At 35.4% G+C, this 72,089-nt stretch overlaps 1 protein-coding gene, 1 long non-coding RNA gene and 1 other non-coding gene across 8 annotated transcripts in view; all 3 read left to right on the top strand.

Moving 5' to 3' along the window:
• LOC122223694 overlaps positions 1-8,254 on the top strand; it is a 10,192-nt gene extending 1,938 nt beyond the window's left edge. The window contains exon 3 of the long non-coding RNA XR_006204399.1: positions 8,218-8,254. This is a non-coding gene — a long non-coding RNA (uncharacterized LOC122223694). The remainder of the gene's footprint in view (positions 1-8,217) is intronic.
• Positions 8,255-17,066: 8,812 nt separating this feature from the next.
• SLC6A15 (solute carrier family 6 member 15) lies at positions 17,067-66,084 on the top strand. Of its 6 annotated transcripts, none has more exons than XM_042947271.1 (12): positions 17,067-17,088; positions 44,196-44,663; positions 48,655-48,812; positions 49,159-49,285; positions 49,793-49,974; positions 51,344-51,454; positions 54,486-54,727; positions 54,831-55,023; positions 56,061-56,253; positions 59,764-59,923; positions 63,278-63,440; positions 64,749-66,084. In XM_042947271.1, the coding sequence occupies exons 2-12, from the start codon at positions 44,375-44,377 to the stop codon at positions 65,118-65,120; spliced, it is 2,190 nt and encodes a 729-aa protein (XP_042803205.1). In that variant the 5' UTR covers positions 17,067-17,088; positions 44,196-44,374; the 3' UTR covers positions 65,121-66,084. The 6 variants fall into 6 exon arrangements, with proteins under 6 accessions (XP_042803205.1, XP_042803200.1, XP_042803201.1 ...); XM_042947266.1 differs by lacking the exon at positions 17,067-17,088 and adding an exon at positions 27,291-27,395; XM_042947267.1 differs by lacking the exon at positions 17,067-17,088 and adding an exon at positions 28,023-28,114.
• Positions 62,023-62,183, top strand: LOC122225759. The gene has a single exon (XR_006205361.1). It is a non-coding gene; the product is annotated as a U1 spliceosomal RNA (small nuclear RNA).
• Positions 66,085-72,089: the final 6,005 nt, after the last annotated feature.

Below are 72,089 nucleotides of genomic sequence, written 5' to 3'. Positions count from 1 at the left end.
CTTATGCAGTTTATCTGTAGTCACTAAGCCTCACCCACAGACAGTGCATTACAGCTTTCATCTGTAATGGCCATCTGGTCTCTGACTTGCCCAGAGAGACAAAGGGCCACGGTCTAACAAGAACCTACAAATCATATCCAGATCTGAACCAATCCTGATTCCCAAAACACTCACTGGGTAGATTAATAGTATTGTGATTAACTTAGACCAGTGATTCTCATTTACGGCTACACAATAGAGACCTGAGAAGCAAAAGCTACTAATCGGAGGCCATAGAAGTGAGACTGTAGCATCAGCAGTTTTAAGAACCCTTCCTGTTCATTCTAATGTGCTGGCAGCATTGAGGACAAGTGCTTAGACTAATAAGATCACAGAACTAGAGCTGAGATCAGTCTTACAAACCACTGGGCTAACATTTTGGAAAGAAAGTTATGGATAATTAGAGGTTACCACAATGTCCAATACTGTAATATTGTTGTAAAAACATATCCTTGCTTTAATAGTATGTATTTACCCAGAGAAATGTTTGAAAAACCAAATAAAATGCTCCTTTCAATTTCTTTCTCATCAGTAATTCCTATTGCATTTTGTTCAACTACATTGTTCTTAAATTTTCATTTATAAAATGTTTATTTATTTTGAGAGACAGAGAGAGTGTGTGTGCAAGCACGGGAGGGGTAGAGAGAGAGAGAGGGAGAGAGAATCCCCAGCAGGTTCCATGCTGTCAGCACAGAGCCCAACGCGGGGCTCAGTCTCAGGAACTGTGAGATCATGACCTGAACCAAAATCAAGAGTCAGAGGCTTAACCAGTGGAGCCACCCAGGTGCCCCATTACAGTTTCAATTTTTAATCTTATGTTCTCTGAGTAGCCTTACACACAGAGAGTAATACAGTATTCATGTGTTCTAGGACATCTGATTTGTGGATGAAATTTTTGTGGAGTTGTTTAGGAAAGTCACCATTGTTTTTCTTTGCATAAGTAAAGTTTTGGAAAAATTATGTTTATAATTTATGAACTACCTATATATGTATAATTATGGGCACTTCATTAAATAATAGAATAATGCGTATTTCTACTATAGTCAAACATCATTTTTATCTTAAATTTTTATTAAAAACACTTCAGTTCAAACCTGACAAAATTGGTTATTGTGTGCTTAAACAGTGTAAATGGTGAAGCAAACATCTGTTAAAATAATATTGTGTAAATTTCATATTAAATGAAATAGTTAATTGCAAAGTTTTCACTTTACTGTCCTTATTTTTAGGTAATATAAGTAAGTAGAGTAATTTACGTGGAAATTTATTTTCTATTTTAAGAGGCAAATTTGTGAAATGCATATTTTAAGAATACAGTTTATAATAGAAAAAATACTTTTAGCTATAGACCAAGGTCAAATTGGGAAAACAATAAACCAAAGCATATTGAATAGAAATAACTTTGAATATCTAAATCTTAATTCCATTCTCCATTTTATCATAAAGAGTTATGAAATTAACATTTTTGATTATCTGTCAGTATTTTCTGGCCATAAAATGCAAGCAATTTCATAGATGGGAATATAAAAAAAAAGAAGATTCCACTATTTTGAAGATCTATCTATCATCGATCTATTTATCTGTTTTTATTGTTTATTTTTTTATTTATTTAAATTTTAGTGCAAGTATTAGCTTCAGGAGAAGTCAGTGACTCCTCACTTACATGCAACACCCAGTGCTCATCACAAGTACACTTCTTAGTACCCATCTAGCCCATCTCCCACCCACCTCCTTCCATCAACCCTCATTTTTTTCTCTATTGTTAAGAGTCTCTTGTGGCTTGCTTCCCTCTCTCCTCTCCCCCCCCCCCTTTTCATATGTTTACCATTTTGTTTCTTAAATTTCATGTGTGAGTGAAATCATATGGTATTTTCCTTTCTCTGACTGACTTATTTTGCTTAGCATAATACATTCTAGTTCCATCCACATCGTTCCGAATGGCAATGTTTCATTCTTTTTGATGGTTAAGTAATAATCCATCATATATATATATATATATATATATATATATATATATGCCACATCTTCTTTATTCATTAATCAGCTAATGGACATTTGGGCTCTCTCTCTAGTTTGGCTATTAATTTAATTTCTCAGAATTGTTAAAATTAATTGAAGTTAAATTTTTGTCACATTAAGGTGAGATTGATCTTTTAACAGTGTGGAAACATTTCCACTGTGTGTGTATGTCTGTGTGTGTGTGTCTGTGTGTGTAATTTAAAATTTTTTTATTTATTATTCCTCTCTTTTTTTCATCAAATTATCCACTTTTTGGAAACAAATACCTTTCTACTTGACTTTCTACTCACAAGTTTCATCTGGTAATTAGTTAAGTCATATTAAAAATCATCAGTATCACAGTTTTTAAATAAGTTTCTGAAAATGTTATTTTCAAGATGCATGTCATGTGGCATAGCAGTAGAGTCAGAAGAACTTAGCATTTATTAATTATATTATACTTTCAAAGAAATCTAGACATTTTATGTAAAAAACAATTCATTTATCTTCTGCTTATCTAAATTATCTTATTCTAAATAGATAATTTATAAATTGTGGTTTCTTGACATAGCTCAAGGACTTAAAACCACTTTCCACAAAATGTGTTCTTTTAAAAACATATATATTTCTATTTCTAGAATTGTTCTATTACCTGAATGTTAGATGGGACAGAAAAAAAAGGGGGGGATTTGTGTAAATCATTTTCACTTCCATCAAAGAAATACAGAAGTATTGCATTTGGACCCTACAATCCTAGAGGTTAGGGACTCCAAGTTTATTCTCAATTTTATTCTCCAATTTTGTTCTCAATATCCATTATGGTTTATGGTTATCCCCAAAATACTTAAGGGAGGAAGAAAGGGGGGGGAATGTATAGGGCAGTGGAGAAAGGGAAGGAAGAAAAAAGAGAAGGAAAGAAGGAAGGCAGGAAGGCAGACAGCAAAGAGAGAAGGAAACAAGGAAGGAACTTAATTACTTCTCCACATGTGTCTGTGCTTTCCTTCAAGCCTGAAATATTCCCACTCATCTATACGTATTAGTATCCTATTTATTGCTCAAGATCATGTTCCAATTTGACTAATTCTTTGATTCTTCTGATCATTCTCAAGTGGCTGCAGTTGCTTTTTGCACATCTTGTCTAAGCTTACCTCTGTGTAGACTTCATTCCCAGGCAACCTCTCTCAGCTACTAGCACCTTTGGGCTTACATCTATGAAGCTTACTTTCCTAGAGAGAGAGCGAGAGAGAGAGCATCTCTCTCTCTCGCTCTCTCAGCACTTATATCAAACCCTAAAAAGAACACCAATTAGCTAGAGAAATGAAATCATTTTTTTTTTTTTTTTTGTTATTGGCCTGTATCACATGCTCACCACTGTAATGGGAGAGGTAGGGCTCCTCAATGGGCCACTTTATCAGAATTTCGTGGTATAAGAAATGAGCATTTTTCTCAAAGGAATTGATGCTAACTACAAACAAATCATAAGACACACACTATGTACTTCATTCCTTAAAAAAAATTCAATGTAGGGCATATAGAAGGGAATGAATAAATATGAGCTTAATAGGTAAATAAAGAAAGGTATTTCTATTACATAAGTGATTGCTGTGCAATATTAAGTATACACTAAACTGAAAAAAGGAGGCATGTCTTAGAAGAAAGTACACCACACCATAAGAATATTTGACTATTCCATTCATTTAAAAATCTTAATTTTGTTTCACATAAGTGCCATGTAATAGAAATATAGTTAAGTTCATTTTACCCAACTATGGTTTTCTTTATCTTTTCTAACATTTAACTGAAATTTTTGAGCTTGTACAAATTTTCCTGGAAGCATGATTTGTATTTTAAAAGAAATGTGTACCATATTTGATGGCTTGGGTTATAACTTAACTAAAATAAAAAGAAAATGCATTTATAAAATTTTAAAAAAGTACCAGCACAATATTACAAACACATTAATTGCTCCATTTTAAACCTATATTAACTTTACTGCAATAGTATTTTTTATTTCTTCATGTGGTCAATCACTTTTAATGTAATATATAATATAAATGGTATAAACATGAAAATCACTATAGAGATCAAATGATTTCATGTGGTTTTATACATGATCATTTGATCATTTGTGTTTTTTGATTATACAAAGTATTCTATTAGCACTAATCTCCTTAGCAATGCACTTAACTTAAGTTATTTTAACTTAAGTTATTAAAGAATGGCCTAATTTCTAAAGTGAAAATTATAACCATATTTGACGATCTTATGAGGTTATATCAGGAAGGATATTATGCATTCACTGTTTCCAATGCCTCTGGTTACTGCCAGCATCTGTGTATAGACCCAACACATTTGGCTGCTGAGAAAATACAACACTGGATTAAAGTGCCAACAGTGGGCTATTTAACTATGCTTGGAAAGCTTGGCTACAAATAATTGTGGCAAAAAGCACTAGGTAGTAGTGTTAACAAATCCATCCTTTTCAGAGGTATTGAACTTGGCAACAAATTTGTAGCAATTTTTATCCCTCCCTCTGCTCCTGGTTAATTATCAATTACCTAATTTGCTTCCATCAAACATCATTTACAGGCTTTAATTTCTAATAGACAACACATACCCCTACCAGAGTGACATCTATGTATGTGCAGAAATGTTTATGGAGAATTATGTTGGGTATATGGGAAGACCTGCACATTTTTCAATACTGACTTAAGGGCTGGTAACAAAGCTGGATTTATAATGTCCATCTTTTACTATTGTATTGCCCAGATAAATAACATCTCTATGTCGCTAGCCTCTTTTTTTTTTAATTCTATCTATAAATATCTGTATATAAAATCATATTCAGTGTCCAGTTTTAGGCAATAATATTATTGGGAAATGGGATTGTAAAATTAGTATAGCATCTGGGTTTAGAATACAAAGTGAGGAACACAGAATATGCAGAGATTGCTTTTGAAATTGGGTGGTGGATGATGACAATTACAGACACAAATACAGATTTTGGAGATCGTGATATTAACACAGGAAAGGACACAAAATCACGGAGTCCAGACGTTGTTTAGTACTAATACGTTGATCAGTGAAACTGGCTTTTTAACACAGTCTTCTGTTTTCTTTTCCCAGCCACACGTCCAAAATCACAAAACATTGCTTTCAATTCCAAACACCAATGTGACCATGTTTAAGGGTAAAAAGATGTGCTGATGTTTGCTATACCTTGATTGTAGATTCATACATGTCTTCAAAAGTAGGTTGAAGTCATAATTGCTACCGACTTTGTAGTTTCCAAACTGAACCAGTGTAAGATAAATTGTCTCTTAAAGTTAATACTAGACCTACACCCCTGTCAGACTCGTCTAGTGGATGTTGTCATCCAGCTATAGATTTTGTGTGTCACTTTCTTTGTATTATAAACTAACTTTATTATTTGTATTAAAATTAATCTGTAATTTAGGAATATTAAGATTTTGCCCCCGATTTTTTAAAATATGAGGGCAGTAAGGAATTCTTCCTTTCAACTTATCTCTCTACCCCCAGACAAATCACTACAATAACTAAAGAAACCTCTGACCTAGAAATCAACATTCTAATTTAACCATACTATTTCGCTGGTATGATCTGATGACTATAAAACTAATTCTCAGTAGCAGATGAATTACTTTAATAGTAATGGTTCACATATTGTCAGGCAACAAATATGGGATCATTTCTCAAGAGGTAAAGATCTGTAAACCCGGACCAATTGGCCAATGTGTTAAGTCAGTGAGATTAGAGAAATATGATGCACTGAAATAAGTCAATACACAAAGAGCAGTAGAATCAACTTTTGTTGTAATATCACTGGGTTTTTTTATATTTCCTTTCCCACCTGAAATAATAACAATCTAGGCAATTCAGGTGTCAATCTTTCTTACAAATAGAAAGTTAATATGTACCTTTTATTTTATTTTTTAAATTTTTTAATGTTCATTTATTTTTGAGAGACAGAGAGAGAGACAGGGTGTGAGTTGGGAAGGAGCAGAGAGAGAGAGACACACACACAGAATCTGAAACAGGTTCCAGGCTCTGAGCTCTTAGCACAGAGCCCAAGGCAGGGCTCAAACTCCGGAATCCTGAGATCCTGACTTGAGCCAAAGTTGGGCGCTTAACTGACTGAGCCACCCAGGCGCCCCTAATATACACCTTTTAGAGTAACAAATTTTCTTTGCCAGCTTGGGTACTCCATCACTTGGAAACTATTTCATGGGGTACCTAGCAATTACTTCACTTGGAAACAAAGATACATACTTTGCTGACTTGGGAGTTGTGAATGAAAGTTAGATAAATGTTGATAGTTTTGAAAAGTGATTCCAGATGAAGATATAATAGAAGAGAGTTAACTGTGTATAACATATTTCAAAGTTGTAAGCTTGAAAAGTAGTTAGTTACACGGAGATCACATTCTCTAAGGTATAATTCCTGTTTTAAAGAGTAACCTTAGGGGTGCCTGGGTGGCTCAGTCAGTTAAGCAGGCAACTCTTGATTCCAGCTCAAGTCATGATCTCACAGTTCTTTGAGCCAAAGCCTGCTTGGGGCTCTCTGCCTCCTCTCTCTCTCTGTCCCTACCCCACTTGTTCCCTGTCTGTCTGTCTCTCTCTCTCTTTTTCTCAGAAATAAAACACAAACTTGGGGCTCCCAGGTGGCTCAGTTGATTGGACATACAACTTCAGCTTAGGCCATGATCTCACAATTCCTGGGTTCAAGCCCTACTTTGGGCTCTGTGCACAGCTCAGAGCCTGGAGCCAGCTTTGGATTCTGTGTCTCCCTCTCTCTCTGCCCCTCCCCCACTTGTGCTCTGACTCTCTCTCAAAAATAAATAAACATTAAAAAAATATATAAAAATAAAAATAAATTTAAAAAAAATTAAAGAGTAACCTTAATGTACTAATGTGGTTTTTTTTCCTATGAATCTCACATAAAATCATGAATTTGTTTAGGTCAGGAGATTCTGGTAAACTAGCTCTTATTGAGAGGTAAATGATAAACGTAGATGCTTTAAAAACATTTCTATTGGCACCAACAACAACTTATGAAATGGCCAAGTTATACTTATTTTAATTACTTAGTATTTATTGATCAGGTAGTGTATGCCAGTATTGTGAGAGATAATGGAAATATAAATGAATGTTATGCCTTTTGTTCTCAAGGTGCTCCAGACACAGGGAAATCATCAAACATTTAAAATGTGTTGTGATGAGGGGTGCCTGGGTGGTTCAGTCGTTTAAGGGCCCAAATCTTGATTTTGGCTCAGGTCATGATTTCACTGTTGAGTGCCGGCTCAGAATCCAGCAAAGAGCCCCCTTCCCATCCTCTGTCTCCCTCTCACCTCCCCACTAGTGTGTTCATGCCTGAACTCTCTCTCTCTCTCTCAAAAAAAAAAAAAAAAAAAAAAAAAAAAAAAAGCATTTAAAGTACATTATGATGAATGTAAAAGAAAAACTTAAATGCAATTCCAGGGGTGCAAGTAGAAATGCGTGACTGTGGCCTCAGAGAAGGCTTCGTAAAATACGGACATAAGTAAATTTTAAAAGATAAACAGAGTTTACTAGGGAAAAAAGTTGTGATTTTATTCTAGGCAAGAAAAACAGCATAAGCAAAGATTCGAAAAAGCATGGTTTGTTTTGGAGGAAGCTATAAGGTTTTCCATATTGTTGAACCGAAAAGGAGCACAGTCCTTGGAAAAGTGAGCTGGTTGATCTTAGAAAAGCAAAGTGTGATAGAGGAATAAGAGACATAAAGGCTGAGGTTTGAGTTAGGACAGGCCTGTAGTCACTGGTAGGAGGAGGAGGAATTGGAGGGTTCTAAGCACACAGACATACTTAGGTGTGCATTCCAGAAATGCCATATTGATATCGGCATGGAAGGTTTGGTTTACAAGTGCATATTCTTATGTAAATTTAAGGCAAAGAAGTTATCACAAAATCAAAATAATAAAATGCTCAGAATATGGTACCCATGGAGCTAAACTTTAGTGAACATTGGCTCCTTGTTTCCAGCGGGGAGAAATTTTCATTCTATTTCTTCTATGGAATTTTTGCTTACATGTTGAAAATTAGTATGTTATACTCTAATTTTGCTTTTTATGTCCCCCCCTTCTCTTAATAGTTAATGATTTTTTTTTTTCTCTTTTAAAACAAGGACCATGTTGAGGCACCTGGGTGGCTCAGTCGTTTGAGTGTCCTACTTTGGCTCGGGTCATGATCTGAAGGTTTGTGGGTTCGAGCCCCGCATCAGACTCCCTGCTGTCAGCTCAGAGCCTTCTTTGGATCTTCTGTTCCCCTCTCTCTCTGTCCCTCCTGCTCCCCTACCCCTCGGCTCGTGTTCTCTAAAAAAAAAAAAAAAAAAAAAAAAAAAACAATTAAATAAAACAAGGACCATGTCTTGTCTTATATTTGCACTCTGTTAAACAATATATTGAGTCATGAAAATCAGTAACTACTGAATAAATGCATCAATCAAACAATTAATCAAAGTTCTAGTCAGCTGCCAGTATGCAGCAGTTGAACACAACACCTACTTTTGTTCTTCTGAAAGACATGCTCAGAATTTGACCAAGTAGTGATTTTTTACTGCTGCTTTGGCATCTATTCTATATCCCTCCCTTGTATTCACAGGTAGGCAAAGAATGAATGTTTGTGAATTTATAAATATTTTTATGAAAATAAATGAGATTAGCTACAAAGTTATTTACTATATTAGTATTCCAATATGGGTTTGGGGGGGGGTGTTGGTAGAAGAGAAAGGAGTAGAGTTTTAGTTAACATAAGGATGTGTTTCATATAATTCGGTTTATATCCTTAAGCATATACCCATGATGTACGTCCTGATGGGAAAAAAATGGAAGTGCCAGCACCAGTGAAAGGGGAATAGGAACAGAACAGGTATCAGAAGTCTGTTTTCATCAAAAAGAAGAAGCAATTCAGTTTCTTCATTCCATAAACTTACATAAGGTGTCTCCTCTCTGAAAGTGGCCCAAAGCCCAAGCTTTGATCTACCTGTTAGAAAATCAAACTAATAATTTATCTAATATAGCATCACAAGAGATATTTCTTTTTGAATAGTAAATAGCAAAATAATTAGACTTTAACTTTGAACTTCTGAATTTGATCAATAATAGTGAAGAGAAGTTCATTGATACTTTTTCTATGATTTCTTACCCTTTCTACATGCATTGGTGCAAGTGTTTTAGCCTTTCTAGCAAAAGTTTATAATTGGAAATGAAAGAATATTTTTAAAAAATAAACAAAATCCAAACACAATATAGGTAACTTCCATTTTAGTAAAAATTGACCTTTTCAGGGGGAAAAAAAAAAAACTCTTGTATTTCCTATTTGTTTACATAGTCATTTGATTATTTACCCTACACATTTTTATGAAGTTCCCACTATGAATCCTGCATTGCTCTATGGGCTTGAGATACATCAGCTGGAAATACAAAGAATCTTAACCTTATGAGCGTAAAGAAAAAAAAACAATAAATATAACAAATAATTATAGTTCACTAGAACACAATAAATGCTATGGAAAAAGAATAATTAGGGAGAATTGAGAGTGCTGAAGGGCAGGATGCAATTTAAAACAGAATGATCAAGGATACTTGAACAGAGTTGGAGATGAGGACATTGACTTGCAGATATTTGGTGTGAAGTGTTCCAAGCAGAGGGAACAACCATTGCTAAGTCCCTCCTAAGGGTGGAACATGTTTAGTGTATTCGAGAGCACGAAGGAAGCCAACATGGTAGGAGCTGAGTGAGCAAAGGGGATGAACAAGAATTGCACATAAGCTCGTGCAGTGTGTTCAGGGATGGAGAGCAGATCATGGAGAACCTTGTAGGACATTTTGTGGAATTTGACTGTACTCTGAATGAAATTGCAGATTTTTAAGAATGAGAGGGACAGGTTATGACTTATATTTCAAAGTACTATTTCAGCTACTATTAGAAATGAAGTGTAGAGGGATAGAGCAAGATTAAGTCAACCAGGTAGGAGGCTATTTGAGTAGCATAGACGAGAGACAGAAGGTGGTTCACACCAGGGAGATGGAAGGATAGAAGACAGAAGAAGCCAGTTTCTGGAAATATTTTGAAGGTTTATCCATATTTTAATTTGATTTCATTTGTTTAATTTGTTTAATTTGTTCTTATATAAACTCAGCTAGACGTGAAAGTCTTAAAAGGCTCATGTAATGCTAAAATACTCCCTCAAAATTTTGCACTTACTGTTCCTTTCAAGTATATTTGTATTATCTCACATGTGGATGGTGAGTTGCTTGAGGATATGACACAAATTTTAAGTATAACTCTGCCTTAATTGTACTAAGTACTCAGTAAATATTCTTGGATTAGTTTTCTTAAATGAAGATTTGAGAAAGCTTAATAAAAATGTCAACTTTTGTGTAGTTCCCTGGCTTATCAAGTCTTCTGTCATTAAAAACAAAAACAAAAACAAAACTATTGGGGCGCCTGGGTGGCTAGGTTAAGCGTCCGACTTCAGCTCAGGTCATGATCTCACAGTCTGTGAGTTCAAGCCCGGCGTCGGGCTCTGTGCTGACAGCTCAGAGCCTGGAGCCTGCTTCAGATTCTGTGTCTCCCTCTCTCTCTGCCCCTCCCTGCTCATGCTCTGTCTCTCTCTGTCTCAAAAATAAATAAAAACATTAAAATTTTTTTTTTAAAAAAACATGTGAGATCTAAGGATATGTTTTATGGCAATAGATATTCATTATTTTATAAAGTATTGTGATTACAAAGGTTAATTCACTTAATCTTTTCATCAATTGTAACATTCTTATGGTGACAGAATTTAATATTCTTTGTATTCTTCATGTAAATATGCAATCAATAAGGAGACCTACCAGTGAAAAAGAAACATGGAAAAAAAAAGAGTAAAATATTAGTTTAAGTCCAAATTTGCCCCATGAAAGAGATGTATATTTATGTTCATGAGAAGTTCCTGGTAGCAGTTAACACAGCATGCTTGGATATAGTTCTTTTCATAAAGATATGAAAATTAGTGCAATAAATATAATTTATTGGTCTCTACTGATTTTAAAGTTTTTTTTATTCTTGGGGCACCTGGGTGGCTCAGTCGGTTAAGTGTCTGAGTCTTGATTTCCACTCAGGTTGAGATCTCATAGTTCATGAGATCAAGCCCCGCATCAGGCTCTACACTGACAGTGTGGAGCCTGCTTGGTATTCTCTCTCTCTCCCTCTCTCTCTGCCCTGTCCCGTTGGTACTCTCTCAAATTCAAAATAAATAAACATTTTTTAAAAATTAAATAAATAAGTTTACATTATTCTTTAGTACAAAACAGACAGAAATGTCCAAAAACTTATAATTTAAGCCACATAACAAGATGAATGATATAATATTGCTTTCAATTCTGACAACAAATTGAAAATGCATACCCTGTTTTTACCCTCTATGTAGGGCAATATGCATTTTAACCTGGATCTGGGAAAATACACATTGTTCTAAAGTAAAAAAAATATTCAACACAAAGTATAATTTGAATTTATAAGATGAAAATTAAGTTAATCTATTTTTTCTTTTTCGTCATTTTGATCTAAAGCCCATCATATTAGTGAAGGTGACTAATCCAAGAATTTTAAGGATGTAGACAATTATGCAGAAAGTACATTTGACATAATGTCTAACCAATAGAGAAGCAAAACTCTTGCTTGGATTATTGGGATAACAACACTTTACCTATAGAAGCTCAGCTTACATATTCCTTTACATTCCTATTTAAATTTCAATGTGATTAAAACCAGAATTTTTCGTGTTAAAAAAATGACAACATTTGTAACTATACATTATAGATTGGAGATATTTAGGGCACGGGACAAAATGATTAATAACAAGTTTTTGTAGAACTTCATGTAACAAAATAATTCTGTTTAAAAATACTTGTGAAGCATCTGCTCTTTCAAAATCTGAGTTCATTGGATAATTCCATCACTTTTTTCTTCTGAAAAGTCACCTTAGTAGCCTTCACAGAATGGATAATAACATTATGCAAATCATAAAGCTATTTTAGCAACATTCTGGTGTGGTCGGTATGTGTATGTGTGTGAATGTATGTATGTGTGTTACCATTTGAAAGCAAAATAATCTGAGAAGTTTTATAGATAAAGATATGTTAATCTTTGACTATTTTACTATCTAGTGGAAAATAATTCAAGTGGAGCCACATGGCGATGTTTCCAAACCCTTAACTCTTTCAGGAATAAAGGATATACAGACTTTGAAATAAAATCCGAAACGCCCATTGATTCCAGCTTATTATGAAAAGTGTTTAATGCACATTTACATCTGGTGGCAAGCCAATTCATTAAGCTCATATGATTTTTATATTAAGTTTCTGTGATCCCTTATCTACAATAATACTTTCATCTGAGAATAGGTCAATTTAGTTGCCAGACGTACACATTTGTCAGGTAAGCTTTCCTTATAACTTTCCATCTTCACTGGGAATGGAAATCACCCACAAGAGAAATGCTCCAAAATTTGGATCTGTACCTTCCACTCTAATTGCATAGAACATCTTTCATGCCTGCAGATATTTTTACATCTAAGACAGCCTGCAGCTCTGCTTGGCAACATGAAACTTGTTTCACAAATTTTTCAGCAGCTGGTATGATAATGAGCCAGTCTTTATGTAAATCAGTGATCTTTCTAATCAAATTTTAACTACAAAATGAATTTTTTTTTAATTTTTGAGTAAATTTTTTAATGGCAAAATGCTTCATAAAATCTATTTATTTAGCTCGCTTTTCATTCAGTCTCTAATTTGAATAAATGTTGCCATGAAACAGAAAAAAAATTTCTGCCAGAACTATTGTTTTTTTTTAAATTTTTTAAATGTTTATTTATTTCTGAGAGAGAGAGAGAGACAGAGCACAAGCGGGAGGGGCAGAGAGAGAGGGAGACACAGAATCCGAAGCAGGCTCCAGGCCCTGAGCTGTCAGCATAGAGCCCTACGTGGGGCTCAAACTCACAAACCGTGAGATCATGACCTGAGCCGAAGTCAGTAGCTCAACCGACTGAGCCACCCAGGTGCCCCTAGAACTATTGTTTTTAAAGGTGTGATAGGCTAAAGGTACACTTTCCTTTTCCTTTTAACTAATAGTATTATAAAATAATACATTTTTACTAATTAAATGTAGTGAGTTTGGCATATTCTTGCAGTACCCACTTTAAAGGCAGTATATTCACATCAATCATTTTTTAGAAAGGCAAAGTACAAAATAAAAATGCTACTTTTGATGCTGCAGCAAATTATTCTTTTTAATTTTATGAGCCAATATTTTTCAAATCACAAACTAAGCAACTATTAAATGTACCCAGTTATTTACCAAGTGCAAGTTACTTCATTATTATGCCATGAAATGACCATTCTTTTGAGAATGAAGTGTAATACTACATATAGGCTCTTTGTTCTCTGACTGTATTTTTGTGTACATGGACCTACTTTCCTGATTTAATACCCTGGAGTACAGTAGTGTCCTCAGAGAGGATGGGAAAATGTACTCAACCTTTACCACAGAACAGGGAATAAAGTTTATTGTTACATTTATATTTTACCTAAACAGTATATAGATCTTTCTGCAAAACACGATGGGTTGTACCTTTTATCCACTTATTTCTAAGGTGACTAGGGATAACTTTTGACTTTCAAAATTCAAAGGTAAAGATTTATCTTTGATTCAATATCATAGACATCTCAAATATGCACTGAGTGTGTTATGAAACACCAATATTCTAAATTAAAGTATAGAGGAACATTTTATTCTCACCAATTTGAATAATTAAATACATTCCTAATATTCAAAGATGAGGTTTTAAAAAAGAGCATGGGTTTGACTGATATTTTTGGTAGGCATTATTTTTTTTAATCTGCATTTTGACTTTGTAGATTTGGATGTGGAATAATATAAAGCTTGCTGCAGAGCAAAGTGTGTTTGAGTTGAAAACCAAAACAAATAATTATTTTTGGAATGACATTACCATTTGCTTTTCTTTTTTTTTCCCAGATTCAAGATCCATTTCTTTTTCTTTATCATTTAGTTAATTAATTAATTTTATTTTTGAGAGAGAGAGCATCAACAGGGGAGGGGCAGAGAGAGAGGGAGACAAAGAATGTTAAGCAGACTCCATGTTCAGTGGGAAACCCAACATGGGGCTCAGTATCACAACCATGAGATTATGATCTGAGTTGAAACCAAGAAGTAGATGCTTAACCAACTGAGCCACCCAGGTGCCCCCAAATGCACTCTTGTCCAAATGCTTTTTTCTCCAGCTCTGAAACCTAGAATTTAGAAGAGTGCCTATAAGAAGCTAGATTCTTAATATATATTTAGCAATTAAATTAGTAAAAATGGTTTCTTTCCTTGTCATTGTAATAACAATGCAGTCTTTAGTTTTCAATGACTTTCAGTTTTGTATGTGCTATTTTGGTGTATAGAAATGCATATTTTTGTTTTTGTAAGCTTCATGCAGACTGATTTGCCTGATGAACATAGATGCAAAAACCCTCAACAAAATACTAGCAAATTGAATCCAGCAGTACATTAAGAGGATCATGTACCATAATCCACGGTGATTTGTAGCTCCTGGGTGGCTCAGTGGGTTAAGTGTATGACTTCAGCTCAGGTCATGATCTCACGGTTCATGGGTTCAATCCCCAGGATGGGCTCTGTGCTGACAGCTCAGAGCCTGGAGCCTGCTTCGGATTCTGTGTCTCCCTCTCTCTCTGCCCCTCCCCAACTTGCACTCTGTCTCTGTCTCTCTCTGTCTCTGTCTCTGTCTCTCTCTCTCAAAAATAAACATTAAAAAAAATTTAAACAAACAGTGATTTATCCTTGGGATGCAAGAATGTTTCAACAAATGCAAATCAATGAAGGTGATACACTATAGAACAAAGGATAAAAATCATATCACATCATCTTCTCAATAGATGCAGAAAAAGCCCTTGACAAAATTCAACATTCATTCATGACAAAAAACTCTCAACAAATTAGGTATAGAAAGAACGTACCTCAACATAATAAAGAGTATGTATGACAAATCAACAGTTAACATCATATTCAATGGTAAAAATATGAGTTTTCCTCTAAGATGAGGAACAAGACAAGAATGCTCTCTCATACTACTTCCACTCGACATAGTACTGGAAGTTCAGGTCAAAGCAATTAGACAAGAAAAAGAAATAAAAGGCATCCAAATAGGAAAGAAAGAAGTTAAGGTGTCTCTCTCTTTTTTTTTTTTAATTATTTTTTATCTATCTATTTATTTATTTATTTTTATTTGAGAGAGAATACATGAGTGAGCTGGGGAGAGGGGCACAGGGAGAGAGAGACAGAGAGAGGGAGAGGGAGAGAGAGAGAGGGAGATACAGAGAAAGAGAAAGAGAGAGAGAGAGAGAGAGAGAGAGAGAGAGAATCTTAAGTAGGCTCCAGGCTGAACACAGAGCCTGACACTGGTCTCTGTCCCATGACCTGAGCTGAAATCAAGAGTTGGATGCTCAACTGACTGAGCTACCCAGGTGCCCCAAGTTGTCACTATTTTTAAATGATCTTATATAAAGAAAACCCTAAAGGTTCCACCAAAGAACTATTAGAATTAATAAATATATTCAGTAAAGTTATGGGATACAAAATCAATATACAAAAATCAGTTGCATTTATATAAACTAGTAACAAACTATACAAAAAAGTAATTAAGAAAACAATCCCATTTACAATAGCATTAAAATATTTAGGAATCAATTTAACCAAGGAAGAGAACAATCTGTTCAATGAAAACTGTGAAACATTGATGAAAGAAATTAAAGAAGCATACATAAATGAAAAGATATTCCATGATCATGGACTGGAATTGGAATTAATAGTGTTAAAATGTTGACACCATACAATGCATTCTTTAAGATGAATTACTGTTACCTCCTTCTTGGAAGTTAAGAAAACTGATGCAGAGTCAGAGTTTAAAAGCCACTCACTTCCCTGTGTTGACAAAAAGAAAGTCAACCTCAAAGTAAGCTAGTAAATGCTTCATTTGTTATCTTACTAGGGAGTATAGCCCAGATACAGTCTTTCAGATTGCTCTGCAGAACTTCTCTGAAGCTCAGTAGCTGTAAGGAAAAGAAGAAGTAAGTGTACGTGCTCACAAGCAGTTCTCCAAATATTTGGATGTCACAAGGTATAATTTGTTCAGTTTTAACAATTAAGGTTTACTGATTTCTACATAGACACGTGAAAGACCCTTAGGTCATCTTAATACGTTATGTTTCTATCGTATCTGATTGTCCAAAACATTGCTTGCATGCCTCCACTTAACTGATTTTCCAGTTCTTCCTGTTTTCAATATCTCCCTGAGGTCAGTTGAGATGGTCACAGAAGACTGACATCAGTCACCTACGCAGTTTTAGTGCACACCTGCAAGCATTTTTTTAGAGAAAGAGAGGTCAATGCTCAGAAAGCCTATAGGTCCCAACTCAGGCAAAATGATATATACTTTCTATAGCAAGACTTAATAGAAATGGAATGACTAATAAACTGCCTTCTTCATTATAATGACTCAAGGACTGGGCTGGGCAAGGCTCCACCTACAGATGGAAGGTCTTTAAGGCATACCATTGGGCAAGATTGGAATTGCCAAGGACAGAGAAGTGGAACTACCTGGGGGACAGCTAGATAGGGCAATATATGGGTGCAAAACCAGAGAGAAGTTTAACTACAGAAAATACTTTAGATTACTTAAGTGCTTGGGTTTTATTAGATTAATTTCTCATAATCTTCACTCCTTTCCTTAACCTTATGGGAGAAATACACCTCTCTGTCCCATTATATGGGTTTGGCCAAGTGATTTGCTTTGGCTGATAGAATGTGGGAAGTTTTGAGGTGTTCCATTTCTAATTCTGGATTTAAGAGGAATCCAGTTTCTATTGGAACTTTTTTGCACTTCTGCATTTCTACCATGAGAAGACCATGCCTTGGAAGTTAATGGTCTAAGGTAGGTGCGAGACATGTGGAGCAGCCTTGAATAAAGCTTAGAACCAATGCTGCCAAATCAGTCTAGATAACGTAACCTCCCCAAAGATATGTGATGAGGATAGTGATTGTAGTTTTAAGCCACCGAGTTTGGGAACGATTTGCTTTTTGCAATATTAATGTGGCAATAACTGTCTTCCTCAGTGCTTCTCACTTATTCTTGAATTAGCACTATCTTTCAAGTGAATTGGTCCAGCCTCTCTCATTTACTCCTGTCATGCTATTATTTTGAATTATGACCATTAGTCTTCTTTTCATAATCAGAAGTTGACAGAGCTGTACAAATAGGTAGAGAGAGATCATCAAATGGTGGTCCCCAGCATTATCAAATACAGAGAGAATCCGAAGTTGAGAAAAAAGCAGAATTTAATTTAATGTAAGAATCTACTTTGCTGGGTGTGAAATGTAATTTTCAAGTATTCCTCATAAGAGAAGTATGTGAAAATAACTAAGAGATTAAAATATGACAATTAGACTTAGAGTAAGGGTGTGTGAAAATAATAGAAGAGAAAAATTGCTGTTAAGAATTTTTATTAGACTATAGAGTCTCATCTGACTCACTCATGTTTTATACATTTTCCCTGATCCTTATAGGCATAACATTAAACTAACATATTATTAAATATGATTGCACACTGCTGTTCCTTGAAAGATATGCTATTATACCTCCCTCTACTTTTAAGTTCTGCAAATTAGTTTGGCTTAAGTCCAAAGCAGCACCAATACTTATGCATTATTTAATTTAAAAGCCCTGAAATCAATTTTTAATCCCCAAATATTGTTATTTTCAAAGGAAATATGATCTTCTTGGCTTTATTTCCTACAACAAACAATACTATTCTAAGAAATTATTTGACAGAACTTGTAAATGTAATTGGACTGTGGTATACTAGCTTAGAATTAAAATTGCCCTCTATTTATTGCAGAGTAGTTTACACAAGTTTTGTTTTGTTTTTTTTTTTTTCATGTAAAAACCTGGGCTAGGTAAACTCTGTTACATTTAGAACTTTTTATGATAAAGTACTCGGTATTGTAACAGAATTACTGTGTTCTCTGGAAGGCATGTCTTCAAAAACATATTCCACTTTCAGCTTCTTAGACCTAACTTGATTGTCTTTTAAATTCTTTATTGTGGTGAAGCACAATATCAACTTTCCAATTATTCAAGTTGTGGCTCATAGTAAGACTTTACTCTCCTTTGGGAAACTAAGTCTATTAACCACAAAATGCCTTGGAATTGTTCTTTTCAGTGTTTCTCAGCGATGTTTTTCCCTTTCCTGGCATTGTTCTAGAAGACCTTTAGCACTTCTTAAAACACTGCAAAGACCATTGTGATGCTTGCACAGACTTAGCACTTAGCAAATGTTTACTGGAGAGAGTGAATGAACGAATGAATGATTATTCTTTCTCCAAAAATCTCATGATTCCCTCTCCCCTTTTTTATGCCCTTAGGCCATACATCTTTAGTACTGCGATCAAATAGATCACCAGGACATGACTTAATTACCTTTGCAATCTCATCTCTTAACCATATCAGACACATATTTCATTTTCCTCTCAGGAATAAACTTCATTCTCACAACTATGTGCTTTTGTTAATATCATTCTCTTAATCTGAAATAGGTTTCCCTAAATTTCTTATCTGGAAAAATCCCATTTTTCTTGCACGTCTCATTTTCACTCTATTTCATAATAATTAAGAGACTAAACATATATCTGCTGTAGGGCATAGGAATTTCACTCCTAGGAATTTACCTAAGAGAAATGAAAATATATATCAATGAAAACAAGTGTGAAAGAATATTTATAGCAAATGTATTCCTAATAGCCAAGACTGGAAGTAGGCCAGGTATCCATCAATAGATGTATGGATAAACACTGTATATTTATATTCATACAAAAGAATGCTACTGAGTAATAAAAAGGAATGAACTACTCCCACAACATGGGTGAATTTTAAAAGTATATTTCTGAATGAAGACATAATAAAATATTACTACTGTATGATTTCATTTATATGAAGCTTTAGGGAAGTAAAATCTGAGCTAACTGCAGTTGTCCAAAAGTAATATGAGTAAAAAAGAAATAACTTATTGTAAGCAACTGCAATTCTTGGGTGGTTAGTTATACAACAAGGTTACTAATACCAGCATAGCTAGGAAACATATTTTTAAAGTATAAAATAATGTTATGCCCAACTCTTGATTTGAAATTTGGTTGAAATAAAGAATAGGCTCTGAAAAAATTTTTTTCCAAAATGACGAAAAAGGAAGAAGACAACCTAAGTAGGCAGATTTTTTAGAAGCCCTTGGAAAAAACCATGAATTACCTCCGAAAGATTACGAGGCCCAGATGGTTTCACAAGCTAATTCATTTCAGTCTTTCAAAGAAGAGATACTTCCAAGAAGGTATATACACATGAGTAAAATGTAAAACCTACCCAATTCATTTTGTAAAGTCGGCACAGAAAAAAACACCAAAAATATCACACACATACACGCACACACACACCTCATTTATGGTTAGAAATGTTATATGGTAGATTGGCTGTTTTCAATTTGACCCCATCATCACTTCCCTAAGGTGGGCACTACATTTCTAAGAATTTCCTTCTTTCAAGACTCTGAGGGTTTGCAAGTAGGAGGAACACATGTGTAATTTGGAAAACAGAAGTGAAGTGGCAATCCCCACTCTCAGGTCGCCCAGCCGGATGCTGCGGCTTCTTGGAATTCCTTGTGAGTTTGGAAACCCCCAGCAGCTACATTGCTTCAGGCTGAATTGTTAGTGAGTGTTTCTCTAATTCTCTGGCTCTAGTGATCTAGACCTTTACTCCCCTGCCCCAATGCCTTCCACGTTTATAACGGCTCTGCTCTGCTGACCAAAATAAGACTAATAAAAATGTTCATACCAGAGTCGTTCTAAGGGAACGGAATCGTATGGAGGGTAGTCTGGAATTGATTCTAGAATTTGCTTCTGTTTAAGGGCTTTGCAAAACCCCCTGCAATGGGTAGAAGGGATTCTGATACTCTCTAATATTAGGAAAGAGACTAAAAAACAGCGACAAAACTGAGTCTGAGAAGTCTGAGTAGTATGGACTCAAGCTATAGGGGTTACAAATTTACAATATTTGAACCTCAAATATTCGGTATTTGATTTAGATTTCAACTGTTTTTGCTCCGTACTTAGTTGCCCATGAATGATGTGGCTCCTTTCTAAATACAAGCTTCTCCCTTTATCTCTCATTACCATATAGTGAGTAACTTTTCCTGTGTTTGTCTTGGGGTTCTTCACACAACAGAGACTGTCATAATCATGTCTTTATTTTACAAAGTTACCATTGGAAGGCCTGGAAAATTCTCTATAGAAGATTGTTATAATGCAACTTTACTTACCCTTCCTGCAGCTTGGGAAACAGGTATTGTGGGGAAAATGCTGGGTTAGCCATTGGCCTCTCTGTGAGGAGGGGTGGCCCATATGTCAGACCCCGGCTAGGTCACCAATTGTTGGTTTGAAACTTCAGGAGCTCCCCAGGTGAAATCTGAAACTAGGCTGCCATACACAGAGTACAAGGAGAGACCCAAGAAACAGGCAGACTATTCCAGATTGGTAGGAGGGCAAGTTTAATAAACAAGGAAGCTTACATATGAGGCTTGCCTAAGACTGCTACAAGATAAGTAAATCTCTAAGTTGCCCACCAGAATTTTTTTTAAATAATTTTCATATTTTTTTAAGTTTATTTACTTATTTTGAGAGAGAGAGAGAGCGAGAGAGCGAGCACAAGTGGGGAAGGGGTAGAGAAAGAAGGAGAGAGAGAGAATCCCAAGCAGGCTCCGCACCACCACTGCAGAGCCCAATGCGTGGCTCAAATTCAGGAACCGCAAGATCACAACCTGAGCCAAATCAGAGGCTTAACTGACTGAGCCACTTAGGTGCCCCTGCCCACCAGAATTTTAAAAGTTTCTATAGAGGCTTTACTGAGGTTCAGTCATATATGCTCCAGATGGTCTCAACAACACACTACTCTCTCAAGGTTGAATTCTTGAGATGTCTCCAGCTACGGGAACACATTCCAAGGACAGAGTTGTAGGTAAGGAGACTCTGATTGCCTGGGTCCAGTTCATGGGTCAACCAGCAGTCACATACTCTCAATGACCTCTTTTAACACCTACTTTCTAGAATCCAATAACCATATTGCCTAGAGAAGTTATTTTCATTCTATGCTTTATAGGGCTTCTTCTATTAGCCCATATTTTTGGCTACTTAGAATGTTTTTATTCATTCATACCCCTTTTCTGTTAATAGTGTCTTCTTTCACTGGAAGAAGTCTTGTCTGCTCAATATGATCATTATGGAACTATGAATCTCATTCCCAGAGCTATGTTAGTTGGCTCAGATATAAGAACATGATCCAGAATAACTAAACAAAAATAAACAAAACACACAGTTTCTTAAAAATCTATTTGGAGTAGAATTATACAATCATATGGACATTAACATTTATGCTACATATTTGAACACTTAAAATCCATAATTAATAAGCTTAATCTAATAAATAAAATATATACTCTTTTGAGTTCAATATAAAGTATTTTTTAAAAAATGAACAAATACTAGACTACAAAAGACATCTCAAAAATTCCAAAAGAATTGACAATACAAAGATCGAGGTATCTCACTACAGTCTCCACGTAAATGATTAGTAGTAAAATTAATTTTAAAGATGTGCTTATAAATTATGCAGGTAAGAATTGAAATTACTTAAAAAGATCACTTAATTAATTTGTAGTTTGTAACTAATGTTGTACATATGGAGTAAATTATAATGTTGAAGCAATGTAATAGTAGTTGTTCAAATCCAAAAACTAGAGAAGACAACTAGAAGAAATATATAAATACAATGAGAAAAAAATTCACAAGAAAGCAAAAAGTACATTCCTAACAATATCAAAAATTGGTTATTTGAAAAGACTAAGAGATAAAAGTTTAGCAAGATTGATAGAAAAGAAAGAGATAAGGTAAAAATAGTGCTATGGAGAAGTGCATGTATTTACAATGCATGTATAATGTAGGATTTAAAATAAAATAGTACTAACAAATTTATTGAAACACACTAAAAAACTAGGTGAAATGAACAATTTAAAAGAAAGGAATTACCAAAATTTACTCAATTATGGAAGAGTTAACTGAAATAAACCAACAGAAAAATTCAGTTAACAATAAAGTGTCTCTATTTACCATCTTCTTCCTACTCTCCTCAATTTCCCAGATGAATAATAAACAATTTCTGTCTTATGTAAGAGTATTTGAGAGACCAAGAGTGTAAACTCTGTGTCTTGCTTTACAATGCTAGAATAACCTTGATTTTTAAAAAAATGTAAGGTGAACATAAATCACAAATAACTTCATTTTTTATATAGATGAAAAACTCTAAATATGAAAAAGTTGGATTTATCGATTTAAATAAAAAAATAGTAGTAAGGCAAGAATTTGCTATCTCTGGGTCTCCTCTCTGTTCCTCAAACATGCTAGGTAAACTCCTCTTAGGGCCTTTTCACTGACTGACTCTTCTGCCTGAACATAAGCAAGGCTAACTTATGCAAGTCCTTCAAACCACTGCTCTAATAAGATCTCAGTGAGACTTAACCCTGATCACTCAGTTTAAAATTGATGCTCACCCTCCTCCCCCTGAATCTCCTAACCCACTTAGCCTATGTTACCTTTTTTTAAATTTTATAGCACTTAGCTCTTTTAAACATATAATTTATTTATTATGTTTACTGTAAATTGTTTGCCTTTTCTTGCCCCACCCCACTAGATTATAAATTTTATGAAGGTAGAGATATTTGTCTCTTTTGTTTATTGATATATTTCAAGCACCTAGGACTATGCCTGCTATATAATAAGTACCCAATAAATATTCGTTGGATGAAATAGTTCATGATTTGAAAACTCAGTATGTTATTATCAGAAATAGTATATGCCAAAACACACTTCAATACGAAGAATATTTCTCAGTTATCACACATTACTCAGCTGTACCAGTGGAAGAAATATTGAAATATTTTCATACTGCTGGAAATATAGCTGTGCGTAAGTCCCCCAAGTGCTTCCTTTCTGCTACTTCAGTCACCCTGGCTCCCTTCCTGGGATACTGGTCCTCTCTAGGCTTAATTTCCTTTGGTTAGCGACAATTACAGTTATTAGTTACAGAAAATTAAATACTTTTAATATCACCATTTTTTAAATAAAACATGAAAAAAAAAAAGGTAATTGAATGAAATCACCTAAGGAGAGTACGGAGAGAAAAGAAAAAAAAAAAAAAAAAGACATAAGGACCAAGGACAGAGCCCCAAAGCCATTAACATTTAGAAAGAGAATATAAAGAAGATGGATAGAGTTATGAAAGATGTAGGAAAAAAAATTGCAAGCATTTATTTTCATAAAAGTCAAAAGAAAAAAAACTTTTTATTTGTCCTGTTTTCCTCAAATGATTGTTGAAATTGTTGAAACAATATTGTTGTGAGTTTGTAAACCATACCAACTGATTTGATTGCTTTGACATTTGTCAACTTAGTTACCCCATCCTCTACCTATAGAGAGATCAGTTAATCTAGTAACCTTGCTTGTGCCTCTTAGCTCTTCATCAGCCAAGAAAATGTAGGATGACTAGAATACTCACCAGATATTTTGGGATTGTGCAGACTTTGGTGTCATAAATATTTGATACTATGTATCAAATAACTTTTAGTATGGGAAATAATATAATAAATTTTTATCAGAATAAAAAATAATTTCCACAATATACTACATATGTAACAAATAAGAAAATGAATTAACATAAACTTGTAGTGTAAATTGATTTAAATATTTTCTTTTAGTACTGTAATATTTAAATCTTTTTTTTTGGTAAATATTTGCATTGTATTTCTGAGCACTGGTGCTATATCTTCAAGAGGTTTTTTTTTTTTTTATGTTTATTTTTGGAGAGGGGAGGGGCTGAGAGAGAGAGAGGGTATGTGCCCTTGAACAGGGGAGAGGGAGAGAAAGAGGGACAGAATTCCAAGCAGGCTCCATGCCGTCAGCTCAGAGCCAGATGTGGGGCTCTATCTTGTGAACTGTGAGATCATGACCTGAGCTGAAATCAAGAGTTGGATACTTACTCAACTGAGCCACCCAGGTGCCCATATCTTTGGGGGGTTTTATATAATATTGTCATTTTGAGGGATTTGGTGCTTATATAGTAGATATCAAATTCAGAAAGTGATCTAGATAGGGGTGGGTATTTATTTACAGTATCTAACAGATGCCTTCTAACTATAAACATGGACAACCAAAGTCTTGTCTTTTTTTCTTTTGCAATGTGTGGCTAATAACTATATCTACTGCTTAGGGTTGGTATAAGAATTAAGAAAAATATGGCATTTAAATTATTCTGTACATTGCAAATGTACATACTTAACCTCAGATCAATACTTGCTAATATTAAATACAGTATGGCCAAAAAGACTAATCTCCCTTTACTTGTAGGTTCAAATCTTCTAATCTTTCCCTTCTGCCTCTTCTCTCACAAAACACCATGTGGTCATTTGTCTTCCTGTGTGACAAAGAAAGCATTCAATAATTGTTAGCTAAAAGATATTAGCAAGTGGGTATTAGATCACTGAAGTGTCTTTATTGTTAAAATTTAGAAATAGATACTTTTTACCTCTTTGACTAGAGTTTCTAGGTTCTCCTTTGGAATCTTTCCACTTCTCACTCCACTTCTTATTTTATTTTTTTAATCAATTAATTTCTTTTTGAGAGAGAGAGGGAGAGCATGAGCAGAGGAGGGACAGAGAGAGAAGGAGAGAGAATCCCAAGCAGGCTTCGCACTGTCAGCTCAGAGCCCGACTAGGGGTGAGAACTCACAAACTGTGAAATCACGACCTGAGCTGAAATACAAGAGTCAGATGCTTAACCGACTGAGCCACCCAGGCACCCCTCCACTTCTTATTTTCAAAGGTGCCTAGCTCTTGTGTTAATTCAAGATTTTCCTCCTGTTAAAATTCATTCATTCACTAAAGGTTTACAAGGTAGCATTAAAAAACACTAACTCTGAAGCCAACCAGATGTTGGTTAAAATCTCCATTCTGTCATTGAAATAGCTGTGTGGCTTTTTGCAATTTTTTTTCTCTTGAGTATCACCTCTGTCTAATCTCTAAAATCACCTCATTAATTAATTGAGAAGATTAAATGAGCTAGTTTAAACTCCAGGTACTTAGTGGGAAACTTAATACCTGCTCTTATTCTCATTGGCTTCAAGACATGAATTAGTATTAGTCATTTTTGAGGGTATCACTCCACAAATATTTTGTGACTTGTAGCTTTGCACATGTATCTGAGGTAGATGTCAATTGTCAGTGAAAAAAAAAAATGTGAGGAGGGAATATTTGTAGGCAAGTGGGCCTTCTTTGTACTTATATAAACCATTCTTGCAAGCATACAAAAACTTTCCCACAGATAAGCCTAATCCTGATTATGGGGGACATAGCCCTACTTATTTTCTTAAATTCTTCTCAGTTGTTATTGGTATTATTTCTACTGTGCATCAGTTTCAGAATATAAAAAAATTATATATATCAACAGAAATATTTGCCTGTCACCAGTATGTGAAGTAAAAAGCAAATTATACAAGATGTTCCATAAGAGGTTTATTGGAATTGGTTTTATTTTTTTCCAATGGGACATCTGTCAGAGTATTTATTTACCCATGGCAGAGGGGCATCCAGGGAATCAGATCTAATTTAATATTTAAAAATATTTTAAAGGTGGGATTGGAAGAGACTGAGAAAAAGCTCTCTTGGCTGCAATAAAAGCTAAGGATTAGTAGCAGTGTTCTGACCTGAAATTTAGGTCTTGTGATTTCTTTCCAGGAGATTTCTCACTGCATGAAAAACCTGTCTGAAATGGCCTTGTTATTTAATTCAATCTTAATTGGATACAAACCGTCAAAATCTGAGGGATTGTTGAAAGCCCCAAAAGTGCACAAAGGTATTTTTTAATGGTAACATTAATCGTTTGGAAGTGAAAAAATGTCCTTCATCAAGTCACTGAACCTTTCCACTATAATTGGTTGTAGGCTTATTTTGCATTTCTTTCAATTTTGAAAGTTTCAAGGACATAAAATTTAATCTCTAGAGCATATGCCCCGTTTAGGGGAAGGTTCAGCCATTTTCAAAAGAAAGCTAAGCTTTGTGCTCATTGATGTATATTTTAGAGATTCTCCACGTGGCTTAATTATGAGTACGTCTTGTTTGCTACAAGAAGTGAGTCAGCCTTCGTGTCGTAATGAGACCCCCTAGAGGAAGAGTCGGATGCTAAGGGACCAACACAGGGTGAGGACCAGCTCCCTAAAACAGCTTTCCTAACCTGGCCAGAATCCCTGAGCGCTATCAGGCCAACATTTGGTGGAGAAGCAAATGCCCAGGTTGCTTTTCTTTTGCAAGAGATGTAAATGACCGGCTTGGGGACACAGCCAGGGAAAAGGGTTCTTTGGGTCACCCACTTCTTCTAGTCCCGTCAGTGACTCTAAGAGAACATTGGAGGGTGTGAGGCAGGACCATTTCTATTGTTATCCTCTTTGAGACAAAGGCGCGGGGCGGGCAACTGGTGCCTGTCCTTTGCGTTGGATGGGTTAAGGGAGGCTGGGATGGCAGGGGGGCGGAGGAGGGGGGGATCCGTTCGGTTTTGCTTCGGAGCGGACTTGCTCTGTCCGTGCCGCCCCGGCCGGCCCATCCCGGGGCGCAGGGTGGACGCGGCTGGGCAGCCGCAGCGGCCTCTGCGTCAAGGAGCGGCGGGGCGGGGAGGTGCGGCGCCCAGCCGGACGACCTGGCTCCCTTCCCCCGCGGCGCCCGCAGCCTCCCCCTCTCCCCCGCAGCGGGTCGGCGGCCGCAGCGCCGGCGGGCCGGGCACGTGGGCGCCTCCGTCACACCCTCACTCACACCCTCACACACACCCGCGCGCACGCACCCGCGCGCCTGCATCTCGTGCTCCTTCCCTGGCCGAAACACCGGCGCTCGCGAGTCCCTCGCAGCCAGCCCGCCGGGCAGCGACACCCCCACCCCCCGGCTCCAGCCCAGCCCCAGGGCCCGCCCGAGGCCAGCGGCTGCTTCTCTCTGGACAGCTCCTTCGCGGCCTCTGTCGCAGCCACTTGGACCCGACCCTTTGGCCACTGCCCCTGCTGTCGGGACGTGGGAGAAGCGAGAGGCGCCGGGTGGAGACACGGGAACGGTAATGACACGCTCCTACAGCTAAGGGCACGGTTTTAGGCAGGGCGGGGCTCCCCGTTAGCCACCCCGGAGCCCGGGGACAGGGGCGCGAGCGGACTTGATGGATGGATCCCGGGAAGGACTCGAGCTGGGTCCGGGGGTGGGGGTGGGGGGGCCGGCTCTAAAGCTTTTGAGGGTGAAGTTGGGCTCGGCGCGCGACCCTCCAGGCTGTGTCTTGCACCTGTGCACAATGGGGGGAGGAGGCGAGAGCCGCGAGTAGGGGAAGCACATGGGTTGAAACGTTCCGCCATCCTTCCTTCTCTTGGTGGAAATCGCCTACAGCATCCCCGAGAAACTAGTGGCTTCCAAGTCCAGTGAGGGCTGGACGTGGGGGCGGGGGGTCCGACTGGGGCAAGCCCGAGAGGAAAGTTGGTAGGGTCTGGACGGAGCGAGGCGCTTCCGAGGTTCTAGGGGAGTTAGCAGCCGATCCCCGTGCGGGTGGGCGGCGGGGCGGGGAGAGGAGCCAGGCTCATTTCTCATTCGCTTCTCGTTGCTTTTGGCCACTGCCGAACGCGATCCCCCGAGGCTGTGTGTTTTCACGTGACCCCCCGTTCCCCCTAGCCTGAGGCATCCTGGATTAAGGGTCCTAAAGCGGGCCTTTCGCCGCACGGGGCACGTGGCTCCAGAAGAAAGCGCAGCCTGCGTGTTTTTCTGCGCATCCAGGAATTTGAGCGTGTGGCGGTGAGATGGTGGTGCGGGGATGTGAAGGAGAGGATGGGCGGAACGGGAAACCCAGACCATTTCTACACTATTCGCTCGGCTCGTGTGTGCGTGGCCTGGGCAGAGGACGGTTTGGAGTACAGGGAGGGGCTTCCGGATCAAAACATGCAGGCATACCAGCCTCGTAAAAACGAACGAATCGCAACGCCGAGCCGAGACGTCCCGGGGACAGGTGTGGACCCACCCTGTCGCAGAGGCCGCAAGAACGGGAATTCTTTTCCGTTAAGCCGAGGAGCGGCGTTTGCCGCGCGTGGGAGAGGGAAGCCCCCAGGCTCGCGCTCCGTGGCGTCTCGCTCCCTTCCCTCCTTCCATCCTCTTCCTTCCCAGGGAAAGGTTGGAGTAAGACGGGGCGGGGTCCGCACTCCGGCGCGGTGACGTCAGCAGTGTTTGGGTGCTTATGCAAATGAGGCTGCGTTCGTTGCTCCCAGTCGGGTCGTTCCCTTCCAGGTCTTAAAGGTAGACCCAGGCTTTCTTAGCCTGCATCGTTTGTATGGTTCACTGCCCGAAAGCACCAAGAGGACTGGAGGGTTCGCTTTGTGTACTGCGTTTAAGAGCCTCATCACCCAGTTTAAAAACTGTTTATGCCTGGTTGCTTTCCGGGGATAGAGGAAACAAACTGTTTGCTTTAGGAAGTATCGTTCTCTGATGAAGCAACCTTGTAGAGGTTCTTACCCCCCCTCCCCCGCCGCATTTCTTTTCCGCAACAACAGTGTTGACATGCAGACCTACTTTTGTCTTTGACGCCTCCTACTAGTTTTGACTTATGTAGTAAGTACTTAATAAGTACTTGATGCAATGAATTTTCCTTGAAGAGTGTCTCATTATATTCGGCATATTCGATCATCAGAATCATATTTTATTTTTGTGTGCGTACCCTTTGTATCCACATGATCAATGATCCGTGTTGATTTATTGGAGTAAAATATATTATTGAATTCATTGGACATTTTCATCCAAGTGAAACATGTAATGTGTTCTTTTTTTCCAGGAAGGCAGCAATTAACACTATTCTGAAAGGAAGACAGTCTCTTATGTTGACAAGTTTTCTTTTCTCTGATTGTATGTTGTATTCTTGATTCCAGAATTACTATGTACTTCCAATATATGTTAACTCAAGAGATAGTATTTTAATGGCATTAAGAAAGCTATTTTTATGTGTTTCTAGAAAATAAGTGCTATGTCATCCAAATGATAACATAAGTAAGAAATACCGTCTTGGTCTGTTGAGGCTGCCAATAGCAAAATACCATACCCTGGGAGCTTTATAAACAACAGAAATTTATTTCTCATGGTTTTGGAGGCTTAGAATTCAAGGTACCAGCAGATTTGGTGTCTGGTGAGAGCCTGCTCTCTGGTTCATAGATGGCAACTTTCACTGTGTCCTCACATGTTGGAAGGAGCTAGTTAGCTCTCTGAGGTTACTTTTATTACCCCCAAAAGCCTCATCTCCTAATACAATCATCCTGGCGTTAGAATTTCAACATATGAATTTGGAATGGAGGACACAAACATTCAAATCATAGCAAATAGTAGAAGAATTTTTAAATTGGCTAATAGCTATTTGAGATACTAATAATCAAATGAAATGCCTTACTTGTCAATTATCAACTTAAGTTAGAATAATTACTAAAACCTAAACTCTATGTTTATAATCATTAATTTACCCAGGGATCAGTGTTCAAATTTTGCTGTGTGCATGTTAGAAAATACAGTTGTCCTGTCATAAAATAAAACTTGTGTATAAATAGGTAAGAAATTTGTATTGTGTTGAACTCTGGGTTTATTTCCCAGGTAATTAAAAAGACATTGACTTAGAATGATAGACCTGAAAGAGACCTTGCTGATTATCAAAAGCTCTGAAAACTTTTGCTTCTCAATTTACTTCTCCACTTCTTTTGGGTAATGTGTTAACTCTTTATTACTACATACATATGCATGATTGGATATATTAATATATTCTATGCAGAGTAATATTAAAATGGTTTCTGAGCAGATGCCATTAACAGAATTCCATGGGCGTAGTCTGACACATGAAAACATTTAAAGTTACACGGCAGGACTCTTTATATTTATTTCCAATTTCCCTTATAACTTAAAATAAACCCGAACTACTCTTCTGGATGCATATGGTAAACTTTTAATGAATTTATCGACTTAAATATTAACTTTGACCAATAGTGATTTACTTATATTTCTCTGTGAATAACAAGCCCCAGAGACTGGGCTCCAGGGTGGTTTTGAATGCACAGTATCACTTGTTGGAGAACTGTTTTCAGTCTTGAAGGTCACATTATTTCCTTGTGATTAATGCACTAAGGTATCCTTTCACATAAGATTCATTGATTGTTATCTTTGAATGAAATGCTTACACTGGGAGTTGTTTCACTAGTCAGATTGGCAAAGATAAAAAAAAATGACTCACTGTCTTCAAGAGGGCAGAGGGAAACAGGCAGTCTCATACATTGCTAGTTGTAGTACAAGTTGAGACAACTTTTATAAAGAGCCACTTGTCAGTATTTACCTAAATTATAGAAGCACATAACCTCTTATCAAGTAGTTCCTCTTCTAACAACGTATTCTGTAGATATGCAAATGCCAGATATACAAAGTCAGTTTCTTGAACATTGATTCAGATTATCAGAAATAACCTAAATGTATACTCATGCCATGGTCTATCATATAATTATTAAGACAAAACAAAACAAACAAAAGGCAAAACGAGCAATTGTAATGAGAGCAAAAGTTTTTGAAGAATTTTTAAGTGAAAAACGAAAAGGCAGAGTTATACATATAGTGACAGTTGTGTAAAAAAAAAAACAAGTTGGGTGGGTGGAAGAACACACCTATTAGCTTGAATATATACCAATACCTGTGGAAATCTTTGGTGACTTACAGGGAGATGGGGGTGAAACTGATATGCTGAGGGAAATAATGGGAATACTTTTCACTTTATGCCGTTTGATACTATATAACTGTATTACTTATTCCAAGTATAGATTAAAATATATTCTAAGGTAAAAACAATAGTTGGGGTGCCTGGCTGTCTCAGTTGGTAGAACATGTCGTGAGTTCAAGCCCCATGGCATTGGGTGTGGAGCCTTTCCAGGCATCAGATGCTGCCAAATGAGTAAGGTATAAAAGCCAATGAGTATTTTGGCTCCGTGATTTTTTTAGTATCTGAATTTATAAGAAAGTCTCTACTTTCAACATTATTAATAGTAAAATTATATTAGAGCAGCAGATGAGATTTAGTGGAATCATTAAATTTAGCCAGTTTTATTAGCATAAAAATACAAAGAAAATTGTTTTTAGTGAGTTGAGTAGGGTTTTAAAACAATTTTTATTTTAGAGGGTTATAGATTCACATGTAGTTGCTCAAAGATAATACAGAGAGCTCTATGTGCTCTTCACCCAATTTCCTGAAAATGTAACATCTTGAAAAACTGTTTTACAACATCATAATCACAATATTGACATTGATAAAGTCAAGTTACAGAACAGTTCCATCACTGTAAGGATCCCTGTGTTACCCTTTATAACTACAACCACATCACTCTGTTCTTCATATTTATTATTTTGCATTTCAAGAATGTTATCAAAATGGAATCATATAATATGCAACATTTTGAAGTTGGCTTTTTCCACTCAGCATAATTGTCTATAGATTCATCCAAGTTGTGTATGTCACTAGTTTGTTTATTTTTATTTTTGAGTAGTACTCCATGGTATGGATTTACCAAAGTTTGTTTAACCATTCACGCATTAAATGACATCTGGGTTGTTTCCAGGTTAGGGTTATTATGAATAAAGCTGCTATGGATACTCATTTACAAGTTTTATGGAAGATAAATTCTCATTTCTCCAGCATAAATGCCCAGGAGTGCAATTTCTGGGTTATATGATAGTTGCTTGTTTAGTTTATTCTCACCAGCAAAGTATGAATGATCCAATTTCTCTGTATCCTTGCCAGAATTTTGTCATCCCTATATTTTAGTTGTTTTGAGAGGTATGCAATGACATCTCATTGTAGTTTTAATTAGCATTTCCCTAATGGCTAATAATGTTGAACCTCATTTCATGTGCTCATTTGCCATCCAGGCATTGTATTCAGTGAAATGCCCCTGTATGTCTTTTACCCATCTTTTTAATTGTTGAGTTTTATGAGTTTCTTATAGGTCCTAAATACAGACCCTCTCCCAGATATGTGGTCTGCAAATATTTTTCTTCCAGTCTTTAGCTTTTTTTTTTTGTCCTCTTAATGGGTTCTTTCACAGAGTAAAAGTTTTACGTTTTGAAGTCCAGTTTACCAAATTTTGCTCTGATGGATTTTGCTATTGATGACATATCTAAGAGCTCTTTGCTTAGCTCTAGATTGCAAAGATTTCTCCAATGATTTACTTAAGACATCTTTATAGTTTTATATTTTACATTTAAACATTTTTTTCTGGCATTATCTGCTTATAGTTTTAGTATCAGAGTAATACTAGCTTCACTAGCTTCATAAAATGAATTCTGAAGTGTTCCATTACTTCTGTCGTCTAGAAGAGATTGTGCAGAGTTGGTGTTAATTCTTCTTTAAATGTCTGATAGGGTTCCCCATTGAATCCAGGTAGGCCTAGAGATTGCTTTTGTGAGAGTTTAAAAATAATGCATTTAAGTTCCTTAATAGATATAGAGCTATTACATGATCTGTTTGATATTGGGTAAGTTGTGGTGGTTCGTGTTTTTCAAGGAATTTGTCCACTTTATCTAAGTTGTTAACTTATGTGTATAGAGTGTTTTGTTACTCTTCCCTTATGATCAGTTTGATGTCTGCAGGTTTTGTTATTATAATTCCTGTTTCATTTCTGATATATAACTGCCTTAAACATAAGGCTGACCACATGGAACTTTAGATGAGAATAACTAAATGTGTCTTTTAAGATTAATATTTATCTTACGGTTAGAAGAAAATCACTGCATGGGTTTAAACTCTAAGTTGCATCCCTTTTGCATGGGTCTAGCCCCTTTGTGAACAGTTCCTTGGACAATATTTTAAATTTCAGTAGAGTTAAATATTTATACTTCCAGTTAAATTCAGTGAATATTCAGTTTATCTCCCCCATAGGCAAATGTTTAAATTATCTGTTGCTACATCGCAAACTGCACCCCCCCACACACACACCATTTTTTTTTTTCAATAGATTTGAAACAATGATTTATTTAGCCTCTTTAGCATCTGTTACCTTTCTGGTATTATAATAACTTAAAACAATAATGAATTATTATTTCTTATTATTTTGTGTGTTGTCTGGGCTCAGCTGAGTACTTCATCTGTTCCATTTGGTATGTGCTGGCAGCTGGACTGAGGCTAGAATGTCCGTGCCTTTGTTCTTGTGCCTAGGGCTTCAGCTTAAATGGCCGAACAATTGGTGGCTGACTGAGACTTTATCTCTCTCTTTCCATGTGAGATTTCTAGCAGGGCATATGGACTTTTATATATAGTGTCTGAATTCCAGAAGAGTGAAAGCACAAACTGCCAAGCTTCTTCAGGCCTAGCCTTGGAACTTGCAGTGTCACTTCTGCCTTCTACTGGTCCAAGCAGGTTCAGTTACTTCCAGAATTCAAACTCAAGTTCAGGTACAGCCCAGAATTAAGAGAAGAGGAAATAGGCTCCGTTTCCTAATGGGAGGAGTAGCAGGCAGACATGCGCAGCATTGAGAGGAACTAAAAACATTCTTTTTGCAAACAATCTACTATGGGAAATAACTAAGAAAGATCATACTTGATATTTTATGATGGTCATGAATAAAACATGGTGATGAATAAAACATTTGCCTCCAAATTCATTTTTCATGATAGGACAATACAACTATATAAATAAGTGTGATATAATACTCTACGCCTGTAGTCAGCTAAAAAATATGTCTACCTACTAATTCTTGGTACTTGTGAATGTCACCATATATGGAAAAAGAGTCTTGGCAGACATAATCCTCTAATGAAGAGATTATCCTGATATGTACAGATGGGTGCTACATGTCACCACAATGTCCTCTTACATGAAAGAGTCAAAGGGGATTAGATACACACAGAAGAGGAGGAGACAGTGTGAGGATGGAGGTAGTAATAGGAGGGATGTGGCTATAAGTTAAGGCATGCTGGCAGTCTCCAGAAGCTAGAAAAGGCAAGGAACAGACTATTCCCTAGATCTCTTGAGGGAGGGACCTTCCCATGCCTTGATTTTGGTTTATTGAAATTACTTTGTATCTCTGATTTCCAGATCTTTGAAGAATTCATTTATGCTATTTGAAGCCACTAAATTTGAAGTAATTTATTACAGCATTCTTAGGAAATGAATATAGTGTCTAAATCTGAGGTGTTTTCAATATGTAATTTAAGTGTTTAGAAGAACTTTTGTCTATTTTTAAAATGTTTAAGAGATTTATTAAAATACTTAAGTGAGATTTAAACCCTGTCCTTGATTCATAGAAATCAACAAAAAATATATTTCAATTTATCGAAATTACCTTATAATTTTGCAATAATTGCCAGGTCACAGGAAGTTACAAAAGGAGGTCCTTGTGTACCCTTCACCTGGGCTCTCTCATTTTACAATCTTGTATAAATGTACAGTACAATATCAAAACCAGCGTATTGATATTAGGATAGCCAGAGAGTTTGTCAGGGTCCCTGCCTGTGTGTGTATATATGTGTATGGTTTTTTGCAGTTTATCAAATGTGTAGCTTCCTGTGATCCTTAACCACAATGAAGACACTAAACTGTACCATCTCACAAGATTCCTTTGTCCTTTATAGCACACCCACCGGCCCTTCTCTCCCCTAACTGCTAGCAACCACTGTTCTGTGGTTCATCTACATAATTATGTTATCTTACAAATGTTATGTAAGTGAATAATTATGCAATATGTATCCTTTTAATATTGGCTTTTCCCCCATGCAGCCTCATTTCCTTGAGGTTCATCCAAGTTATCGCACGTATCAATAATTCTTTCCTTTTTATTGCTGATATTGGATGACACGGATGTACTACAACTTGTTTAACCACTCACTCATTGATGGACATTTAGGTAGTTTTCAGTTTGGAGCTATTATAAATAAAGTTGATAAGAACATTTATGTGCAAGTTATTACTTGAAAATAAGTTTTTATTTCTCTGGGATATATGTCTAAGAGTGCAAATTGCTGGTCAGTGTGATAACTCTATTATTAGTGCTAAAAGAAACTGCCAGCTATTTTTTAGAGTGGCTGTCCTATTTTATGTTTCTATCAGCTACATATGATTGATCTAGCCTCTTTTCATGCCTACCAACTTTTGGTTTCTTTACTTTTTAAAATTTGTTTTCGATTTTAGCCATCCTGATTGGTGTGTTATAGTCCACCTTTTTGGGGGCAAAATATATAAAGTTTAAGTTACGATTTTGTATTGTCATTTGCAAAAAATTGTTTCTCTTCTTTTGATTGGCTCTGTGATTTTTGTCATCTTTTTGCTTAGTGCAAACATTTTATGTAAAGGGGATATAATTTGCAAAAGAAATGCTTAGGTTGATTTCTGTATTGTTGAAATTTTCTGTATTACTTATGAAGATCATTAATTCTGTGTGTTGTAGAATCTCTTATTTTTTTTCTCTCACAATTATTCCCTAACTATAAACGTCTCAAGATGTGTCATTTTTTTCTTGGGTGTTGCAATTGGTTTCACATTTTGTTTTTATTCGAATAGTCTTTACTTTTTATCCTATATATTAAGAATTAGAAAAGTAAATTTCATTTGGATCCACAATAAATGTCAGACTCGGTGTTCATAATTGGTTCGTATTTAAAGAAAATTTTATTCAGTAAAATTTGTAATTGCCCAAGTCGGGGAGATAATTCGCTGTTGTTCTAGTTCTTTATTAATAGAATATTAAGCTTGTGGCAAGTACCAGTAATTAGCCAGTGCAGACATGTCTGTTTGAGTCCTCTCTTGTCTCTAAGATGCAAGTGCCTGCCTGTTATTTTAAGTCTGCATATTTTCACTGGAAATGTTAATTAGAGTTTAATTAAGTTACCAAAGAGGTTGTAACAATAGTTTAGGAGCTAAAAAGTCTTGAAAGATAGGGTAAGAATTGCACAAAACTTTGAGTTAATTATATAGTGAAGTGAAAATATTAGCAAGACTAATTAAGACAAATGCTGAGAATATTGTCTATTCTATTAACAATATCAGGAATTAAAAATGTGATATGACTACAAAGCCTACAGCTATTAAAAAACTGCAGAATATTATGAATTACTTTCTGCAAACAAATTTGACAATTTAAATGAGATGGACAAATTCTTTGAAAACTACAAGTCACCAAAAATAACACATGAAAAAGAAAGTCTCGGTAGCTGTATATCAATGAAATAAATCGAATTTTTAATTAAAAATATTCTCTGAAAGAAAACTCCAGGCCCAGATGGCTTTATGGGTGAGTGCTGCCAAACATGTAAGGAAGAAATAAAACTAATTCTACATATACTCTCTCAGAAAATAAATGAGAGGCCATTTTAAAACTCCATTTATAAGTCTACCAAAACCATAAAAGCAAAATCCAAGAGAAAAAATTATTGATCCATGTTCCCATAAATAAAGTTGAAAATATCCTTACCAAAATATTTGCAAACTGATTCCAGTAACATATTAAAAAGGTAATACATCTTGACCAGTGGGTTTGTTTCATAATGAAAAATTGGTCTAAAATACAAAAACAATTGATGTTATTATATTGATAGATTAAGAAGTTATATGATTATCCTAATACAGGTAAAAAATTATGCACCAAAATTAAATACTGACTCAGGATTAAAAAAAATAATAATGACCCTCACTGAACTAGGAATAAAAAGAAACTGTCCTAAACTGACAAAAGGCATCTATGAAAAAAAAAATCCATAACTAACATTGTACTTAGTAAAATATTGAGTACTTTCCGATTAGCATCGGGGCATAGATGAAGATGTCTGTTCTTAATACTTCCGTTCAGAATTTTAGTGGATGTCACAGCCAGTATGGTAAGTCAAGAAAAAGAAATTAAAGGTAAACAATGAGAGACCCAAACTGTCTTTATTTACCTTTAACATATTGTGTATATAAAAATCCTAAGGGATCTTAAAACAACATCAGCTCAATTTCAGCATTGTTGCAGGATAGGAAACTTGTATTTAAAATCAACTTTTTCCAGAGAGAAATTAAAGAAGATATAAATAAATGAAGAGATATACCAAGTTCATAGATTGGAAAATTCTATGTTTTAAGATGTCAGTGCTCCCCAAATGGGTTTATAGAATCAATGCAATCCCGGTCAGAATTATAGCAAGCTGGTTTTTTTGTTTGTTTTTTTTGGGGGGGGGGTTTGTTTTTGTTTTAGTTTTTTGGTGGAGGGGTGTAGAATTAACCAGCTGACTTCAAAATTTATGTGGAAAGGCAAGGAAATAATCTCAAAAAAGAAAGACATTAAAAATGCTTAGGGTTGAGAAGCACTGAGTTATACATTTATTATGTTGATATAAAAATGTTTTCAATCTTGTTTTAAGTGATTTAGTCTTTTTTTCTGAAAAATTACATACGAAGATAATTAAAGCAATACAAAGATAGGAGAATGAGAAAAATGTAAATATAAGTCCAAATTTAAGTAATGTAACATCCCCAACATTTATTGTGATGAATAGAAAGACACCAGTTGTTTTACATTTATAATGTTGTATTATTCAGAGTTCTTTGTTTGAAAGTTGCAGAAACTGATGCTGGCTAAGAGGTAAAAATAAAGTAAAATAAGGAAGAAACACTGGCAAGGCTCAGGAGCTCAGGGGCTCAAAGGAACAATGGGGTGCTTGGCAATGAGATGGAAAAGGGCAAGAATGAAAACAGTTCTTAAAAATAGGAACCAGAATCCATGACTACAGTAGTAATTACAGCCTGGGCGTAATGCCTTTGGAATTGAGTGAGATGCCAACCTTTTGATCTCTTTGTTCCTCTCCTCAAGAATCAAAATCCAAAGAGAGGAATTCTAACTGGACAAGTGTAGATTATTTTCAAAGATGGTGGCAATATTTTTCTCTTCTCTCTACTTGTACTTTTGCAATCTGACTTTGTTGCTCATGCCATCAAAAAGTGGTGTTTATCCATTCTGTAATCAATCTGGACTTAGATGTGTGATTTTGCTTTGGCCAGTGAAACATTAGCAAATGCTAAACAAACAGAGGCTTTACTAGCACTCACAGGTTGGGCTTACTTCTTTTGGCTAGAGTTGGAACTCTGAGCTTATAATGTGAACAAGTTGGAGCTAGCATTTTGTAGAGACTACATATAGGAGAACCAAAGTGCTCTGGCTTATAGACTGCCTCCTGTTAGAATGTGACTGAGGCCATCTTAGACCATCCTTCCCCACTTCAGTTGATAGATGACTGTAGTGGAGAAATGACCTGAGTCAAGACGAATGAAAGAACTGTTCATCTAAGCCTAGTTCAAATTGCAAACACACAGAATCATAAGCAACTAAAACATTTGTTTATTAAGTTTTGAGGTAACTTGTTATGCAGCAATAGAAAACTGTTACTAGACAACAAAGTGATGTTACAACAATTTAAACATATAGCATTGGCTCTGGACTTACCATTATTCTTAATAGAATAATTTGCAACAAGCCAGTTGTAACATAATACAACTGTAAGAGGACTGATAATCATAGTAATGAAAGAAGACGTATATTGAGTTCTCTCAACGTGCTGGCATGTACCCAAGCACTTTATTATTAGGTAACAGGGTAATTTAGCCAAGCTCATAGAACCATAAGTGATAGAAATAGGATTTGAACTCAATCTGATTCTAGAAACTAGATATAAGTGTTTGGCATCAATACATGTCTCTTCACAGCAAGAAATATTAATTTCGGCAAGATCCCATTAAAAGTAAATCAGGAGGATTATATGAAAATGTGAAGAGGTTGGGCATTATCATTTTTTTCAACTATGGGTTTCATATTTAGAAGGTACCCTGAGTTGCTTCCTGATATGAAAGATGAGAACATCCTCATACTTTTATTTCTTTCTGTCTTCTCCCATTTAATTCCCAATTTTGTCAGTTATTTTTTAAATTTTAATTTATATTTTCCCCTAAACATAATTCATATAGATTTTAAAGTTTATTTCTTGTTTAAATTAATGTTCACTTCTATCCTTTAACATGCCTTCTCTATTACTGAGATACTTTGTTTTCTCTTTTGGTTGGCCAAAGTTCACGATCATGTAATCTGTTTCTCTCCCTCCCCAATAGGGATCATCAGATCTCTTATAGATAAGAATATTTGCCTGTGGCCTTTATAATTAGAATATAAAATAATTGATTACAAAAATTAGAAAGTATTTTTTCCTCTTAGTTTTGTTTAGTTTTGTTTTGTTTTAGAGGTTATTAAGTATACTGGGAAGTCTTTTTATTTCCCCTTTCTACTCTGCTTGAAGTCCCTAGGAATCTTTATGCCAGATTTTTCAGTGTTGACCCTTCTGTATTATTATTATTTGAAAATATGAGTATAAGCAAAACTTCTGTTAGTATTTTATGTTATATTAATTCTATTTTCTTTCCTGGGTACACCAATTTTATGTTTGTTGTATCACCTTTATCTGACTTCCATTTCCATTAGCTTTTTCTCTGAATTACTTTAAAATATTTGACTCTTTTCATTCTTTTTGAGAAGTTTCCTTAAGTCTATTCTGATGTCTGTGGATGTACTTGTAGCAGCCTTTATTTTTTCCAAATATGCCTTTTATTCCTATAATGAATATTCCAATTTCTATATTTAGTATTCATCCACCTAACTTTTTATTTCTATTCATCTTTAATATCTTTTCTTTGATTTTTTTAAAAGGGAACTTTTTAATCTTTAATTTATTGAATCTCTGAGTTTGTTTTTTTTTTAATAAGTAATCTACTTGAAACTCTTGAGCATTCTGTTTCCTGACATATATTTTCCACCTTTGTCTTTGCTTATGTTTCTTCCCCTCTCAAATACTACCACTCCATCTCCCTGGTTCCATATAAAACCCTTTCATTCTTAGTAATTGCTTATCTTTGAATGTGTAGAGTTCTATCTTGTCACACTATTTTATAAAGAAATTCATGTCATTCAAATGGAGCCTAGATTGAGTGGTCTAGGAAACTCCACATCTTCAATTCAGATTTATTCTCTGGAACAGTGGTTGTCAATTTTTTTCAAGATAGTGAGAAATATTTTAGGCTTTGCAGTACATACAAAGTGACTCTGCTGTTGCAGCACAAAATTACCTATGGAAAATATGTAAATGTGTGGGCATGGCTATCTATGTTCCAATAGAATTTTATTTATAAAATCAGACAGTGTGTTGTATTTGATCCATGGGCAGTATTTTATTGATGTTGGATCTTGAATATCTGTTGCTCAGGGGTAGAGAGGAGGCCTTTACCCAGTAGTGATATAGACTGATAATGCAACTCATAGGTGCAGTGAAGGGCAGTAAATGATAGCTTGATTCTGTCACAGGAATGGTTGGTGCTAGCTTGGCAGAAGCTGTGCAGTTCCTTGAAACTGATTATCCTACTTCCTGTGTGACCTTCCTGTGTGACCTGTAGAGTAGTGATACTTTATTACTTTCTACCTCACTTCCTTCCTGGACATTCCGGCTTCATTTCTTCTTTTCCCAGATGTAGCAATGACCAATATACTTTTGGCAGTAGTCAACCTGGCTTTTTATTCTCTTTTTAATCTATATATATGGCCTACTTTTATTAACTAGGATCTTCAGGTAAGCTTTGAGCATCATAAAAAAATGATATAATTTAGAAAAGTTAGGTCTTGAAAATATGAAGTTAATTTACTTTCCAAATTGTTGTCTTACATACTGAGTTTTTACAAATCCATTCAGAAATTCAATTTATATCTTTACATTTGGTTTTATGCAGCCTCTGAAAGGAATGTCTCTGACTCAATGAGTATAGGTCCTTGGAGTAAAAAATCAACCCCCCCCCCAAAAAAAAAACAACCAAATGTGTAATAGTGCAGAATACTTGTAGTTATCATAACAATATTATTCTGTCCTACTTCTTAGAGTTCATTCACTTCACAGACAAGTTTAAACCTTAAGAATGTGAGATGAGTAAGATAAAGCCATTCTCCAGGCAGAGCTTATGGCCTAGTGAAGAGAGCTCTAAATAAGTGAAACAACCTGTTTAACATCCTTTTTAGTATGTTTAATATTATAAAGGTTGCCTAGGACTACTGTACTATATAATCTGTATATATAGTTAGATAGGTTTCATATATTAGATATATTTTAGGCATTTATAATATACCATTGTATTTAAATTTTGTTTATATTTGACGATTTTTTTTCGTGGAAAATATGAACTCTGGGTACCCTGATAGAAACGTTAAAAACATTTTTTTTAATGTTTATTTATTTTTGAGAGAGAGACAGAGACAGAGCACGAGTGAGGAAGGGGCAGGAAGAGAGGGAGACACAGAATCCAAAGCAGGCTCCAGGCTCTGAGTTGTCAGCACAGAGCCTGATTCTGGGCTCGAACTCACAAGCTGTGAGACCATGATCTGAGCCTAAGCTGGATGCTCAACCAATTGAGCCACCCAGGCGCTCCTCTGATAGAAACTTTTAAATGTAAACTTTGCCAAAGGATATTGTTTGTACGTTGATATGATTATTCATTTAATATTTTTAAAAAATTCAGCAGTGTCCAACATTGTTATTTTTCATTTCATTTTGTTTGTGTATTTTTTTTTCCACAAAGACTTGGAAATACATAGAATAAATACTACAATTTCCGAGATAATTAATTTGGGAGAGGTTCATGAGTAACACTGTCTTAAATTTTTCTGATATGGTGGCTGTTTTTACTGTAGTAGTATTTCTAAACTTTGATACATTCCTTACCTTTTTATTTGTGTGGAAAAAGCGAAAAGAATAGCTGATAACCTTAGTTTATTGAGGAAACTAGGGCCGAGTGGGATAACTACGAGAAGTTATACAACTAAGAAATAAAAGAACTAGGACACAACTCCTAGTTTGTCATATTAAAGCCAATACTCTTATCTATGTGTCAGTTAAATCACTGGGCCAACAATTTATCTTTAGGTAATTCAACAAATGTAGATCTTTACATAATTCTTGTCTCACAATTTCCTATATGTCAGATTGTTTCTTCAGCAAAAATTATTTGGATAATTAGCTTATTTCAATTTTTCACTGGCTGTATTTATTCATTTACTCAACTAATATTTACTGAACTCTCGGGAAAAATGAAGCAAATTAAACAAACATAATCTCTAACCTCTTAAAACTATTTCCACATCAAAAATTTGTTGGTCTCTTTATGATAGTTACCATGAGAAGTTTTTCACTTATTCTAGAGATGTATCTATTATTTAAAGTATTTTGGGAATGCTGTTTTTCAGAGCTTTCTTCACAGTCTAACTCTTAATCTTCACCAAATCCTAAATGAGTGTTTGCTCTTAGGGTATATATTTTAATTGGGAAACAACTGAACACCTCCAATAAAAGTTGTTTACCTAAAGGCAACCAGTAAAAGTTACATGGTCAAGTTAATGAATTCCTTTTTTTTTTTTTTTTCTTTTTCATTGAGTTACCTAGCCCCCTGTCTTGTTCATGAAGCTTATAAATTAAAGTATGATGGGCTATTTCTTTGACTTTGAATGTAAATCTAATACAGTTCCATCAAAGAATTGTTTTTTTCTAGCAACAAATGACAGACTTCTTGGGATATTATTTCTAAGTCTTCTGACCTAATTTTGAAAAGAAGCATTCATATGTTTAAACACTTTTTGAAATAGACAATCTGATCGGTCTGCAGACATACCCTATAGACTTACTTGGTCTATATTTGAACAGAGAAAAGGAAATGAGATATAACCTAAAATGAAATAAAGGGAAAATTCCAAAGTGGTGGTAGTATGTTTTTGGGTCATTGGAGAGAATGTTTACACAAGTAATAATTTTTACCGCTTCCTGCATCTTTTTTTTTTTTTTAATTTTTTTTTCCTTTTTTTTTTTTTTTTTTCCTGCATCTTTTTATCCTACTCCTTATGTTTGGTGTGTCCTCAACTCCATTTCTGCCCAACTATAATGCTGCTTTTATGCAACATTTCTGATCTCTCCTATAGTAATGATGTTGGGTCATATAAATTATGCAATGTAGTGTAATTATTTGGAATGTACCTTTCGCTCTATCAAATATAAGCTCCTTTAAAGCAGATATTGTATAATTTGTGAATGTTTGTATCCCTTAATTGTAGCCCTATTATAATTAATATCAAGTGGGTGAACAGATGAATACATGAACAGAAGAGATTCTATATAAGACAAATTTATAAGGATGACATGTAATTGTGTATGTAATTCTATGAGGAATAAAGTAAAGGATGTACTTTAGTCAGAGAGGAGAAAAGGAAGAATTAAAAAAAAAAGTCAAAAAATTTTAAGTACTAATGAACACCATATACATTATACATTGGAGTATATCTTAAATCAAAGTAGATTTATGTAAGAAGGAAGTAGTTAGTTAAAAGAAAATGTGTCCAGAGATACCTGGGTGGCTCAGTTGCTTAGGCATCCGAATTCAGCTCAGGGCATGATCTCATGGTTTGCGAGTTTGAGCTCCACATCAGGCTCTGTACTGACAGCTCAGAGCCTGGAACCTGCTTCAGGTTCTGTGTCTCCCTTTCTCTCTGTGCCTCCCCTGCTTGTGCTCGCTCTTTCTCTCTCTCTCTCTTTCTCTCTCTTTCTGTCTCAAAAAATAAATAAAATAAACATTAAAAGAAAATGTGTCTGAAGCACATGTGTACTTTACAATTTTTATACTTCTGGCAACATTAAACTATGAAGGGCCAAGGACAATCATATGTCTTATACTTGGTAGAGAGAGTTTTCATCATACAAACTAATAATAAAGAGTTTTCAGTATTTTAAATATTTTTTCTCATTAAATATTATTGTTTTTCAACTTAAAATTTTACAGGTACCTGTAGAATATTGGACATTCAGATCCAGGATCCATTAAGACTCTATCACCTTGAAAAAAGGATTTAATTGATACCCTCCTCCATCTTTTATTCATATCAATTAACATTTTTCAAAAAAAAATTAAAAATTCACCATAAGGGAATTTTTAAAAAATAATACTACCCACATTTTCCAATGCCGAAGAATAGCAAGGTGGTAAAAAGAGAATTAGATGATGAAGTTATTGAGTCTGTCAAAGACCTTCTTTCCAATGAAGACTCAGCTGATGATGCTTTTAAGAAGAGTGAACTAATTGTTGATGTTCAGGAGGAAAAAGATATAGATGTTGAAGAGGAATCAGAAGTTGAAGATGAAAGACCAGCTTGGAACAGCAAACTACAATACATCCTGGCCCAAGTTGGATTTTCTGTGGGTTTAGGAAATGTGTGGCGATTCCCATACCTATGTCAGAAGAACGGAGGTGGTAAGTTTTGGGGGGTTTTGTTTTGTTGTTCAGTGATACGTTGCTAAGTAAATTGTAATTGACTGTTTGAAATAGCTCCTGTTGTTGCTGCAGTCTCATTATTTCAGAAAGTATGAATTCCATTGTAAAGCCAGGGAGACTCCTTTGTTGGAAGTGAGCTCACCTCTGTTTTCAGATTAGGTTTCCATAGACGCAGATGGCTTGTTATGAATACTCAAAGAAAGATTTCTTAAGGGTAATACATTCTCAAATTCTTTCTGTGGATGTTATTAAACATCTCTAAATTACTGGACTTTCTAACAAATGTTACAGGCATTCCTTATGCCTGTCAGTTATTCTCTTTGGAGAAAAACCTAAAGTTTCTGATATAAGACGATACTGGTAAAACAAGTCACAAAGAATTTTTTCTACACAATTTATGAACTCTGAATTTGAAATAATTTCATTTTACCACACAAAAATTGTATTTAATTTAGAGTAATTATAGTGTTCAAATGCTGACCAAAACTTTGTAGATCCCAGTGGAAGGGATTTAACCAGATAATTAATGTATTGCTAGACATTCTTCATCCTTAGATACCATATATATTTGATTCCTAATTCTATAGTATTTGGGGACAATGTTTAGTTTCAAAAAAAACTTTAAAGAAATTAGCATCCTTGCTGGGTTCTACTCCTGAAGCCAAGACTACACTGTATGTTAACTAACTTGAATTTAAATTAAAAAAGAAATCAGCATCCATAACTTTAAACAAAAATAAATCCATCAACCTAATAGTCTAGCTTTTTGTATTTGTGCATATAATAATAAGGGTTACTTAGCAAAAATTGTCTTAAAAATCAGTAAAAAACATATTCAAGGGAATGGCTTGTTCATGTAGGACACAAGCTCTATAGGGTACCAAAGTCAAGTAATATTAAGTTAACTAACATTTGAGTTGAAACTTTATTATCTATATACGTACATGGAAGCTGTGAAAATAAATGCGGTTAAAAACTAAATATTAACTAAATTTCATCGTACAAAATGTAGAAAGATTATTTTGGTATTTCATTCCAATTTGTGATAGTTTAGTTGACTGGACAAAAATATGGTTTTATACTTTCTGTACAAATCAAATGAGATAATATAACCATTAATTTGTGAAATTTCTTTTTGGATTAAAAGATAAAAAGCTAAGGTGTTCTGATGACAAAATATATGTAAGATCTTGCTTAGTTAATTCAACCGGGCACAAAACAACAGGTTTGGAAATAGTAGCCTGTTAGACAAATCTGCCTGAGAGGTAAGAATCGATACCTCTTGATGTCAGTGATGTGATGCACTACACATCACTCCACTGAAACCGTATGCTCCTTAGCCAGTCATGAACATCACATAGGAATTATTTATCAAATCAGCTATAAGTAGCTGTATACTAGCCTGCTTTTTGTTTCTCCTGAGTCATCCCATTTGCCAAGACTAGAAGAAGATGAATTCTGATCTTAAGCCTTTCACTTTATGAGCCTTACTGGCCATACTGTTGAGGAAGAAGGCTGTACTGCCTGAAGTCAGGTTGCCATCCATTTAATGCAAATTTTGTTTTGGTGGAGAACTCAAAGGATTTCATATTTAGAGATTAGTTATTAGACAGAATGGCTCCTCCTCCTTATTGTCATATGTAATAGGAGTCAAAACGTTCTTCCTACCATTGTTTCCTCTCTTCAAATAAAAAAATACTGGACAGCGATATAAAATGCCAATGGACTTTTTCATTTCAAAAGGGCTGTCAATACAAAAGGCTGTACCCAACATGCAGTATAGTATTGAGCCTTACAGGTATTTGAGTTGTATTTTCTGGCTGTTTAGTCAGATAACCTGAGACTAGTTGAATCTCATTCATCTGTCACTGGAGGCACTTCATGAATAATAGAACTAAAAAGTGGTAAACCCAGCATAAGTTGATTTGTTTGAAGATATTAAATTTAAAGTACAATGGGTAAGCTTAGTAAATAGTGTAGTATAGAAGCTACCAGGTCACATTTTGAAGTCAATTTGGCCTTGAAGCCTGGCTCTTTCCCACAGTAGCCATATGACTTTTTCCAAGTTAACTTACTTCTGGTTTAGTTCCCACACTTGTAAAATGAAGGGTAATAAAGGTACTTACCACATTGGATTCTTGTAAGAAAAAATGAGTACATGTAGCATGCTTAGAAATGTGCCTGGCAAATAGCAAATGCCCATTTATATCTTAGCTATGACTATTTTTAACATGGAGGTTAGTGTTAATTTCAGTTAGAAGATAAAGCTAAGTATCTAATAGCATGTCATGCACACATAATTGAGGCATTATCGCCAATGAATCCAGTTTTAATTCATTCTCTCCCTCTCTAGTCATGCACACATACGTCAATGCGTTCACATTCTAGGATTAGGCGCATGTATTAAAATTCTCTTTCAGTCCTTTGGGAAACATTTTCAGGTCATTAGCACCTCAATGTTACTAATAATTTTAAAAATTAGATTTTTTTTTTTTTATTGTTCATTTTTTAAGGGCACTTGTCGGGATGAGCACTGGGTGTTATATGTAAGTGATGAATCACTGGCTTCTACTCCTGAAACCAGTACCCCACTGTATGTTAATTAACTTGACCTTAAATAAATAAATTTTTAAAGAATTAGATTTTTGATAATTCTGTTTTATAAACTCATGAATCCATGCTTTACATTACATACCCATTTGTAGAATCAACTTAAGTCAGAAAGACTGAAAATCCATCATAAGAAAGTAGAGATTTTCTATGGACCACTATATTACGGAAATTCTTGTATGTGGTCATTATTTCAGAGATATATACTAAGATAAATAATTTGAAAAAAAGTAATGTTTACTTCTTCAGCAGAATAACCACCAGAACAATTTGAACAACTTCCAAAATCTATTCAATTCCACTAAATAGGTTGTTTTTTTAATGGGAAAATACAACAAATGGATTCTTATTTTATTATTAATGCATTTGATGCATTGACACCACCAGTTGCATGATTTACTTGACAGTATCTGGTTGGACAAAACTTCAGATAAGAAATTTGAATGTAGGAAGTCCATCCTAGGGGTTATTTAATGAATGATTTGCATATGTATTCTTATGTAGGAATGAATATGTTTCACATTTAACTTTATCAATTAATAGGATCTAATATTAACATTGTCAAACTTACTCACATTTTAAAATAACTAGTCATATGTCTTAATTTGAGATGTTGCTATAAAATAATTTTTAAGTATGAAAACCTTACTTCAAGGATAATATATATATATATTTGCACATGTATTTTACAATATATATTAAATATCTTAGTTTTTCAGTCAATGTCACCATCCCTTCACAGAATTTTGGAAAACAAAAAAATTCCTGAAATGTACCTTGTAAATGAAGTATATATGGGAAAAAATAACATTTGTCTGAGGTAGAAGTTCTTATTATTTTTCTATTTTGTTTTTTCTTTTTCGATCTTGGCAGCCGCTTCTCCCCTGTTGTTATTTAGGGAGAAAAGTCAGCTGTAATACTAGAAAATCTCGTTCACTCTAATTTATATGATTTGGAATGCATGATTTAAATGAGTTTGAATAAGATTTAATAAATCACTTGATGAGCAATGTGTGAATAAGATTTCTTGGAGTTTGTGAAACCTACTTGAGAAAATAATTTTAAGAAATCAATTATTTTTATGGAAAATGAAGTCATGCCCTTTCAATAAGATGAAACTAAAAACTGTATTCTTACTTTAATCACAATTATTTTTTATCAGACGCCCTTTGTAGCAGTCAAGTTTGGGTTTCAAATACTAGAAAGTTTAAAATGATGAAATTTCGTTTTCTTCAAAGTCCTTTAGAATTATACTATATAGAAGTTCAAATATTGTCTTTTATGAGATTTTCAAAATTAGTGCATTGTCTACTGTGACTATTAAAAATGTAATCTATTTTATTTGTCCTTGTTTCTGTAGGTGCATATCTTTTGCCGTATTTAATACTGCTTCTGGTAATAGGTATTCCCCTTTTTTTCCTGGAACTTTCTGTGGGTCAGAGAATTCGGCGAGGAAGCATTGGTGTATGGAATTACATAAGCCCTAAACTGGGTGGCATTGGATTTGCAAGTTGTGTAGTAAGTTTCCTGGTATGGTGTATGCCATATAATTTTTACAGGGTTTGTAATGGGACAGTTTTCATTTATATGAAATCTTTGTGTATTTCTATTCAACTCTTTAATCGTGTTTTTAAAAAACATCTTTGGAGTTTGCACTAATATGCAAACCAAGCTGTAAATATTAATACAGTTCAACCTTGATAATGCCTGTTAAGACCTATAGGAGTCATCTTTTTAGAAAAGATGATGTGTTTCAAGTAAAAATGAAATGAGGATTTTTAAAATGTTGAATGGGGTTGTATGCATTTCATCTTGTTCAAAGGAAGGGGCATGAGAGATGTAATTACAATGTTTTGTTTTGCAGGTGTGCTTTTTTGTGGCTCTCTACTACAATGTCATCATTGGCTGGAGTTTGTTTTATTTTTCTCAGTCTTTTCAGCAACCTCTACCTTGGGATCAATGTCCTTTGGTGAAAAATGCTTCACACACTTGTAAGACATCTACCATGTACTGTTTTTGTATATAAAGATCATAAAGTTGCTAAAAGTGTGAGACTTTGAGATTTTTTTCCTTTTAAAATAATGTGGAAGGGGCACCTGGGAGGCTCAGTTGGTTGAGCGTCCAGCTTCGGCTCAGGTCATGGTCTCGCAGTTTGTGAGTTTGATCCCCACATCAGGCTCTGTGCTGACAGCTTGCTCAGAGCCTAGAGCCTGCTTCGGATTCTGTGTCTCCCCTCTCTCTCCCCCTCCCCCGCTCATGCTCTGTGTCTCTCTGTCTCTCAATAATAAATAAACGTTAAAAAAACTAAAGAAACTTCAACAAGGATACATGTCTGTGAATTTTGCACCATTGTGTTTTCCTTGTGAATGTAAATACTTCTCGAGAATAGTAGTACTTTTCTATGAAATGTTAAGAACTGATTTATAGGCTTACTGGAGAAAAAAATGCCTCATTCCTCTTTCTAGTCTGAAATGACTGTATTACCTTTCTTTCTACAGTCGTAGAGCCGGAATGTGAAAAAAGTTCTGCCACCACCTATTACTGGTATAGAGAAGCCCTGAATATTTCCAGTTCCATTTCTGAAAGTGGGGGCTTAAACTGGAAGATGACCGTCTGCTTGCTGGCCGCCTGGGTTGTAGTTTGCTTGGCTATGATCAAAGGCATTCAATCTTCTGGAAAAGTTAGTATATTAGAGCCCCTCCTGATTATGCTAATCACCACTCCTGCATGCCCTCCACGCACCCCTCAAGTTCTGCTATAAATGTCTGGGCAAACTACAAGTACCATGTCATTCTAGGAAATACAGATTGGCAAAAAGTGGTGCTTTTAAAAATGTGTTTAAAGAAAGACCATAAAAATGTGTTGGATAGTGAAATCTGAAGTTACGTAATCTCTCCTTATTTCATCAAAGATCTTTCCTGAAATTTGTGTCACTACTAAACAATCTTTACTTTTGCTATTCATTCACTTGACCCTCATGTTTTAGTTCACCGAAGATGGAGGTGAGACATAGATAACAGGAGAGCGAGTCATGAGGCTCAGGAGATGAGTGCCGCAGAGTGAGGGTGCAGCCCTGCTTTGTCCTGAAGCTGCAGAGAGGGGTCTGAGGCAGCTAGCAAGGGCCTAGGTGTGGGGCTCAGCTGGAGGAAGAATGATGGGGCAGGGAAGGGAGGTGCTGTAATGTGAGGCTTTGCGGGTCAGAGGGAGGAACTCACATTGTATTGCAGCTATATTAGAAATCCTGGGAATGTGTTAAGCAGGAATAAGATACCCTGAGTGGTAGCCTGAAAACTAGGAGAATATTACCAGTGGTGCAGGACTACTTCTGGGTGTTTGACTTTTGCACCTGGATGGATGGTTGGGCTATTTGTAGAGGCGGAGACGGGTGGGGACATCTGTGGGGAAAATTCAGAAGTTCTTTTCTGGACCTGAAAAGTTTTAGAGACCTGTTAGGCTTCTACATGGAGATGTCAAGGAAGCTGTAAATGTCTGGTTAGGACAATTGCTTTTCTATGGTTAAACATTTGCTTAACTTTAAACGTGAAAACTTGTGAAGCGGAAAGTACAACCTTGGCATTGCTAATTATTCAGTCTTGGGAGACTTAACAGGGGCCGCTCCTTACTCCAAAAGCTTTACAGACTTATAATGGGATTTTGATTAATGAAAAAATAAAGACTTTTTTGCTGTTTCTTTTACCTAAAACAATATAAGTAAGGATTTATTAGGGTGTCAGTGGCCATTAATTTCTCTTAAATCTTGCTTGTTTTGTGAACTATAAGAAATCAAGTTAACGATAACTATGGACTATTTTAAAGGAGTGTAAGTAAGAGAGTCCTTATTTCTCATTATATCTCAAATAGGATCTTAAGTTGCATTGCATTAAGACTAATAAGCCATTCTAATATGATGGCTATACAAGGTATTAATAGTATTATTAATCATGCTGTAAAAACAGACTGCCAAAGTATAGAAGAGGACATACAATCTTAACTATAGAAAGGACTGTAGATGTTAGTGTGTCTCACCTATATTTTTTTTTTCTTTGTAGATCATGTATTTTAGTTCTCTTTTCCCATATGTGGTACTTATATGCTTCCTAATCAGAGCACTCCTTTTAAATGGTTCAATTGATGGCATCCGCCACATGTTTACCCCTAAGGTATGTACTGCATTTCTATTCAAGGCTTATGATCATAAAAGCATTATGTCCATTGTTAAAATGTTCCCACAGTTAGACTTAAGGGACAATTGTTCTAACATATGTACATTAGCCTTTTAAATTATAGCTGTTATGTTAACCAGCCTAGAAAAAAACATGGCTTTTATGTATCTATAATTATATCCATCTATTTCCAATTTTATATGTCCCATTTTAGTTCTAGAGTAAGACTCGCTATGTGAACTTCAAAAATTCCTCTTTTATAGTAAATTAACTTCCAGTTTTTTACACTGAGACATTTTAGGACTTTTCCGTCTTTACTCTTCTTCCTTCTCTAAGTCAGTGGTTTTTAACCTTTTGTAATTGACTGCTTTGAAAAAACCGATAATAAGATCTTCTTACCAGAAAAACATAAGGAACATAATGATTTGCTTAATATCTAGAAGATTGACAGATTACCTAAAATCCATGAATGGGGGCTGAGGACGTTTCTGTGCTGTAAATCCTGTCTCGAGAAAATCAGTGTTCTTGTTTTGAGGTTTTGTACTTCCTAGAATAATACTTATAGTGGCAAGTTTGGGAAGTTTTCTGAATATACATTTCAGAAGAATTCTCATTAGGCTCCATAAAAGGCTCAGAACTTATGTTCTTTAATTCATGTTAGAGCTGAACCCAATGCTGGGCCCTTTGAATCTGTTTAATGAATCCTTGTGGATTAAATATATTGATTTGGCAGGAAACAAAAACAAGTTTTGAGATGTACATAATTTTAGTAATGAAGTTATACCTCACTATTAGTTTGCTAACACTTTTATTGGCAGACACTGAGTTACAAAAATACCGTTTCAAAATTAGCTCAGAAATTGGAAGTTATCTGAAGGGTGAATGTGCAGCCAGCATCATGCTGTGGGATTTGGGCAGAAATTAGCTTCCCTGGAATTCTTTGTCAGTCCTGGCAGCTGCCTTGATACTATGTAAAAGAGGCTGTGTTCTTTGGGTATCAGGTTCCCAAGCTGGAACCTGGAATTCATTCTCTAGTAGCAAAAATGCTGCCATTGATATCTGATTTTATTGACTAATTCAAAAGTCCTGGCTCCTCAGTGAGTAACTACTGAAGATTTATAGATTTCAGCTGTATTATAATTTAAATCGGCTTCAAATGGGCCATATTTAATATCTAAAAACATTTATAGTGTAATGTTAAAAAAAATAAAGCTTTTTGAGTTTAAAACAACAAACTTTGGTGTAAACTTCTGGAATATCACTTTTTATAAGTTGGCTATTGCTTGTGACATAATTCTGAATATTTGATTTAAATAAATATCTTAGAGTGTAAATAGTTTGATAGGACACCTTTACATGCCTCCATATTTAAAACTGTAGCATTATTAACATTTTAAACCAGGACTGGGGAATCACTATTAAAATATAGTTAATTCTTTCTTCAGTTCATTTTCCATTGACTGTGGATAGATGTGGGTGTGATAGTTACTCTGATAATGATAAATTGTCAATTACTTTTTAGTTTACGTTGTTTGCCCAAGGGAGAAAGTAAGGACACAAGTAATCTGAATAATATCTTTAGTAAACAGGTATTGCCTGCCATCTAGTGGGAAGAGTAGAGATAGATTGTTAAGTGTGTTTTAGATCAGTATTCATGATAGAATAGTAATGTAGCAACAATCAATAAGCAATATGAATATTTTAGTGAAGTCTTCATAAATTATACATATGATCATGATTATGTTTCATGAGAATATTATATTTACATTGTATTTCAATAGTAATCACTAAAATTAATTGAACAATAAATCCTAATATTTGAGAAAATAGGCATTTTGGAATCTACTTGAGTTCGTATTTCAGCTCTGCTCCAGAACTGCTGTGTAACCTCAGGCAGATTCCTTAATCTTTCTATCATTCAGATAATAGTAGCAACAAATTTCATGAATTGTTCTGAAGATTAAATGAGATAATCCATATAAAGTGCTTATCAGTGTGCCTACCAGTACAGTCCATAGTTGTCCAAAATGATTGAGCACTTAGAGTGTGGTAGGTCAGGAATGTGACAGAGTGGTATATGCCTTGCTACCCTGTCTGCAGTTGAGGAAGCTGAAACTCAGAGAGAGCAGCCACTTACGGTAGATTGCACTGTTTTTAGATAATGAAATGGCAGAATCAGGATCTGAAACTGGAACTCATGTTCTTAGCCATGTTTGACATTGCTCCCAATGAGAACAATTTCACTGCAATGGTAAAAAGATACAATACCAATTTAAACACTATTGTTACTGAAATCAAACTTAACTTTATTAACATCTGTGTCAGATATGGGTAATATTAATTGTTCCATTTGAAAGGTTTGATTGTTATATACAGTTATAATTGCCTAAGAAGTGAAGCTGGGTTACCTGAAATATATATTCAGCACAGGTTTAGAACTTTAAAACTTTGGATATGAAAGTGTCTTAGAGATGATATAGTTACACTTCTTCCATTTTCAGGCAACTGTTGAAATGAATCAACAATACATATAGGAACATGCAAAGTACAAATAGCTCTAACCAAGCTCATAATCTGCTTATTATCTGCTTTGACTATTAGACTTCCACCAGAAAACACAAAACGTAGGGTATTAGTTAAATAATTAGATTTTATTGATAAGTTATTTTACTTTGGAAAGAAAACAAAGGCATAAGTAAGAAATGATTGAAGATAGTTAATTTGAAATAGTCCTTTTGATTTATTTGTCTTAAAGATATTTAAAAATTCCCTTATGGGTAGAAAACCTCCACGTAAGTAAAATTTCCATCTACATGTTTGTGTGTAGTCTTTCTTCATATTTCTTGTTTCGTTACTAAGTGAAAAATTTATTATTTCTACTTACGAACAGATTATCACCCCAGTTTAAATAACCTTAAATATATCATAAGTATCATTATGATATATTTAAATAGTAGAACTGATTCCATGTAGAGCATTCTTAAATACTATTTTGCAGCTGACTTCTGTTATGTTTAATTTTAAACAGCTTGAAATGATGCTGGAGCCCAAGGTCTGGAGAGAAGCTGCCACCCAGGTGTTCTTTGCCTTAGGGCTGGGGTTTGGTGGCGTCATCGCCTTTTCAAGCTACAACAAAAGAGACAACAATTGCCACTTCGATGCTGTCCTGGTGTCCTTCATTAATTTTTTTACATCTGTCCTGGCAACATTGGTGGTGTTTGCAGTTCTGGGCTTCAAAGCAAATGTCATAAATGAGAAATGCATCGCAGAGTATGGATATTCACTTCCTTTAGCTTTTGATGGCATAAGCATATGAAAAGTATAACCTCCCAAGCCCATAAATGTTCATTAATACGTTTTTTCTGTTTTCCAGAAATTCGAAAATGATCGTAAAATTTTTGAGAACGGGCAACATTAGTCAGGATATTATTCCTCATCATATCAACCTGTCAACTGTTACTGCAGAAGATTATCATTTAGTTTATGACATCATTCAAAAAGTGAAAGAAGAAGAGTTTTCTGCTCTTCATCTCAATTCCTGTCAAATTGAAGATGAGCTAAATAAAGTTAGTAGGTTATATTTAGCAATACAATAGTCATCAATCATTTAATTAATGCATTATCCAGAAAACGTCTTTTAGGAAAATGACCTTTAAAATGCCTGTGGAAGATTATGCTGTTTCAAAACTGACATTTTTAATTTCAGAGAAGATATTTTCTTCTTTTTTTGTTTAAGTTTTTACTACCAGTTAACATGTGGAATTTAAGAAAGAAGACAAACAAATAAAGTGGGAAAAAACAAGAGAGAAATCAAAAGAACATACTTTCTTAAATCATGAAGGATTGCTTTACTTTAAAAAGCAATCCCATTGATTAAGCCATAATAATTTAAAATAAAATATAAACTTTCATCATAGAAAATGAAATTAGTCTGATACTTTTCCTGGTATCATATTTTAATACAAAATTTGAATTTTGACTATCATTTATATATTGCATAATTGCTTTGACACATGAATATTTGGCCATTTTAGTATTCATGTTTAACAAGTCCTGATTAAGTCCTTTTCTTCAGGCACTGTCGTTTATTTTAATAGACACGATATAGGTGAACATTAATAAATATCATTGTATTGGTTGTTGCCTTTTCCCTGTATTGCCAAAAAGGAAAATATAACAGAGAGCTTGGCTACTAATCCTTTGCCATAAGACAGTTAACCATACATGAGACTAAGCATAAAGAATCATGTGCAGGAAATTATGGAAGGAGCCATCATTTATATAAAAATCTTGAGTTCTGTAAAGAAAGATTTAATTACCAACTTACTTTTAAACGTTCTTTTTTTTTTAATTCTGGTATATTGTTTTTATGAGATAACACAATTGACTTTAAGTTTGGTTGAGACACAGTTTCTTAGGAGACAACAACACGATATCAGCCTATTTATTTCCAGTATTTCCAAACATTATTCAGTGTTTCCCTCCTCTTTGTAACTGATATATATATATATATATATATATATATATATATATATATATATATATATAGCTATCTCTTAATATTATTTGGTACTAATGTCACTATTTTATATATATTTTACAGGCTGTTCAGGGGACTGGCTTAGCTTTTATTGCCTTTACGGAAGCAATGACACATTTCCCTGCATCTCCCTTCTGGTCAGTGATGTTCTTCCTCATGCTCGTCAATCTAGGGCTTGGCAGCATGTTTGGAACCATTGAAGGGATCATCACACCTGTTGTGGACACTTTCAAAGTGAGGAAAGAAATTCTTACTGGTGAGTTTTTATGCATTTGACTTGTCATTGAACTGATACAGGCCATTTTAGGAAAGTTTTTTATTCTTTCCTATCTATTAATATGTATATTATTATTTGTTATTTATGTATTTATATACTATGGAAATTATAGATTTAACATAGGTTGAATTGATTGTTAATGATTACTTATTATATCACTCTTTATTAATAGTAATGTCACTACCATGAATTACTGGCATTAGAATAAAGTCATAGAATGTTTATGCATAACTTTGTAAATAAGACAAATATTCTTTTTTTAATGTTTATTATTTTTGAGAGAGAGAGAGAGAGTGCAAGCAGAGGAGGGGCAGAGAGAGGGGGAGACACAGAATCTGAACCAGGCTCCAGGAGCTGAGCTGTCAGCAAAAAGCTCCATGTGGGACTCGAACTCACAAACTGTGAGATCATGACCTGAACCGAAGTCGGACGCTTAACTGACTGAGCCACCCAGGTGCCCCAACAAGACAAATATTTTTAAAGGTTCAGATCTGATATTCCTTTTCCAAAAAATGCATAGTTGAAATTGATAAATCTAAATTCAGTTCTCATATAAAATAGCCCTTATGGCCTACTAGTAGTTAATACTTCTAAGTAAGAAAGATAATAAAACAGTTTACCAATATTTATAGTTATTCATAAGTCCAGTCTGCAAGCAGTTATTAAAATACCAGTTATGTACTGCATCATCCTTGCATTTGAAGAATGTAAAGGATATAAGAGAAATTAGAAAAGAGATACAGAGATACAGGAGAGCCTTGTCTCCGAAAATAATAGTACCGATAACTAAAACCAAGTTTGGGTAGATAAGACTTACACCAGGTAATATACTGATAGATAGCATAACAGTGATTTAACATGCTGTAAGAATAAGGAAGCAACAAAGGTCATCTAAATATATGATGGAACTATCAGTAAAAGTGATGGAAGTTAAATTGGAAAGGGGGAAGGTCTTCTGGGGTCAGAGGATAGCTTTAGTAATAGCTTTAGGTTAGCATATATAAATAGAGATAAAGAGAACTGTTAAGGAAGCCAGCCAGACCAGAATGCAGGAGCAGTGTTGGTAAGTGATGCAAACACAAATTGGGAAAAGAATACATATATGATATTGAATGCTGGGCAGTAGTATACAAGCTCCTCAAAGTTCAGTTTTTAGCTCTGAAAGATTTAGTAATGACTTACGTGTAAATAACTCTCAAGTATGTATCTTTATCACTTACTACTCTGCTAAGTTTGTGTATGTATATGTAAAGCAACTTCAGCAGTTTGTGAAATATTTATATCTAAATACCCTCAACTTAGCTGAACGTAAATGAGAAACTTCCTTATCTTCTCCCAAAAGGCAGTCTCTACTTCTGAAGTTTCTATTTCATTCAAGGCTATCAATATCCTGCCTGGTGTTCATGCTAAATAACGTTTTGCTGCTTTCGTCATCTTTGCCCTGTATCTAAACCCTTCTGTAGTAAGAGGGCTTGCACAATTAAGGGAAAAGCAACAGTGTAGAGGGAAAGCACACAAGGTAGTATTTGGTGATCCCACTAGAGGACCTGTTTGCTCAGAGCAAAGCGAATGTCCTCTCTTGCTCCATTACCTGTCCTTTGGGATCATACCTATACTTAAAGTCATATTTCGCCTTGAAGAAATGTTCCTCCATCACCTTTGCCAGGCATGTTTTTGTCTTCCCTGACAGTCCAGTAGGACTTAGATGAGTCAATTATTTATAATCTTTTCCTCTCACATCTCCAGCAAAACTTTTACCATCTATACGACCTACAATATGCTTTCTTCATATTTACCGTGTACTGTGGTGTAGGTAGGAGAGGGTGAAAGTGACACAGGCTGTGGTTCAAACCCTGCTACGTCATCCAGAGACTTTGAGTACAGAATAGTACGGCAAGCATTTAACTATTTCAGTGTGTGACAGACTCCAAACAAATGTTACTTTTCCTTCTCTACATTATATGTTTATATATAATACTCATTTCCATATGGTGTAACTCATACCACTAGCATAGTGCTTAAGAGATAGAGGTAATGACTTCATTTAATTCATACTTACTGGGATTGTTAGAGAACCCTCATCTGATTGAACCCAAGGATGTCTGTTTTCTCCCCTCCCAAACTGCCATTACCTGCTCAATTATTTGCACTCACCTCTGCTAAAAGGTGGTTGAGAAGTACAACATAGTCATCTTTTACTTTTGACAGGTCCTTTGCTGAGTGTGTGAGAGAATAGTCTAATGAAAATATGGGAATATTATATAGATTCCAGAAATCTAAGTTTTTTTAGAAAATTTTATAAAGTTTTTTTTTTTTTTTATTATTGTTTACTTAAGACAGAGAGAGAGAGAGAGCAAACTGGGGAGAGACAGAGAAAGGGAGAGAGAATCCCAAGCAGGCTCCACACTGCCAGCATGGAGTCCAGTTCGGGGCTCAAACTTGCAAACCGTGAGATCATGACCTGAGCCAAAATCCAGAGTCCGATGCTTAACCGACTGAGCCACCCAGGCACCCCTCTCTAAGTTTTTATATTAACTGTAGGTGCTCAGAAGTTTTTGCCTCTTTCTTAGATACTACTCCAGAAACTCCTTTTCGAAGGTTCTTCTCTGTTACTTGGATAATGAGATTGCCCAACCCTGTCATAATTGTATTCTCAACTTATCTATTCATGCAATATCAAGATAGAGATTTGCGTTGGTGCTCAGGCAAGATCTGATCGGATTTCTTCAGTTATGCTTTAAAAATAACTGTATTTCAGTCAAATATAAAAATATATATGTTATCACAATCTTGTTATGAGCTATATTAGTCTCATTATTAATTTAAGACTTCCACAGAGCTTCCAAAACTATAAAACATTATTAAAAGCAGAAAAGACCTATGAACATTTGCTGCCTGAAAAGGTCACTATGTTATTTTTTTATATATAATTTTTTTTAACATTTATTTTTGAGAGACAGAGAGAGACAGAGCATGAGTGGGGGAGGAGCAGAGAGCGAGGGAGACACTGTATCTGAAGCAGGCTCCAGGCTCTGAGCTGTCAGCACAGAGCCTGACACGGGTCTCAAACTCATGAACCCTGAGATCATGACCTGAACTGAAGCAGGACGCTTAACCGACTGAGCTACCCAGGAGCCCCTGAAAAGGTCACTTTGTTATTAATAAAGAGAAGTATATTACAGAGATTTATGCTTTTAAAATCTTCTCAGTTTTTCTGTCTTTTTTATTTGTGCTTGTAAGTAAGTTTCTGCAGAGTCAGGGCAATGAATTGAGTCTTACCATGGATTCCTATTAAATCTGGGCGTAGCTCCAGCTAACTAACTCCCAATGTATTATATTCCATAGTATCAAGAAAGGTGTTGCCTGTTTATATGATTGACAAGTTATAAAAGTGAAAACAAAACTGTTTGAACATGGTAATTCATAATTAAATTTAAAAGATGCCTGTGAATAAAAGCTTAATTTTTTTCATCTATTTCTTTTGTACAGTTATCTGTTGTCTTCTGGCATTTTGTATTGGCCTGATATTTGTGCAACGTTCTGGAAATTACTTCGTTACAATGTTTGATGATTATTCTGCTACACTGCCTCTGCTAATTGTAGTCATTTTGGAGAATATTGCTGTATCCTTTGTTTATGGCATAGATAAGTAAGTATCTGTGCATTCATTTTTCATCTCTATTTTGGAAAGACCAATCATCAATACCTATTTCATTTAGAAGAGGAGGGGAATGATTAGAGGGGAAAATTCTTTGCAACAACATCAGATCTTTTGCAGGCTCTTTTTTCATTCAATCCCTTGAATACAGTATATTCCCCTATTAGGTGATTAGATAGAATTGTGTAGATAGTAATATAATCTAGGATTCCGGAGCTTTGATTTAATTCTAGTTATCAAATAGTAACTTCCAAGATTAATGAGTAATGGCTATGGTCCAAGAACCAACAAGTTTAAGTTGTTTGAAGTTATTATTGTTGTCCACATTTCACATTTCTCAGGCTTATGAGACGCCAAGTGACTAACTCATCACACACCTGGACAGAAGCACATCTGGGATTCATAGCTATTTCTGCTTAACTTTAAATCCTATCTTCCTAATTACTTCCTAATTACCTCTAAATTATATACCTGCTTAATGCCAAAAGTATATATACTTGGCATGAAATGAGGCATTAGAGTAATTGCAGAAGAAAAGGGTTACTAGAGGCTTTGTACAGTATTTTTTAAAGTTGTTGCCTCTAGTTAACATATATGGACTAAGGCACTAAGATCATTAGGTTATTGGAAGTATATGTAAAGTAAGAATGAGTGTGTTGCATGAAGACCAGAGTCCTCTCAAACAACGTTGAGAATATTATCAGTATTGAAGGAGTTTTGTGACAAAGGTTGGAAAATATTTTTTTTATTGTCAAAAGCTCCAGGCAAGCATGGGGAGGGACTTTTAGTAGTCATGTACTATATAGCGATAGTAGTAATAGCTGTCTAACATGCATTAAAATCTGAATCCTCATAAAAATACCCTGTAGTAACTAATATCCATATTACAAATGGAAAATTGGCCTTATTTATACAGGAGAACACAGTATGTTGGTTATAGAGCCAGGACTTTAATTTAGACCTTAATTTTAAAACTAGGTATCTCTACCAAGCTACCCTCAACTCCTAACTTGCATTGGGTTGGCATTTGATATTATTATTGCACTGATTGTGGATCAATTAAGATCATAATGTAGATTTCCATTTACACAGTATGTCATTTACAATAGGCATAGTACAAAATATCTCATTTTAGTAGTGTCCCTAAATAATAATGGTTAACAACAGAAGGAGAAATGATACTCCTAGTAATAGTAGTTATTAAACTTGTGTCTACGAAATTCCTACTGTATGTGAGGCAGTGTGCTCTGCACGCATTGCCTATGAGGCTAACAATAACTTCACGATAGAAATTCTGTTTTTTTTAAATGCCGAAAAAAAAATGCTCTGCCATCTTTTAGTGTGTATCTTAGTGTATGAAAACGCAGGAAAATTCACTTCACTTGATTGTGGTGTAAAATGTTAGGAAAAAAAATTTTTTTTTTTTTTTTAAAGAGGTAAGGAGGAGAATAAATCCCTGCAGACAACAAAAATACACAAGCAAAATAGATGGAAAACTAACCATATTTCAAAATGAGTTGAAATAAATTGTTTTAAGTGATAGAAGCTACAAAATATTTTAAAAATAAAGAATATGACAATTAGAGAAAAGGGAGATTTGAAAACAAGGTGCTAGAACTCAGGAAATAATTGCGAATAATAACAATAAAAAAACACTTCCAAAGTGATGATCAAATTAAAATGAACACAAGAACAATAAGCACAGTGACTAGTTCCACAAGAATTAGAAGCCAGAAAGGAGTAAATGTTTATTTTTTTAAGCAACAAGAAATAACAAAGGAGCAAAGGGAAGGAATAGAGACAGGAGTTATACAAAGATGACTCAACATGTGTACAATGAAGTCCTCTAAATGCAGTGGCTGGAACTTATCAAACTCTGTAATTCAAGAAACTTGCCTGAAATTAGTGACAACTTGAATGTTGAAAAGGCACATGATATACTTGGAAAAATGCCCATAATAGCCAACACTAGGACGTAGTCTAGGCTATTACTTCAAGACAAAAGAAAAAACAAAAAAAACCCACAAAGATAGAAAGAAGGGAAAAAAAAAGGGCTATCCAGGCAAAAACAATAAAGAAACAAAACGATCATACTTAACCTGGCTGGGGAGATACCATGATCATGAAGGTTGTTTTCCCAGGGAGAGGCTTAGCGCACTCTGGATGCACTGACCGCTGTGATTTCCCCAAACGTGGGAAATTCAACTGCATAATTTGTAGTAGCAGGGGACTGTGTTCACACTTTCTCATTTAAAACAAACAAATAAACAAAACAATCAAAATTATGTATAAGAGAAAAATCAACAAACTTTTTTGTAACAATATTATATAGTTAAGAAATATTTACAGTTCTCAAGGAAAGAAAACATAAGCCAAAGATTTTAAATCCTGCAAAACTCACATTCAAGTGTAGTGACCACAGACAGTTGTGAACTTAACAAGAAATTGGGGAATATAGCTACTATGATCTCTCCTTGAAGAATCTAATAGAGAACTATCTTTACAAAATCAAAAAGTCTGCAGAAACATTGCTACAAGGACTGGTGGGTGGGCAGTAAATATCTCTAGATAAATACTAGGGGATATGGACTAGTATGTAATGATTATATGCTTTGACAATGGTAACATCATTTACCTAAAAGGGTGAACTTTATTTCATGTAAGTGATACCACAACAACCTTACTTAAAACAACATAAGCCTGATCATTACTAGGTCTAAGTGCTAATTTACAGGAAACAGGAGGATCAAGTGTAGTTGTGAAGCAACACTTGGGGATGTGATCAGAAAAATCCAGACTGTAGGAGTACTATGAGATAAAGTGCCTAGCTGATTTAACAAATAATTGGAAGAAACAAAAAAGAGAAGTAGGAGGAACCTAGAGATGAAAAATGGACTTGAGAAATACATCAGTCAGTCACAGTGTGTGGACCTTCTTTCAATTCAAATAAACAGACTATGAAAAGAAGTGAAAGTTTAGATTATATAAAGACTGACTGAATATTGAATGATACTAATTTATTATTGCTAAGTAAAAAAAGAGCCTAGGAATTTTTAATGTATTGCAAATATTGTGTTTATAGAGTAGAAAGTCACCAGTAGGAGACTTTTCAGTAATTGGTTTAAGAAGGCTTTTGCTAAATGAAAATCACAGTACTTAACTGGTTCCATTTTACTTTATAAATGTTCTTAATTTGTAAGTAATCTTCCAATATGATTTTTTGATTCAGTATAAAATGTCATAGGGTATCATCGATGAAACCTCTGTCAAACTATTGATAATGCACATTTTTAAGGCATAGAAATAATTACCTGAGGCATAATTAAATACTTTCTTTTTATTTAGGTTTATGGAAGACCTGAAAGATATGCTGGGCTTTGCTCCCAACAGATATTACTACTATATGTGGAAATATATTTCTCCTCTAATGCTATTATCACTGCTAATAGCTAGTGTTGTGAATATGGGATTAAGTCCTCCTGGCTATAATGCATGGATTGAAGATAAGGTAAAATACAAAATAAGGAAGCTATGAAAAATATACATAAAATATTTTAGGGGTTTTTGTCTTTTGCTTTCTTCACAGTATATTTTGCTGTTTAATAAATGGTGTTGTTTTTATGCAGGGATCTTGAGATTTATATTTTGTTTGACCCCAAACATGTATGATTTTGCTGTACATTGTAGTTTGTTTTTTGTTTTTTTTTAATACATAAGAAACACTGATTTGGTCCTCATTAAAGTAACTGTATTTATGTCACCACAGATGAACCAATAATTATGGGGCCTTTGACTCTAGAAAACATATTGCCTAAACCACCAGGAATATTTTTTCCTACATAAATTTATTAAATCATATCCCAGATACTATATAATAAGAGAATATGCAGTGGCCGTGTACACATAATTTAAGTAAATACTGAAGGAAAGTTTTGTTATAATTGCTTTATATTAGCAGACTATTTCAATTTCTGTTTTCAAGGTGCAAATTAGCCACATAATAATAAAGGTACATATTAGCTGTTATAAAACCAAAATCCTTATTTTTCAGAGATATTTCTGACCTTTAACTCTTCTATTGTCAGTAATTATATAACAACAATTAAATTCATGACTGGGGCATAAACAAGTCTGTTAACTCTTACAAAAATCTTGGGGCCAAAATATAGATTTTTAGGGGTGCCTGGGTGGCTTGGTCGGTTAAGTGTCTGACTCTTGATTTCAGCTTATGTCATAGTCTCACGGTTGTGAGATCCAGCCCCGTGTTGGGTTCCACGGTGAGCGTGGAGCCTGATTGGGCTTCTCTCTCTGCCCCTCCTCTGCTCGTGCTTTCCCTCTCTCAAAATAAATAAATAAACTTTTAAAAAGAAAAAAAAACCCACAAAATTTAGATTTTCAGTTTTTAGAAAGACAGGTGGCACATGTAACATGTAACTATCCCCAAACTTAATGACCAACAGCAATGCTGATTTATTATTTCTCAGGGTTCTGCAGTTGAGCCGGGCAATTCTTCTTTAGGTTTTTCCTGAGCTAACTCATACAGTTGATTAAACTTGGAGGGTTGGTCTCTGTCCATGTAATCTTTCATTCTTGGCTTCTTCCTAGCATTATTGACTGAGGACAGCATTCTAAGAAACAGAGGCAGAAACTGCAAGGCTTGTAATGCCTAGCCTTGAAAGTTGATTGATGTCACTTTTGTTGGTCAAAGCACATCCGAAGACTCTGCTTACAAACCCAAGATAAATACAGGTGTTTTTTTTTTTTCCACATACTTTTAGAGCAAGATAACCAATAATGGGTTTTTTGACTTTAACAGGCATCTGAAGAATTTCTGAGCTATCCAACCTGGGGAATGGTTGTCTGTATCTTGCTGATGGTCCTGGCAATACTCCCTGTCCCAGCTGTCTTCGTCATTCGTCGCTGCAACCTGATAGACAATAGCTCTGGCAATTTAGCATCTGTGACCTATAAGAGAGGAAGGGTCCTGAAAGAGCCTGTAAACTTAGAGGGAGATGATGCAAGCCTCATTCATGGAAAGATACCCAGCGAGATGTCATCTCCAAATTTTGGTAAAAATATTTATCGAAAACAGAGTGGATCACCAACTCTGGATACTGCTCCCAATGGACGATATGGAATAGGGTACTTAATGGCAGATATGCCGGATATGCCAGAATCCGACTTGTAGCCAGGGGGAAAATGTCAGCGGGTTCTATTTGGTTCATTTGTATGAATGAACATGGGCTCTACTAAGAGAAGCATTGGGCTTCACTTATCAGAGGGTGATCTCAGGTGTTCCTTGGCTGTGATCTTTAATCCTAAGTACATGTAAATTCAACTAGAGCATTCCTTCAGATTCTTTGGTTTACATTTGCGCAGAAAGAGTTACAGATAAAGCTTATAGTGACTGAGGTCCATGTGTGTCAGAATTTTTAAAAATACTTTTGGTGTTTTTTCAAGCATTTCTATCTCAAAAAAAAAAAACAGGTGTTACCTCAGTTTTCAATGATTTCTGGTTTAATAGTATTGGCAATTCAAAAATGGTATAATTTAAAATGTATAAGTTTGCCTTCAGGGTAAATCCCAGTATTACAAAAACATTTCTGTAAGTTGGTGCCTCTAAGCACATTTCCATGAACATATTGTGTAGATAGGCTGTACTTATTTTGGTAGCATTGATACCTTCTTAGACAATTAACTGAAGAAGACTGCAAATATTTTCTTATGTAATAGCTGTATAGAGCAATAGTATCAAAGAATAAGAAGGCACTAATGCTGGATGACAGTTTAGATTCAGAGGTGACTGGGGATCATGTGCTCGATGGCTGTATATTTTGTGTAAAATATATGTGTGAAAGTGATCTAAGAATGAGTCACTCAGCGCTCTCAAGAATTATGCAGATTCTGCATTTTCCTATGCCGTGTGCCTAAAAACCTACTTGATATTTATTGTGGTTTCAAGATTACTCATAGTATATTTATATATACTTGCAATGTATATATGTATATTAGTACTCTAAGTACTGATTTGAAAACTTGAAGCAAGATGGCATTTTATTTCATATCTTTCTGTTTTGCTTCTGTTTTATGCAAATATAAATCCTTTTTTAAGTGATTGTTAAGATTGTATGGCATTACATTTTAAGCTACAAATAAATGAAGTTAAAAATGATGTTTGTTTTCCACATTGATTTTTCTTGTATCACCTATACTGGATTATCTTGCATTTCAGTCAGGATTTAGGCATTTCATAATAAGTAATCATCACATTCCAAGAGGGATTAATAAATTGATTAATACAGCTACCACCACTTTAGAGACTAGGGAGAAATAGAATGCTATGGTTAAACGGTGTTCTGATGCAGTCTCACAATTCTTGAAAAAGTAGTCTCCTAGGAAACCATGTGTACACTTGACCGCTTGCAGGGTCAGTATTGTCTCTGAAATGTAAGAAATTGTGACTTTAAAAAAACATTTTTTTTAACGTTTATTCATCTTTGAGAGACAGACAGAGACAGAGCATGAGTGGGGAAGGGGCAGAGAGAGGGAGACACAGAATCTGAAACAGGCTCCAGGCTCTGAGCTGTCAGCACAGAGCCCGACGCGGGGCTCGAACTCACGGACCGCGAGATCGTGACCTGATCCGAAGTCAGACACTCAACAGACTGAGCCACCCAGGCGCCCCTAATTGTGACTTTTTTTTAATGAAACTGTTACATATATGAATTTCGATGAAGCAGAGCTCCACTGAGTACCATCTCACTAAAAGGCTTTTATTTATAGCTGTCCTACCACTAGATTAGTGCATTTATAAAATAACAATGAATACAACAGCAAAATAGGAGAGGTAGGGCACATTACCATATCTATTATTTATGGCCAAATATTTTTGGTCTGCTATAGACTATGTTATCACACCACGTCGTAGCATTTAAAATATAATTCCGCCTGTGACCAAAACTTTGGTTTTGTTTTTACATTTTCGTAAATATTATATTTTGTATCACTTTAAAACTTAGGAATATTTTATAGATAGGCAATGTATGCACATTATAAAGACCTCAAAATTGATACCAGTTCAGTGTAAATTTCCCTTCCAACAGTTCTCCTAGTCACCCGATTCCATTGTTCAAGGCACCACCATTACCAGTTTCTTATGTGTCCTTTTGGAGATGCTCTATGTAGAGGTAAATAACAGCATTCTGTGTTCTGTTTTCTGGATCTTATTTCAGTGAATAATTTACTCTGGACAGTGTTTCATGTGAAAGCACATAGATCTGCCTGATTATTTCAGAAGCTGAAGTAATAAATTTTGTTTATTTTTATGTTGAAGCAATAGTTTTTATAAGCTTCCCCAATATTAAAGAATTTGTACCAAATACTTATTTTACCTGCTGGCCTTTACTTTGTCGTGACTATAGATTGTCAAATAGCACCATCCCCCTTTGCTCCTCACCCTCTTGCCATAAGCCATTTATCTACAGTTTGGATTCCTGCCTTCCACTGGCGAATAGATCTCCTCTCTTCTATTCACCCAGTAATGTGAAGAATGCAGGAATCCTGTAGAACAGAAGAGAATCTGAACTGTTTCTAATGCCCCCACTTAGCAAATGAGGCAACTAGACAGTAAAGAGAGCAAGGTCTTCTCTCATTTCTGCTGCTTTTATTCCGTCAGTTCTTCAGCTGTTCGTTCATTTACTCATTTGCCCACTTTTTCTTGAGCATCTCTTCAAGCATCTAATTTGTTCTTAGTACTAAGCCAAGGCACTACTGTAATCAGCGTGAACTGTTTATCTTGATCCTATTTTCTCCTGTTTGTCTGGGAGACCCCTTTCCCACGCTTTCCCGGACAGCACAGTATTTAATCAATAAGCAGTAGTGTGTATGAGTTATCCTTCTCTGTGCCCTAAAATTTGAGGTTTACTTGTTTTCGTATTATTTTCACTATGTCTGTAAGCTCTGGCCTGAATTGTGCTCAGATGTAACATAGTCAAGGTTGTCTATTTTTAAATGGAAAGGAGGCTGGGGAGTGGAACAGTAAGGCTAATAGAACGTTCAATGTGGGACAAAAAGAAGGGGAGAAGATGTACTCACCGTTAGGTGTTGGAATCATAAGGAGGGAGTCTAATAGTTTGATGCGACAAAGTCTTGGGATGTAATTTTCTGAAAGTATATTTGCATTTCCATGTGGTTATGTCTATGTGCATTTTTTAAAGGAGGAAGATACATTATAGAATCTTCAAATGGGCAAGTGATCCCAGAAAGTTTAAGAGTAAGATGTAGTGCTTCTTAACTGTAATTATGCCTTACAGTTACTGAAGACACTATTTCCAACCTATTGAATGTGAATTCTTTCGGGATTGGATGCAGGACAATGACTGTTTTTTTGGTTTTTGTTTTTAAACTTATTCCAGTGTGCATTCTTGGTTAGGAACCGTGGATATGAAGAAAATGAGAAGAAGGACAAGTAAATGTGAATTCTAATTGTCTTCACTCAAACAGAATAAAAATGAAGATGCTATAGCTGTGATAACTGGGGAGAAAAATAATTTAGGTGGATAGAAGTTGGAATTCATAATTTGAAAAATAATTTGAAAAGTAAAATATCTTTCTCCTTTTGAGTTTATTCCAGTCACTGTTGCCTGAACACTCCCCAGAAATGATCCATATCTATGTCGATTGAATATGAATAAAATCAATACTGATTATATCAATTATATGGATTTTTCCCCTAAATTTTACTTATAAGTTTTGGGGGCCATAAAGTTTTGATAAAAAGAAAAAAAATGTAAAACTCTAGAAAACTTTGGAAATATTAAAGATAAAACTTTCCATAAGCTAGTCATTACTGAGTATAGCATACTTTACCTTTATAATTACCACTGAAGTAAAAGGTTTCATATGTTGTTTTGCCTCAAATGACTGACTCCCAAATTGGCTCATTGTGTCTAGTTACTGGACATATGTCCCCATCTGAAACATTGCCTAAAGGATGTCTATCATGTGGAGGTTTTCTTTAAAAGAGAAAAAAGCCTGGGACATTGTCTTGTCCTAAATTCAGTGCCCTTTGGGCTCTGCTATTGCTTTAACACACCAGTCACTCCTAGCACTCCCACTAGAATACACACACACAGGGGCGCCTGGGTGGCTTGGTCGGTTAAGCGTCCGACTTCGGCTCAGGTCATGATCTCACGGTCCATGAGTTTGAGCCCCGCGTCGGGCTCTGTGCTGACAGCTCAGAGCCTGGAGCCTGTTTCGGATTCTGTGTCTCCCTCTCTCTCTGCCCCTCCCCTGTTCATGCTCTGCCTCTCTCTGTCTCAAAAATAAATAAACGTTTAAAAAGAATACACACACACACCACCGCCACCGCAACCACCAATAATAAATAACACAATCAAAACACCTGATTTATATGACTGGGCAAAAACATGCCCTGTGGTACCCAGGCAGTGCCACGTGAGGTACCATGTACGTATAAAGAACCATGCCTCATAGATGAATTAATGGTGGTATCCCTGCTGCTTTTCTTTCCCCCTATTTGCCTTTTCAGGCTATATTCAGTTGCATAGTAAGGAAGATAAAGGTTTTTAGAGAAGAGTGGCATTAATGTTTCTGAAAATACAATTTTCTTAAGAAAAATCCATTAAAAGTGTGGCAAAAACATCATTTTACTGTTCTTTCTTTTTTTTAATGTTTATTATTTTGAGAGAGAGTGAGAGAGCAAGTAGGGGACAGGCAGAGAGAGAGGGAGACAGAGGTCTGAAGCAGTATCTGTGTGCTGTCAGTGCAGAGCCCAAAGTGGGACTCAAACTCATGAACCAAACCAAGATATCATGACCTGAGCCCAAGTCAGGTGCTTTACCGACCGAGCCACATAGGCGCCCCAATTTTACTGTTATTTAAAGGGATGCTTATAAAAAGCAAAAAAGCAGGACCAATCTGAAAAGATTGAGTAAAGCTTAAAATTTTCAAGCATGGTAGCAAGGTGGCATTCATTTGATCTGCTCATCACTGGCACTCACCCACATTGTTGACCAGGTCAACAGAATTCATAGATGCAGGTGCCTGGCTTATATTCATTTTCCCTAGCGTAGTATCTCTCTTATCAAGATTATGTTTCCCCTCCCCCTTCATTTTAAAGCTTTGCTGTAATTTGAATAATTATTAAAAGGATCAATGCGAGAATATTCAGGGTCAGTTAAGTCAATATCTGGCAGAATTAAACCAGGAAGATATCCCCTCCGAGGAAGAGGGAACCGGATGGCCCAATCTCTCTGCTTAGCTAATCAAATAAAAGTTTCTTCATTATGTACTTTTTAAATACAATGTTGGGTAGAATCATTCAATTCCGCCTTTTATAAACAATCATATGAGATTTAATCATCTCAATCCTTTTCTTCTGGGTTACCGTATGAAGTAACGCAGTATCAGTGTAGACAACCAAACAACTATCCAACCAGCCGTTCTAAATAAGTATGTCTTCTCTCCATTTCCTTGTCCAAGTGAGGTCACTGATAAACTCATTCTGAGACTTAGATTCAATAGAATAAATCTAATTATTGATATAATGCACCCTTTATCATGATATGGAATTTCTTATCTATTTTATTTTCACTTTTTAACTTGTAGTTATGACTCATATCCATTAAAAATAGAGAGCATTTTCTCATCCAAAACTCTTTCACTTTTGGTTTTTTCCCACCTCTTCATAAAATATTGATATTCAAACAAATCCCAACCCAAACAATAGATTAAGCTGCCTTCCTCTTGAATTTTACAGATGAATTACAATAGCAAAACAGCACACACATTTTTACCTTCTTTTTATTTTAGGTCCGTCTCCTAAACTTGAATTTTTCAAAGTTTTAAGCTTTTGCATTTCAGAGTTTTTCAAATAAGGCTTTTAAAACTGGTTCTCTATTTTAGGCAGAGTAAGCAAAATACCTCTAGAATAGGAGTGACAGATAGAAGCATCATTTTTTTTTTTTTTTGGTATTCTTATTACAAAAGTAAACTTCATAATGCATACAGTGTTGACAAGCACTAGTCCAGAGAATTTGTCTTGATTTTGCGATGATTAAATGAAAAAGTACCCAGAATTTCATAAGTAGCTTGTCTCATTGGAATTTAATAGCTGTTTATGATTAAGACACAAGTATTTCTTTACTATAATCAAATAATTTCAGGTAATGTCAAGGGCATAAAGGAAGTTCTTATAATAGGGAGAAAATTTTTTTGGCATTAAACAGTCCCATTTCCGAATAAAAATAATGCTGATTATTATTTGACAATAGTCTGAAATGAATTCTGAATCTCTGTCTTTACATCATTGTTCCAGTCATCAGAGGGGAAAGCAATTTATCTGTGAATGAGTCTTTGTCTTTTAATAGGGGGAAAAAAAAAAAGGATTGCCGATGTGATATCATTAAAGAAAGACATTGGCTCTGGTCCGTTCAGAGAAAATAGGGAGATATTTCCGGCTGAAGAGCTTCCTGGTGCGCACTAGATGGATGAACAGACTGTGGGACTTGGCTTTCCTTTCCCATGCCGTGATACCTTTCACTGATCAGCCAGGCATGGCAGCTTTGTCTGCTTTTATTGATTAACTCTCAGGGCTAACTCAGAGGCTTCTGCTGTCCAGGTTTCAGATTTGTCCAGCTGGTTTCACACAAAGGGAATACTAGGAATGTAGTCCTAACAGCAGCCGCATCTTAAAAAGCACATAGGAACTAATTGAGATCAGGGTCATTGCTTAGCATAACCTATGGAAATTCTGGAAAAGTAGCTCCCACAAGTTACTCACATTTTAAGAAGCACAATATGTTTTAGGTAATAGGGATTTGAAAGGCTAGAGACTCAGCTACTGAAAATTACCGTCCAAACTTTTGAAACAGTGAAGTGTAAACATTCCAGGTAAGACCTCTAATATCGAGACCTGGGCAACTAAGTATAGAGAACTTACCTATCGCATCCCTAGTCTTTATGAACACCACTTCAAATGGGTATTTACAGATATTCACTGACTTTTGAAGGGGTTACATCCTGATAAACCCATTGTAAGTTGAAAATATGTCGAAAATACATCCAATACATCTAACCTACTGAACATCATAACTCAGCCTAGCCCATCTTAAGCTGTTCAGAACACTTCCATTAG

The sequence above is a fragment of the Panthera leo genome, chromosome B4, assembly GCF_018350215.1.
Source record: "Panthera leo isolate Ple1 chromosome B4, P.leo_Ple1_pat1.1, whole genome shotgun sequence".
NCBI classification, from domain to species: domain Eukaryota; kingdom Metazoa; phylum Chordata; class Mammalia; order Carnivora; family Felidae; genus Panthera; species Panthera leo.
This window is presented reverse-complemented; position numbering and strand designations above follow the sequence as displayed.

What these genes read in the sequence shown, in the direction of transcription:
- SLC6A15 (XM_042947271.1), top strand. Translation starts at nt 44,375, where the DNA reads ATGCCGAAGAATAGCAAGGTGGTAAAAAGAGAATTAGATGATGAAGTT. An exon ending in GAAAAATGCTTCACACACTT is followed by an intron (nt 49,286 to 49,792) that starts GTAAGACATCTA and finishes TTCTTTCTACAG; the next exon opens with TCGTAGAGCCGGAATGTGAA. An exon ending in GCCACATGTTTACCCCTAAG is followed by an intron (nt 51,455 to 54,485) that starts GTATGTACTGCA and finishes AATTTTAAACAG; the next exon opens with CTTGAAATGATGCTGGAGCC.